Genomic DNA, 72,089 nt, shown 5'->3' with positions numbered 1-72,089 from the left:
TACACTTGTGTAAGGCCAGAAACAGAGGTAAAATCAGTTGTTTTTACTTGCAACTTTTATTTATTTTCATTCTATTTCTTGCATTCTGGTTTTTCTTTGGTACTAATTCTCTGTACAACATCTTGGTGTTATGCATGACGAAGACTAAAAATGCAACTACTAATGAATCTTATGCAGGACATAGTCAAAGACTCTCATTAAAACATCTTGCTTGCAATTTTTAATGTAGTTGCACACTTCATTTCTTAAAGGTTAATGAACACCATGCATGCTTTCCTTTTTTTTAATTTGATTGCATGTTTTAACCCTTAGAATTGGGCCTACCTCCTGATCTACCTAGCACTTTGCAGAGGCATTGGTGAGAGGGAACAACCTAAAGTGGTGATGGGCTAAAGCCAAGCTCTTCCGAACCACTCTAAATAACTGTGGATGCAACAAAAGTTATAGACAACGGGTGCTGGAATGGTATTGCGATGATTTATTCACCGGATCAATACCCACCCAAACGGATGCCCTTACTAGAATCTCTTGTTTTTAGATGCCAAAATCCTTCTATCTATTGGCTCAGGCATTGTGATACGCGCATGCTGAAGACACCTCTCATGTACTCCTTAGTTAGAGATATAAAGTTCTTGGGAAGTGATGCCCCTTGAACTTGAAGGTTGGTCTGCCCGAGAAGTGAGTGTACTGTAAGGTGGAGCTAGTGCTACCAAGCATCTAGCTATCTAGCTGAGTGTTGTATTTTATGGTTAGAGGATTCAACAGATATTGCCCTTGCTAGCCATAGGATTTTTTGTGAATGTGCTTGATTGTCTTGAGTTAAAGTCAAACAAACATTTTGTCTTCCATGATTGTCAAAATTTAAATCAAAAACAAACTTTCAAAAGTGCTCATAATGAACTTGGGTTTTCAAAATCAACAACCTTCAATTCAAAACAAAATCCAAACAAAAGTCCAAATTTGTCCAAGTATTCATCCAACATTTGAACATGGCTTGTCAAAACATTGAATATGTTTGTTTCAAAATTCATGTCACTTTAGGCTAGGTTTTGCATAGTCCAACTTAGGTCCTAGGACATATTGTCATCTCCCTTCATTTTAGTCCTTGTCATTGCAAGTGTCCTCATTTTGCACTTAGGTTTAAAAATAATTTCCCTAGGTTTGCATTTCATTGTCATACCCAAGCTAGATTTCCATTTTGTTTTGATAATCATGGCCTTCTTGCATTTAGTCTCAAAATTTGGTTTGTCAAACTTGAAAAATCAAAACTTTGGATGATACCCTAAGTTGTTGTTAGGGAGTTTTGACCTTGTCTAAAATTTGTCCTAATATCATTTTTTTTGTCAAACCTAGCTTAGTATCCAAGCATATAGGTGAGACATTGTCAATTTGTCCTATTGTCATTTGGTCCTTTGTCCTTTAAGGTCTTGGCTTCATTCCAACTTCCCAAGGTTGAGTCTTTAGGTTTGCATTCCAAAAAGTTTGTCCAAATCTTGAAAAATAACAAAAACATAGGTTACATTCTTGTCATAGATTACATTTTCATCTATTTAGGTTGCATTTAGTTGCATATCATATATCATCCTTTTAAAATTAAAAAAATCCCAAAGATATTGCATTTGCATAGTGACATGCCTATTGAAACAAGGTCAAAATCTAAGAAGATGGGCGAATCAACATATCAACCCATTGACAATGTATCAAACTCACAGTTTCAACCTAGTCAAACATTACAAGTTGAAGGTTCGTCAAACACATCATTACCACAATATGGAATGGTTCAACTTGGACCACCTTCATTATATGAGCCAGTGTTTGTACCCATGAAACTGGGATATGGGAGTGTTCCACCAACACCAAGGGAAAATGCACCTTTTGACTAGAATCAACTGAACCTACAACATGAAATTCAAACTCAAACATTACATGAGGAACAAACTCTTTCACAAGGATTTGGTTTAGATCAAGGCATTCAACAAGAAATAAATCCAAATGTTTTACCAGATTCTTCATCAGATTTCGATGCTTTCGATGATATTGATATGTTCCTTAAAGATCCGAAGTTGACAAAAAAGATGGATAAATTCTTGAACAAGGTCTTTAAGATGTTTCCACAAAAATATCTTGATATGATGAGTAATGTGACCTCCTCAAATGAGAAAATTAATGTGCAAAAACAACAAGGCGGTAAGCTGTTAAGTTTCTCTCCACATCCAAATGAAGAAAATATGCAACAAGAACCTCAACACACCTTGATGAGTAAGTGTGCTTCAAAAACTTTGACAGTGACTATTCCACAAAAGTCAACATTCAAAACAATAAACAATCCATTATTTAATACAACACCTTTAGCACAAGATTAAATGATGGCCACACAAATGTTGACAGCTGTCCCTCAACAAGAAATGATTCCTCAAATAATTGCAAGTGGATCAAAATCTAAGATGCAAGAAAGCTTTACGACCAGAATGCCTAATCTTACGAATGTTCAAAACAATTCTACAATGCAACAAAGTTTCTATGTCCCATCAAGTTCAATATGTTTGGCAAATACTCAAGTACCCATTATGCAAAATACTATGACAGATCCTTCGATAGTGGCAACACAAAGAGCCACAAATAGTGGTGTCACCAACAATAAGTGTTGCAACAATTAAGGAATGCACAAAGGGAACAATCGAATGCGCAAACAAGCAATGCACAATAACAACAATATCACATTCAACAACACGTTGTAGTGTCTTCTGCACCATTAAAAGTTAATTCAAACTTGCAACCACCACAATGGATTGGATAAACAACACAGCAAGTCAATGCAAGTGCCATCCCCCATCTCAAGGAGAAACAACAAAAACCTCCCAAACAAAGTTTTTTGCAAATGATGGGATTTACATCAGGACAACAACAGTTGGCACAAAGTTAGAAAATTCCAATTCGTCAGCATCAATAGCAACATGTGCCTCAATATGGCCCGGGAAAAACAAGTTATCATACATCACAACCACAACTAATGTCCATGCAATATCAACCAAGGCTACAAATGATGATCCCACCACAAGAAGAACAACAAAAGGATCAATGTCAAGGCATGGCACAACCACAACAACAAGAGCTGTATCAAGAACTTTATATGCCAGAGACACCAAAGACAACAATTTTAGAGCATCAACAGCCAATGGAGAGCACAATGTATCGACAAAAAGTACACCCAAGAGTGAATGATGAACTTCCAAAATCTTCGCTATCTGACATAATTGCACAACAGCTTGAGAAGTTGCAATGACAAGTCGACGCATTGGAAACCAAAGGGATAAAGAAATTATACATAGATCAAGATTTATCTCCTAATCCATTTGACAAGAGCTTGTACATGCCTCCCTTTCCTAAGCATTTTGAGGCATCTAATTTTGAGAAATATAAAGGGAATGACAATCCAAAAGACCATATTCAAGCATTTTTTGTAGCATGTATTGAAGTGAGCTATGAGGAAACATATTTGATGTGCTTATTCACATGAAGTCTCACAGGACAAGCCATGGATTGGTATTTGCATTTGCCAGGGAACATAAAGACATGGTTGGAATTGGCTCAAAAGTTTATATCCCACTTTGCATTCAACATTGACAGTGAAGTGACCATGTCAGATTTATGCAACACCAAGCAAAACAAGGTGAACCATTAGTGACTTTTTTACAAAGATGGTGAAGCTTGTATAGTCGTTCTTCCCTAGATATACCTGAAGAACAACAAGTGAACTTATTTATTCAAAATTTGGTCCCAGAAATGATGTATGAGCTCAAATTGAAAAGTCCTAGTACCATTGAGAAGCTCATTAAGAAAGGGATGAACATTGAAACTGCTCTTGTAGCTAAGGGACTCATTAAACTCAACAAAGACAACGATAACACAAACAATTCAGGGGACAAAAATAGATTTTGGTACAAAAACAAGAATGTCACTAATGATGGAGTTGTCGATGCAAGAGTAGTGAATGCAAATCAATCCACATTCACAATAAAGAAATTGAGTGCTCCTAATATGTCGGCTATGCAACAAAATTAGACACAAGCAAGCAATGTTACTCAACAGCCGCAATACCAATAGTATAATGAACAACAAGGTCAGCAACAAAACCAGCAATGAAAACCTTTCAGATCAAGGGCTGGGCCTCCTCGATAGTTTACGCCATTGGGAGAGCCTATTGAGTCAGCAATGAAATAATTAATACAAGCAAATTTTATCAAGTTACCAGATGTCAAGGAAGAACCATTGGTAAAGCCGCATTGGTGGAATGATAATGCATATTGCGAATACCATTGGTCAAAAGGACATAAAACCTCATCATGTTTTCAATTGAAACATATGATTCAAGACTTGTTAGATCAAGGAGTAATTGAGGTAGACCCACTAGATGCAACCTCTAACACTGATCATACAATTTTCAAAACTCCTTTGCTTGATCATGACAAGGGTAAAGCATCTTCTTCAAACTCTACCCAAACAATGAATCTTAATTATATAAATACTGGTTATAACAATGTCATCAATTGTTTTTGAGCATCAAATGAGTATGTTTCCACCATAAGCATAAAGGGACAAGATCCTTCTTGCATAGTCACCACTCATCGATCCAAAATAGTCCTTAAAGGAGCTCCTGCAATTCCTCCCAAATCAACTCCTACGAGTCAGTATAATCTCCTAGATCATTTGGGAAAGACACCTACACAAATATCAATTCTTGAGTTGTTGAAAATGTCCCCTATGCATCACGCAGTCCTAGATAAAGCTTTAACTGAGTCCACTGTCCCGACAGACATTGATGTTGACTAGTTTCAAGCCCAAATTGGATATCTAGCTGTTTCCCAACACGTTGCCTTTTATGATAATGATATTTCCCTTGATAAGCTCCCTCATAATGATCCTTTACATCTTGAAGTCTTTGTCCATAATTGCAAGAGCCAATGAGTCTTGATAGATGGCGGAGCAGGTCTTAACATCTTTACCTTGAGAGTAGTCATTGGTCTTGGTTATACAGAAAATGACATTGATTCTTCTCATAGAATAATAATCAAAGCATATGATGATGCTGAGTGCCCATCTAAAGGGGTAATTTGATTGCCTATCAAAGTCGGTCCAGTGATAGAAAACACTTTCTTGCGGGTCCTAGACCTCGATCTCCCTTACAATATGATTCTTGGCCATCCATGGATCCACGCAATGAAAGCAGTTCCATCTACTTATCATCAGTGTTTAAAATATCCTTTCAATGGGATTGAGATAACAATTCCAGGAGATTGTAATCCATTTCAATTTTGTGCTAATCTAAAGGATTCCCCGTAGCAACAAGTCCCAGTCAATAGAGAGGCCCACTCACATAATTATATGGATCCTAATGAGTTGTTAGATGCCGTCAAAGGAAAATTGAAGATACAGGACCAAGGATGTGGAGAGTATTCAATGGCTCAAACATTCCTCATTGGGAATTTACCAATATCTCCAAAATCACATGGCAAACCACATTTGTTGCAAAATAAACCTAAGATAGTCATTCAATATCAGCCCCCCACTACATTTACAAAATGGGGTGAACTTAACAAAGAAACTTTGGATGATGATGTAATAGATTGGCTTTATAAGGATCAAACTGATACACCACCTATCAAGTTGCTAGTGGAGCAGTATGGAAAAGGGTTTACTATACTGTAGAAAAAGGGATATGATGGCTACAGTGGTTTGGGCCTTGACAAGAAAGGAAGACTAGAACCTATTATACCTCAGATGCGACATCCAACTTTAGGGTTAGGTTTTGTACCATTGCAAATTGGAACCTCATCTACCAAAGTGACCATGTGTGGAAAGGGGCATGACTCTAATGATGAAACAACACCTGAGGATACCCAACCTGAAACTGATTCCAATGAATGGGAGTGGAGTTCTTTTTCTTCTAGCTCCTATACCCTTGAAAATGTTTTCCTTGACCTTGATGATTTACCCATGGAAGACAAACATGAAATAACTTCCCCTCCAAAAATGTGTCCTAATGCTTGGATAGAGTCATTCTGGGACCCAAGCTCAGAATCAAATACGAGTAATTCAAACAATGATACCACAAACATTTCTATTCTTACCATCTCGGCCCTAACTCTCCTTGAAACTGATGCTGACATGCCCCTTGTCTATCCATAGCTTATCCAACATGACCAACAAGAACCACTTAAATTGGATTGTTTTCAAAATGACAAAGCCATTTTAGAATTCCTTGGATTACGAGAAGGCATACTATGAGGTGATCATAAGGTAGGGTTTACTATGGATTTAGATTCCACAACATATTTTGGGGAGTCAACTCCATCTTCTAGTCATAAAAATGAAAAAGAAAAAGAAAAAGTAAAAAATCAAAAGAATGGGTCTTTGAGTGAATTTGTAAGGCACTCTCTGACCATAGAAAAGTAAAAATAAAAGATGTACCTACAGGTGAAAACCTCTCTATAGTGCCCAAAGGTGGAAGATTGGACATACCCTCGTCAAGTCAGGATAAATCAACATTGCTTGTGGAAATGACCAAAGAGATAAATTTGAGTACACCTGACAACCCTAGGGTCATTCATTTCACTGCTTCTCTATCAAAACAAGAAAAGATAGATTTTGTCAATTTCTTTCTCGAGAAGAAGATTAGTTTTGCATGGTCTTATGCAGATATGCCTGACATTGATCTAGAATTAGTCCTTCATCACTTGCCATTAAAATCAAATGCCAAGCCCATCAAACAAAAACTCAGAAAGATGCATCCCCAGGTGGCTCTCTTAGTCAAAGTAGAACTCAAAAAATTATTAGATGTGGGCTTTATCAGACCAATTGATTATGTAGATTGGATTTCAAATTTGGTACTAGTTAGCAAAGTAACTAGGGGCATAAGAATCTGTATGGATTTTAGGGATCTCAATAAAGCATGCCCTAAAGATGACTTTCCACTGTCGAATATAGACATCATAGTTGACATGACTACCGGATATGAGATGCTATCATTGATGGATGGTTTTTCTGGATATAATCAAATTCACATTGCTCTTGAAGATCAACATAAGACTGAATTCACATGTGCTTGGGGTACCTACTGTTGGAATGTGGTGCCCTTTGGCCTTAAAAATGCTGGAGCAACATATCAAAGAGCTATGACAACAATTTTCCATGGTTTTATGCATACTTTGATGGAAGACTATGTTGATGACCTATTATGCAAATCCGTCACAAGAGATAGTCATCTAGCCATCTTTGATCGAATGGAAACCTACAAGCTCAGACTCAACCCAAAGAAATGTGTCTTTGGTGGCACAACCAACAAATTATTAGGGTACATTATTTCTCATAGAGGCATCGAAGTAGACCCCAAAAAATTTAAAGCCATAATGGATATGCCTCCTCCTTCCAATATCCATCAACTAAGAAGTGCAAGGGAAGTTACAGTCAATCTGCCAGTTTATAGCTCAATTGGCAGACAAATGTCATCCCTTCCAACATTTATTGCATAAAGGTGTCACATTTAAATGGACTAAGTAGTGTCAATCAACATTTCAAACTCTCAAGGATTATCTGATGTCACCACCTATTCTAATGCCTCCTATAGCAGGGAAGCCATTCATATTGTATATCTTTGCAACTGAAATGACACTGGGAGTTCTCTTAGCACAACAGGATGAGAAAGGCAAAGAACAAGCTATTTATTATATCAGTCAAACACTAGTGGGCTATGAACTGAATTATTCAACTATTGAATGAGCATGTTTAGTAGTGGTATTTGCAACACAAAAGCTTTGACATTATATGTTAAATCATCAGACATTGCTAGTTGCAAAGATTGATCCCTTGAAATACTTACTTAGCAGGGCAGCTTTGATAGGTCACCTGGAAAAGTGGGTTATGATCCTAAGTGAGTTTGATATTGAGTACATTGAGAGAAAGGAAATGAAAGGACAAATCATAGTGGATCAACTTGCAGAGGCACCTATTCATGATGATCATCCGATGTTGACTGATTTTCCGGATGAATCAGTCTTTGCTGTCACATCTTCTAATGAATGGAAATTATATTTTGATGGATCCCATACCAAATTTGGGTCAGAGGTAGGTATTTTATTTGTAACCCCTCAAGGTGATGCTATTCCCAAAGCCTACAGAATACCTTTCCATTGCACCAATAATATTGTAGAATATGAAGCTTTGGTCACAGGACTCCGAGTAGCAATCCAATGGAACATTACACATTTGCAAGTCTATGGAGATTCCTAGTTAGTCATCTGTCAAGTGAATGATGACTATGAAATGAAGGATGAAAAGCTTCTTCCCTACAAGCATATGGTGGATTTCTTCAAAACAAAATTTACTGATATCCATTTCAGTCAAGTTCCAAGAATACAAAACAAGTCCGCAAATGCTATGGCAAATATTGCTTCCATGTTAAATATGCCCCACAATATGGACAAATGTGAATTTTTGGTCAAATAGTTGCTTGTCCCTTCTTTTGAAATTTTGATAGCAGATGTGATGTGTGTTCTTGTTGGTCCTAATTCCCCGTGGTACAATGACATCTATTGGTATTTGAAATCCCAAACCTTACCACCTAACCTTTCCTCTAACCAATGCTGAGACTTCATACGCCAAACTACCAAATATGTCATCATCGCAGACACCCTTTACCGTCATTCCTTTGACCACACCCTCCTCAAGTGTTTGGATTCTGATGAGGTACAAACGGCTTTACATGAGGTTCATGATGGTATATGTGGGGGCCATTTTAATGGTCTGAGTCTAGCTAAAAAGTTGGTTCATGTTGGATATTATTGGCCCACTATGGAAAAGGATGCTCATGATTTTGTCAAGAAATGCTACAAATGTCAAATACATAGAAATTACATTCATGCGCCAACCTAAGAACTTCACTCTGTCATATCTCCGTGGCCCTTTTTTCAATTGGGATTGGATCTTATTGGCAAGATTCACTCGACATCTACCAATGAACACAAATTCATCATCACAACCACATAATAGTTTACCAAATGGATCAAGGCTATCCCTATGACCTATATCACTGGTGTTCAAATTTCAAAGTTTCTACTGAATTATATCATATGCAGATATGGGGTTCCCCTTGCAATAGTCATAGATAATGGCTGTCCATTCAAAAATAAAGATGTCAAGAAACTCTATGAAAAGTTTCGCATCCAACACCGTTTCTCTAGTCCTTACTATCCACAAAGTAATGGTCAAGCTGAAGAATCCAATAAAACCATCATTAAGATCCTGAAAAAGGTTGTCAATGACACTGGTCGAGATTGGCATGTATAGTTGAATCTAGCACTATGGGCTTATCGCACTTCCATCCACACACCTAGTGGCACAACACCTTATTCCTTGGTGTATGGTGCGGAAGCCATTTTACCCTTGGAAGTGGAAATTCCCTCTCTACATGTTTCCCTGCAACATTTGATTAATGATGAGACACACAGAGTCTCTCAGTTGCATCAGCTTGAGATGTTAGATGAGAAACGTTAGACAACCTTGACACATTTGCAAGCATATCAAAACCATCTCCGTCGCTCTTATAATAAGAAGGTCAAAGGGTGACACTTCAAAGTGGGAGATTTGGTCCTAAAGGCAAACCCAAAGAATACACAATCTACTAACATCATCAAAGGAAAATTTGAGCCTAATTGGGTTGGACCTTTCATAGTTACTGCAGCCTATGGCTCAAGGGCATATCAGCTTACCCCAGACGGTGAACCTCTGTCTGATCCTGTAAATAGCATGCACCTTTGAAAGTACTGGGCATAGTTTTTTCGTCAGCAGTTCTGCAAATATTATCCTAAAAAAATACAAAAAAACAATCAAAAACTCAAAAATACACAAAAATAAAAAAAGTAAAAAAAGTGAAAAGAACAAAAGTAAAGAAAACTAATTTGCAATCTAGTGCAAACCTGGCAAACAGGCACTTTGGGCAAGTACCATGGTGAAAACCTAGAAAACAGGCACCATGTGTAAAAGACTATCACTCCGTTATGTATCATGACTCCTAGCTATACTTTCCCCCCGCAGGTTTATCATGATTATCCTTGACCCAATGTTATGTTCCAGGCCTATGATTGGTCAACATCATTTCTTGCATACTCAAGTTTCTAGTCCTTGTGCATATGTTTTGGTCTTGGTCGCTATATATGTCTTTCAAATTTTTATTGGGTGCGTGCCCCTTGTCATGATCAATTACTGGAGTTATTTCTGCATGCGGGCTAGAGCTTTATTATCATAAAATGTCCTAAAAAAATCCCCAAAAATCAAAAAATGTCTTGAAATAATTCAAAAACATTCAAAAAATGTCTTGAAATAATCCAAAAATATTCAAAAAATGTCCTGAAAAAATCCCTAAAAATCATATAATGTCCTGAAAAAATTCCTAAAAATCAAAATAATGTCCTGAAAAAATCCCTAAAAATCAAATAATGTCCTAAAAACATCCCTAAAATGTCAAATAAAGTCTTGAAAAACGAACAAAAAAAATTTGTAAAAAACTCGAAATTCCTACAAAGTGAAAAACATCAAAATCCAAAAACAATTTCTTTGGCATTTTGCATTTTGTCAATAAATGGTCCCCTTTGTGCATAGATAGATTGCTGAGCATACATCCAACAACAATCAATCAAACATTGTCCTTTAGTGAAATCACACATTAACAGATGAACTGTTTGACCAAGCAAGCATTCAACCTGATCATAGTTGTCACATCAATCAAAATAGCATCAACATTACCATTTGTCCTTGTCAACATTATCATGGGTCTTATATAGGGTTTGGTATACTCAAAACTAGACTAGGTCCTGTCTTCGATAGGATACTACATTCCCTGAAACCAAACAACATGATCATTCTTGTTTTCCACTTTTGACAATGACGATCAGTCTGTTTATTTGACTTGGTTGAATCTGTGCGTCTTATCTTTTTACTAATTTATCTTTGGCTTCGATCATGTTCCTATGTTGCTCAATGATGTCATTGAGTGATTTAGAGTGACCGGGATGGTTCATGGTCCCTTTCTTTTTTTTTTGTTGTGTTTGCTGTTTGTGGAATGTTTGTCACAAACTAGGGCAACTATATCATTGGGTGTCTGTGATAAGTATGTTCACTTTGTGAACACCGCACATACCTTGACCCTTGATGTATGCACCCTAGGATGCTTCACTCATTCCTTGTGTGTGATGTGTCTATCTTTTGCAAAAGGGGTTGCGTTCCAGCTCTGGCCTTCAATGCCATGATGCTCTGCATCCACTTTGCTACATTAAATAAAGGTTCTCACCTACTTATGTGCATTTGTGAAAGCAAGTTTTCCTTCATCTCTAACTATCCTCTATCTAATTTCTTACTAACATTTCTTCCATCAGTCTTGGCAATCCGTTCGGTCTAGTTCTCTTTTGCGCCTTCCACTACTTGTTATTTGTGCATCTGACCTTCGATTTTTGCTCCGTTCGAACCTATCATTTTTTGTCATTCTTATCGATCACTTGGCCTCTTTTCTGGATTTTTCTGGCCAATTCCTCGAGGGGGCATGCATATGTCATTATTGTTGTCTAGGGCATTTTCATTATTGTTGTTTGAAACAACACTTAGAATCGTATTGTCTCAAAGAGGGGCAAAATGTAGACGTCTAAAAATGGTCAACGCTTGTGGAGTCATACTTTAACATTTGTGCATTGCCTTATTTTAGGGTTCTTGCGTCACATTAACATTTCTTCTATGTTGCGCACTTGGTCTTTATCATTTGCGAGCATCGAGTCCTTCTTCTACATTCCTCATTTTCCTCACTTTCGAATTAGGTCTTGTCAATAACAATCTTGAGTCATGATTTTGGTCAATCTTATCCTATCGCATCATGGTGTGTGCTCATTTATCATCATTTTGGACAATTCTAATCAATGATAGAATTAGGGTTTTTTCCTCTTGTCAATCTTTCAATCATCTTTATCTTGTTAGTAATCATTTGCGATTATCAACTTGTCAATCGTGTCATTTTGCGATCGATTCGTCATCGATCCTTGTCCTTGTCAATCTTGTCATTGTGCGATCGATTCGTCATTGATCCTTGTCCTTGTCAATCTTGTCATTTTGTGATCAATTCGTCATTGATCCTTGTCATCTTCAATCATGTCAATTTGGATCGATTAGTCATTGTTCCTCATCAATTGGTGCCTATCAATTTGATCTCCTTGTCAATCTTGGTCAATTTGTCATTGATTTTTATCAACCAATCTCAATCATTTATCAACATTGGTCCTTTGTCAATCAGAATCATGATCGAACCTACATTAATTTCTTGTTGTCTTGACCTAATTCCTTGTCTTCTTATTTCTAGAGTTTTATGATTTGTTCATTTAATCCTTTTCTTCTTCTTTGTGGGTTAAATAAATCTATTTATTTAGTCCTAGGTCTCTTTCATGAATTAATTAATGGATGAAAACCTATTAATTAATTCACCTAATTTCTATTTCATCTTTTTCTTCAATTTTTTAATTTTCTAATTTCTCCTGATTTCTAATTTCTATTTCTATTTCAATCTTGTCATAATTTGTCATGCATTTTGCATAGCAACTTGTCATAATTTGTCATAATTTATCATACTGCTTTCATAGAAAATTGTCATTTGTCATAATGTTGCCATTCTTGATTTGAATTTCCTTTCAAATCTCTTCATGCTAATCTTGTCCTCTCTCCAATTTGTCTATAAATTGGATGAGTTTTCTTCAATTATTGAATCAATGAATCACATTTTCGAGTAACCTTATGCTACGAATTTCATCTCTCAACAACTTGCTTTCCACATGCATTTTGAACTTGTAGGTGAGATCCACATCAAATTTGAAGGTGAAAGAAGAACAATGGAGCCACATGAAGGAGATATTCTGCGTCGGTTTGCTTCAATTTCATTCAATTTGAATATCTTGTCTTTATGTCTTCATTGGTTGGATTAGGATTGCTTTCATTGCAGTTTTAGGTTTTATGATTGTTCTAATTGCTATTTGTTTTGATGCTTTTCAATTTCCTGATCTACAGTTACAGTGTTCAAGTTGTGCATTATAGTTATAATTATAAAAATTAACATATTTAATCCAATTATACATTATCTTGTAGGTATTCAAACAAAGGGAAAATTTGTATGTTCAGTTTGTGGTCCAAAGATGAAATCCCATCATTCAAAAATTTTAGGAAAGCAGGTGTTTGATGAGTATAGGCACTTCCTTCATAGAAATCATAAGTATCAAAATACTAAAAAAACATCTTTTCAATGGGAAAAAAGAGACTACATGAAAGCCCCGAAGAATGACACCTTACCTATGGAAGTTGGAATATAATAGAATTAATTGTCAAGGTAATGTCATTCCATTTAATGGTTTATGTTTGAAATTTGTATTTTTCTATTGTGTTTTGTTTACTCATGATGTAATTGATGATTGTGAAGGTCGTCAAGGCATTATTGACCACCTTCCAAAAGAACTAAAAAGTTATCCAAGACAATTTAGTAGGCTGCCCTACTAAGAGAAACTACAAATTATGCATTTGTTTGATACTATGCATATTGAAAATAATATAACAAAGACATTATGGAAAATATTGGAAGGAAGGCATGACAAAGAAAAAAATGTCAAAATTTGTAGTGACATTCAAGAACCCAATTATGCAATGAAAAATGTCATTCAATCAAATAGAAATGGAGACCAGATTAATATAAGTGACCTTCCTTGGTTATTAATGAACCAACTAAGCAATGCTATAAAAGAAGTCATACAAAAAATTCAATTTTCCTTAGGATTTGCTACGAACAGAAACAATCTCATATCAAAGAAAACTGAATTTGGGCCAGGGATGAAAACCCATGATTGACATACCTTCATTAAGGTAATTCATGTTCTTGTGTATTTACTAATTATTTGTATACTACACATGTATTTTTCATTGTATTATGTTAGAAAACAATGAAAAGATCATTTGATAATTGTTGCAGTACGTTCTACCTCTATCTCTCCCAGACAACTTTGACAATAATGTCAAGCAAGTCATATATGATCTTGGAAAATACATGAGGTAAGTAGTGATCTTTGTTCAATTTGTTGTATAGATAATATATTTGTGATTTGTTTTACTTGTTATGTAATATATTGTATATTATTTTGTAAAGTCTCATTGTAATGCCCCGCTAGGAAACCTCGAAGGGATAAAGCTAAAAACACACAAATGGAGTGCAATTTTTTTTTTTTATAAAGAAGACACAACATTATGATACAATGAGATATCAAAGGTTCAGATAACATAGCGGAAGACTAAATAATACCTAGGGAGTTCCCAACGTGATTATGTAACTTAACATCTAACTCAACTCATGACATCTGATCTAGAAAAGAAGGTTAACTTAATTTCATGTTGTTACTTTAAACAAGGATATAATTTATTTAGTGAATTAGAATTATAGTTAATAGGATGCATTCATCCATTATGTTTGAAGATGAGGCTAACATGAGGAAATTTACCCATTAAAGTTAAAACATAGATAACATATGAATTCATCCATTAAGGCTAAAATATGGTTAATTTGATGAGTTCATCCCTTTTAGTTAAATTATAGCTAATATGATGAAGTTCATTTATTAAGGTTAAAATGTAAATAACCAAATGAGTTCATCCATTATAGTTAAAAATATAGCTAATAAGATGAAGTTCATTTATTAAGGTTAAAATGTAGATAACCAAATGAGTTCATCCATTATAGTTAAAATATAGCTAATAAGATAAAGTTCATTTATTAAGGTTAATATGAAGATAAAAAAATGAAGTTCATCCATTAGAATTACAATTTAGGTAACATGACTAGTTCATCCAATAATTTTTAACCATTCATTATGTTCAATTTTACATTAAACACATGCCATGCATCTTGTTCCAAAACACACTATAATTTCATCATAACTAGTGAGATCTTTTCATGCATACTTATTTTCATTAACGATAATAGAACACATTCTGCTAATAAAAAACTACACTCTTTCATGATCCACATTACTGCATTAAGAGACGACTGTATACATGCATTTACGATACATCTCACCTAATCCACTTGTACATTCTACCAAAATGCCATCCATACATGCTAACACTAAACATGAAATATAAGAACAAAAAGCATCACATAACACCAAATTGATATCAGAGTTCACCCTTAAAGGGCTACATCTTTGGGTCTACTCAACTGCAAGACCCCTCTGATTATTTAAATAAGTTAAGGATATATAAAGTTCACATTATTTACAATCATACCATCAAGGCAAACATAACCAATATACAAATGACCACATCGGTCATTAAATACATAAATGATCCCTACATAGAAATGGATCCAATTGAACGTATTAAAAGCAAATACAAAGGTCCATTGTCTAACGGTACTCTAACTAGAGACCCGACCAACTATGGTCAACCACAAATCAACACTCGACACCTGCATAAAGGACAAGACCAATTTTAACACCATCACAAGGCAACAACCAAACTAGAGACTGAAGACATAAATAGGTACCACAAATCAACCAAACAATAGGGTCCAAACAAACATATCAAGGCCTTGCCATTACTTTAAATGAAAGCAAATACAAAAATTAAACTTGCATAGGCAATAACCGGGAAAGGACAATCTTCTTTCCTATTGGTTTAAACAATAAAAGTCGATCAAGTTTTCTAAATGATCTAAGTTTTCAAAAGAATACATTAATAGAAAAATCACCATTAGAAGGTGAATACAATACCACAATTGCAATAATGTCATTTGTCTATTTCCCAATACAGAGGAAGAATATAACTAAACCATTTATCTCACTAAATGAAAATATCACTAACTTACCAATTCTCCAATCAAACACTATTAAATTTCCAATAATACTAATAGCATATCATTTAAATTTTCAAAATATCCAAAAATAAATATTTCATTTTTCAATTACTCCTATACTTAGTATTCCATTTCTAAAATTCCTAGATGACCTATGTCATTCAAATCAAAAAATAATATATTCCTGAATAATATATTATTTAAAAATCTCAAATAAAAAAATACGTTTTATTTCAATTTTTTTTTTCAATAAAAGATAATATTCTATCTATTCCCAAAGGGTACTCCCCCATTAAGACAGATACCCAAATTAAATATTAATCATTATATATTTATTAACCCCTGGATAATAAAATATAAACAATTAATAATTTAATAAGACATAATTTCAAATTAAATATTAATTAATATATATTAATCTACATTAATAAAAAATATATATTAATAATAATTTAATTAATCATAGATTTCAAATTAAATATTAATTAATATATAGTTATTAATCCTCATTAATAAAATATATATTAATAATAATTAATAATAAAAAAATTGAAAAAAAAACTATTTAAAATAAACTTTACCTAAAATAAGTTTTATTTTTATTTTTAAAAATGACTTTAAAACAAAAAGAAGGGAGACCACTGCGGGTCCTACCTCCCATCACGGGAGAGGTGGGAAGCCCCCGCAGCTCCCCCATGGCCACACTATGGATGCAGGGGCCCCCTGTGGCCACTGTGGATGCAAGGATCCCTTCGGCCCGCAGGGAGGAGGGCACGGGTAGAGCCCTCGGCTCCTCTGCCCTCCAACCCTAGTCCGCCTAAAATCAAATATTTTTTTTTATTTAAACAAAATGATTTTAAATTTAATCAACAACCCCCACAAAATAAAATAAAGATCAACTAAAAACCCCCAATTTCATTTATTCACAGTCTCATACAGAGACTAAAATATATTTTCCAGAATGTTCAAAAACAACAATATGAAATATTTTCCCAGCATGATCATGGTTTTCCAAATACACAATAACTTTCAAATAGGCAAGATTTGCTCAACCACAAAACCATATTTGGCTACCTAAGATGGATTTACCCCCATTTATCTACTCCATTTAACCAAATCTTGACCCAAATACAACCAATATTCTCAGAACTAAAACTAAAATTTTAAGAACATTCATGGAGGTTTAAGCAAGAAATCTTCAAGAACAACCATTCCCCCAATATTTGTTTTTTTTTTAAGAGAAACCCAATAACACAAGAAATAAAAAAGATGCAACCTAATCCTACCTCATTTGGTATTTCTGACAAGATCTGATGAAGAGCCCAACCTACAACTCAAGAAAACCTTCCTTCCCCAAAATGCCCAAATCTCCTTCAAAAATCCTTCTCCAAAAATATTTTCAAAAAATGCTCTCCCAAAAAAATCCCCCAAAATTTTTTTAAACCTAGGGTAAATGGAAGAATATTTGACCCAATCTCTTATTTTTGAATTTAAACAACTTTTGAATAAAATAAAAAATCATTCTTTTCAACTATTCAAATAATCTAAACTTGCTTTTCAAATTAAAAATCAAAATGCTTCTCTCCCTCATTTAATTTTAGTTTTCTCAATATTAACAAAGCTAATATTTGTATTTCACAATATTAATGAGGGTAAAATATTTTTAATTAAATTAAATTCCCAAAACCAATCTTTTACACTATATCAAATATATATGAATTAAACTTACTTTTCTAATCCAAATTGATTTTCTTAAATAATTAAAATTAACCTTTCTATTTCAAAAAGTAAAAGAGATTAAATTATTTCTATTTCGAATAAATTTAAATTTTCCCTTTCAAAATGCATAAACTGAATAAATTCATTATTTAAAATAAACCATTAAATTAAACTTGCTACAAACATGAATAGAGAAAATTTTAATTAATGATTAATTATATAAAAAAAACCTATTTACTTTAGTTTCTTAATTACTAATGCGTAAATGAACACATTAAATCAAAATAACTACTTAGGATTAATACTCAGTTTTACCACATGCCAAGTATGCAACCTAAGAAAGCCAACCAAATACCCAACCCACAAACCCAAATAAAAAGGGAAACTGACGGACCACTGGCGACACTCACTTGAGCATGACTAGGGCAAACTGAGGGTTTTACAACCACCTAACCCAATTTATAAGGATGAAAGAGGTATACTCAACCCGGCAAATCCAGGTGAAGATGAACCTCGCACCTAGGCGGTACTGTACCTGCAATCTCCTGCAACCAAGAGTCACACAAGCATACATATATATATTTAATGAAGGTGCTAGCTCAAGATTAATAGCAAGAATTAGGAGAACAGTTAAACTTACACAAGAATCAATGTGAATGCACATTAACAGGCATGCACAATAATCATAATATCTGACTACAACATTACATCATGGTAATTCAACCATTCAAGAATGCCACATGAAAAGTCAACCAAGGTCAAACCAGTTTTACAAAGCTGACTAGGGTAGGGGTACTACACTCGTTTATATATTTTTGCATCTTGAGTCTCTTCTAGGTGGTTGTTATCTAAAGAAATTCATAAAGAAGATATAAAATATTGGAAGAAAAAAATTCCTCATTTAATATTGTTAGTTAGATGAGAGAGGGGGGGGGGGGTGAATCAGATAAACTCACAATCCAGTAATCTAATTAGATTCAACCTCGGTAGCACTTACTTGATATGCAACTATGACTGTAAATCATTCAAATTCATAAATAGATAAACTTGAAATATTAAATCACATTTAACACTAGATTTAATGTGGAAACCCAAATAAGGAAAAACCACTATGGGATTTCAGACACACAAGAAAATATACTCTTCTAGAATATGCTTGATTAAAAGCAAATCCTATTAAAGATTACAAACACATTGCTAGATGTGACCCAGTTAAGGGATTTCCCTCAGATCTATTAGAATCTTCACTTTGTTAGAAGTGACCTTGTCAAAGGATTTCAAACACTCATTTAGAATGTTACCTTCCAAGAGGATTTACAAATAAGACTATTAGGTCCACTCGGTTAAGAGATTTCCTATCACTTACAAAAATAAATAACAGTAATGAAATATATCTGCAACTTCACATCTGAAATGCTAAAGCAGATTCTATGTGCTCAATGTGTTCAAGATAATCTTGTCATAAGACTTATCTTTCTCCTTGCTGGGCTTCTCACTCTGTTCTTCAAACAGATTTTCAACCTTCTGTACTCAGTAATCACTTCTATAGCATCATTGTGCTTCAGTTTGCTTGCATACTTTGTTCTTCAGCTTTTCCTTATTTATAAGCAATTCCTAACCACTTAATCTCCTTAATCACATTTCCCATGATTAATCTTAGCCATTAGTTCTTCAAACTTGACTAAGTTCATTGTATCCTTTGAACTGAAAAATGTTTTATCTTGCCTTGAAACTAATATTCCTTCCTTGGTACTCGTGCTCTGTTATAACCGTTCAATCTGTGCTGTAGATCTAACTCTCAAATTTTCATTGCCGTAGATCCTTAACAAACTTCTTGCATGACATTCCAATCTTCTATAAATCTCCAGCTCATTGGCATCCTTCATTTAATAATGTATTCACTCATTTAATGCATTCTGTTACTGCTCAGTTGATACTTGGTTAATACTGAACTTTACTTGGTAGATATTCTTGTCTTAGTTGCTTATGCTCAGTGACTAATAAACTTGATGTTTACTGACTAGCTCCTTGCTCGGTAAAATATAATAATATCAAACCTTTACATGAAACCTTTTCTCCTTCTTGTTTAGTCTTCGAATACACATATATAGGATATCAAAACAAACAAAACATTATAATCTCATCACTGTCTAACTCGGTAATAGTTGCCCATTGAATAACTTATTACTCCCCTTTATTTTCTCATTCTTTTTGTGTCATTTACTGACATCTTTAAACTCATCAAAACATACTCTTTAAGATATGGCAACATCATATTGAATCAGAAAATCAATTGCTTGACATCAATGACAAAATAATAATATTAAGACAATAATCATGCTTTATCAATAACCTCCAACAACCTTCTCAATATCCTCATACCAACAAACTTACTGAAATGCCAACAATCTCCCCCTTTGGCATTGATGGCAATACCAACTTGATTTATTCCAATTGATTCGATCTACTGTTAATCTTTTCCTATTATACTTGAGCTGTAAACTTGTCTTGTAATCTCCTTCTCTTGTCAGTAGTCTTCTCCCTCTTTGATAATCTTCTCCTGTCATTAGTCTTCTCTCCCTTTGACAACAATGCCAAAAGTAAGACTGATTCATGATTACTTCTCCTATGAAGTAATTTCCTTGCTGTTCAAACATATATACAAATGTATCTCGGTCAGAGCATCTTGTCTTCATTCACTATATCTTGCACAACTTTAGACAACATCCTAAAGTGTGTAAATCAACATCAACTCACAAATAGTATTCTGTAGAGTCATAGAATTGATTCTTTCACCGAACTCTGTCAGTGAGTACTAGATAGGGGTAGGACCCTTAACTTACTTCTGAGATACTCAAAAGTGTCCCTTGGTAGTGGCTTTGTGAAGATGTTTGCTATTTGTTCCTTTGTACTAACATATTCCAGAACAACATTCTTTTCTTGAACTTCTTCTCTAAGATAATGATACTTTATAGAGATATGCTTTGTCTTAGAGTGCATTACCAGATTCTTTGAAATGTTAATAGCACTTGTATTATCACAAAATATAGTTACTGGCTTGGTAACTGTCTCATTCATACCTTCCAACAGTTGTTTGATCCATGCTATATTAGTATAATTCAATGCTGCGGCGACATATTCAACTTCAGCTGTTGACTATGAAATACATCCTTATTTCTTGCTAAGCCAACTTACTAGTCTTTCTCCCAAAAAGAAAGCTCCACCGCTTGTGCTTTTTCTATCATCAATATTTCCTGCCCAATCAGAATCAGTATAGACTTTTAAGTTAAAATCATTCTTCTTTTCATATAGTAAACCATAATCTTCAGTGCCTCTCAAGTATCTGAAAATTCTCTTGATTGCTGTCATATGAGTTTCTTTGGGATCTGCAGAAAATCTTGTAGCTATACCTACTGCATGTGTTATATCAGGCCTGTTGTGAACTACATATTGCAACTTTCCAATCATAGATCGGTAAAGTGTCTCATCAACAGATGCAGATTCATCATTCTTTGATAGTTTACAATTGGTAGTCATAGGAGTACTTACAGGTTTAGAATCCTCCATTCCAAATTTCTTCAAGATTTCCTTTATATACTTGGATTGAGTAATGAAAATTCCATTTTTTATTTGTAGTATTTGTAAACCTATAAAACACTTTATTTCACCGATTAATGACATCTCAAATTCTTTGCACATTTCATTTCCAAAGTTCTTACATACAGAATCATTTCCACAAAAAATAATATCATCAACAAATATGGCTGACATCAGTATTCCATTATCCTCATCATTCCTCATATACATGTTGCTGTTCTCACTAGTCCTCATAAATCCAATCTTGATCAAGTAAGAGTGCAACCTTTCATACCATGCTCTAGGTGCTTGCTTTAGACCATATAAAGCTTTGTTCAACTGACATACCTGATCTTTATTCTTCTCGTCAATAAATCCTTCAGGCTATTCAATATAGACTTCTTCTTCTAGTATACCATTCAAAAATGCAAACTTAACATCCATTTGATATACCTTGAAATTTTTGTAAGCAACATATTCCAACAATGTTCTTACTCCTTCAAGTCTTGCTACAGGTGCAAAAGTCTCCTCATAGTCTATTCCTTCTTCTTGAGCATAACCTTTGCAAACTAGCCTTGCTTTATTCCGAATGACCTCACCTTTTTCATTTAGCTTGTTTATGAAAATCCACTTTGTACCAATCACATTTTTTTCTTTTGGTCTTGGGACCAGTGTCCATGTTTCATTTTTCTTGATTTGATCAATTTCTTCTGTCATAGTATTTACCCAATCTTCATTGTTTAATGCCTCTTTTACTAATCTCGGTTCAATTTCGGATGTTAGACATGTGTTGTGTCTCAATTTGTTCCTTGTCATCACTAGATCATCCTTAGCTCCTATAATCTGACTTGATGCATGATTTCTTCTAACATATTTTGCTAATATAGGCCCGATAGGCCTTGTATGATCTTCTTCATCACTCAGTAACTAAGTAATTTCTTCATTGGCTTGCTTGGTAAGACTTCTCGGTTGTACATATACAAACTATTCATAATCTTTTGGTTCTTTGGAGTTTCCTTCATCATTCCTTTCTATAAATTCATCAATTTTCACATTTGCACTTTCTACAATTTTGTTAGATGATTTGATCAGACATTTAAATGCTTTACTCCTAGAGGAATAACCAAGAAATATTCCTTCCTTGCTTTTCTGATCAAATTTTCCATTTCTGTGATCTTTGTGAATATAACATCTACTACCAAATATTTTAAAATAACTTATATTTGGTTTCTTGTCATACTAGATTTCATAAGGTGTCTTCATAGTTCCTTTCTTCAGTTGTACTCAGTTTAGGGTGTAAACTGTAGTGCTTATTGCTTCTCTCCAAAAGGTTTGAGGTACTCTCTTTTGAATCATCAAGGTTCTAACACAATCTATGATTGATCTGTTTCTTCTTTCAGCTATTCCATTTTGTTGTGGTGTCCTTGGTGCAGACACTTGTCTCTTTATACCATGATCATTACAGAATAAGTTAAATTCATTAGAAATGAATTCTCCTCCTCTATCAGATCTAAGACATTTCAACTATCTTCCTGTTTCTTTTTCAACTCTTGCCTTATAGCATTTGAACATTTGAAAAGCTTCTGATTTCTCTTTTAGAAACATAATTGACATCATCCTTGAGTAATCATCCACAAATAATATGAAGTATTTGTCACCATAATAACTTTGAACTTTCATAGGACCGCAAAGATCAGTATGCACAATATCTAAAATTCCTTTAGAAGTGTAAGACTTACTTGTAAAGTTTGATTTTGTCATCTTACCCATCTAGCATCCTCAGTATATTGCATTCTCAGTTTTTTCCAAGCTCAGTAGACCTCTTATATGGTGCTCCTTACTTATTTTGATTAGGTTATCAAAATTTACATGACAAAACCTTTTATGCCATAACCAAGTATCTTCTATTCTTGCATACAAACAATTGTTCCAAGTTGAGTCAAGGTGAAATGTATTACCTCTTGTTTGAGTCCCAGTAGTAGCCAACTTTCCATGTTTGTCAAGAACTTTTACAATTTCTTTCTGAAATTCTATTCGGTATCCTGTATTGTTTAGCTATGCTACACTCAACAAATTGTATTTTAGACCTTCAACCCAAAATACATCATCACATTTTGCATTATCAAGAAGTGCGATAGATCCTTTACCTTTCATAGGACATGGGGCATCATTACCAAATCTTACATAACCTCCATCATAATCTTCTAATTTAACAAACTTGTGTTTATCACCTGTCATGTGATGTGAGCATCCACTATCTATGATCCAATAAACAATATTATTTATGTGTGATATTAAGGCTTTTTCTTCATACCTTTCTTCATCTGATCTATCTTTGATAGCCACATATACAACTTCCTTTGTCTCAGTTCCATTAGATTTGTCATCATTGGATTCCTCATTTGCTACTAGGCATGTCTTTCTATCTCTCCTTTTGAAGTCTTTGTGTCCTCTATAATAGTTATCTTTCTGTCTGTCATCTCAGTATTCTCTCTTTTCATTAGATTCTTTGTCAAGATAGTTAGAAGCCATACATCTAATTTTATCGCAGTTAAAATATTTTAGAGGTAACTTCCCTTTATACTTACCTTTGCCTTTCGGCAACCTTCTGGCCAATAGTTCTTCAAACTCTTCTTGCTTTCTGATTTCCTCATATAGCTTGTGTACTTCTTCCATGTTTTTGTGAAATCTCTCACTTTCTCCACTATGATTTCCTTCAGCATACTTATACTTATACATTCAACTTTGGTGCATCCCTTTTATACATATTCAGATCTTGTCTCAAGTTCCTTTAAACTTTTCTTTTGGAGTCCAAGCTCTGATACCAATTGTTAGCTAGATGAGAGGGGGGGGGGGGGGGGGGGGGTGGCTGAATTAGATAAACTCGCAATCCAATAATCTAATCAGATTCAACCTCGGTAGCACTTACTTGAAATGCAACTATGACTGTAAATCATTCAAACTCATAAACAGTTAAACTTGAAACATTAAATCACATTTAACACCAGATTTAACATGGAAACCCAAATAGGGAAAAACCACTATCGGATTTCGGACCACAAGAAAACATACTCTTCTAGAGTATGCTCGGTTAAAAGCAAATCTTGTTAAAGATTACAAATACATTGCTAGATGTGACCTAGTTAAGGGATTTCCCTCAGATTTGTTAGAATCTTCACTTTGTTAGAAGTGACCTTGTCAAAGGATTTCAAACACTCATTCAGAATGTTACCTTCCAAGAGGATTTACAAATAAGACTATTAGGTCCACCTGGTTAAGATATTTCCTATCACTTACAAAAATAAATAACAGTAATGAAATATATCTGCAACTTCATATCTGAAATGCTAAAGCAGATACTATGTGCTCAATGTGTTCAAGATAATCTTGTCATAAGACTTATCTTTCTCCTTGCTGGGCTTCTCACTCTGTTCTTCAAATAGATTTTCAACCTTCTGTACTTAGTAATCACTTCTATAGAATCACTGTGCTTCAGTTTGCCTTCATACTTTGTTCTTCAGCTTTTCCTCATTTATAAGCAATTCCTAACCGCTTAATCTCCTTAATCACATTTCCCATGATTCATCTTAGCCATCAGTTCTTCAAACTTGACTAGGTTCATTGTATCCTTCGAACTGAAAAATGTTTTATCTTGCCTTGAAACTTGTATTCCTTCCTTGGTACTTTTGCTCTGTTATAACCGTTCAATCTGTGTTGTAGATCTAACTCTTGAATTTTCATTGCTGTAGATCCTTAACAAACTTCTTGCACGACATTACAATCTTCTATAAATCTCTAGCTCATTGGCATCCTTCATTTAATAATGTGTTCACTCATTTAATGCATTCTGTTACTGCTCGATTGATACTCAATTAATACTGAACTTTACTCGGTTGCTTCTGGTTGGTGACTGATAAACTTGGTGTTTACCGACTAGCTCCTTGCTCGGTAAAATAGAATAATATCAAACATTTACATGAAATCTTTTCTCCTTCTTGTTCAGTCTTTGAATACACATATATAGGACATCAAAACAATCAAAACATCATAATCTCATCACTGTCTAACTCGGTAATAGTTTCCCATTGAATAACTTATTACTCCCCTTTATTTTCTCATTCTTTCTGTGTCACTTACCGACATCTTTAAACTTGAATCAAAACATACTCTTTAAGATATGGCAACATCATACTGAATCAAAAAATCAATTGCTTGACATCAATGACAAAATAATAATATTAAGACAATAATCATCCTTTATCAATAATCTCCAACAACCTTCTCAATATTCTCATACCAACAAACTTATTGAAATGCCAACAATCTCCCAACTTATTGTAATGCCAACAAATGTGTGAAATGCAAAATTGTCTACCTTCAACTTTTTTCAATGCACAAGAACACTACCTCATACACCAAGTTGAGGAGATTGAATTGTGTGGACTTTCACACACTAGGTCAATGTGGATGGTTGAGAGGTACATGAAATTTTTGAAGGCTTTGGTTTGACAAAGAGCACATCCTGAGTGTTCTATGGTGGAGGGATATATGGTATATTAGACTATGGTCTACATTGCTGAATATCTTCCTAAGTTTGCAGTAGAGATCCACATAGATCACATTTTGGATCCCAACCCCATTAACAAATTTGAAGGGGAGTACTTGATGGGGAAAGGTAGATTGAGGAAAGTGAGAGGTAATTATTAGATGTTATTGTAGTTAATTAATTATTAATCTTCTAAATAAATTGGTTGTAAGTCGTCTATTAATTATTTGTATAGTTTATCGAGAGTGGGATGCACTACGTTTGTATATTACAAACAATCTTAATTGGATGATGGTGTTGATTAAACGATGTCAACATTCTAGTCACACATTAAAATGAGAAGGTGTGGCTTCATTGGTTAAAGAAGCTCATCGTAATGGAAATTCCAATGTTACGCAAAGGGAAATTGATTTAGCATATGGTTTAAGAGATAAATAGGTACACATAATATTATTAATCACCCGTATGTTTATCAATTCACGATGCAATAATTTTAACATGTTAGACATATTGTAGGTCAAGCACCACAAGGCTATGTGCTTCAATGGTCATAAATTTCACATCAAAAAGTTGGATGAAACAAAGAAAACTTGTGATTCTAGGATAACTACAGTCTTTGAGGTGACCAATATTTCATCTAGAAACAACATACATCCTCAAGAGTCTCAAATTCAATTCTATGGCATTTTGGATGATATTAGAGATACTTGAGTGTGACTTTAATTCCTTCAAATTAGTTCTGTTCATCGTCAAATGGTATAGGCTACGATTGAGTAAAAATGATCCTGATAGAACTGTTATTGAACATGATAATGGATTTACAATGGTTAATACAAGGTTGTTTGAGCCAGTTGGGGATGGGCCCTATGTTCTTCCAAGCTAATGTGAGTAGGTATTTTACTCAGAGGTTCCACATAAATGAGGTTGGTCATTTGTTGTTAGACATGATCCAAGAGGAAGACCGATAAAGTATAATGAGATGAAAGAAGTAGAAAATTATGTAGATGATGATGATGATGATGATGATGATGCTACTGTTGTTGATGCTGATGATGGTGATGGTGATGGTGACGGTGATGATGGTGATGGTGATGGTGATGACGATGACATTGATGATGACAATGATGATGATGATGACTATGACGATGACGATGATGATGATGATGATGATCACCATCCACCATATACACCCTGCGCTAGCAAAAGCCGTAGGGAGTGGGGTCGGTGGGGCCCCACATGCCCGCCTCACCTTCCACTAACCATTTGAACGCCCATTCCATTAAAGTTTTGCAACGCCCTATTTAATTTTCACACGATGTATTATTTGCAATGTAATATAATTTCTTTGTAATGTAATAAAATTTATTTGTAATGTAATATAATTTCTGTACGGTGATTCATTGAAACAAAAAAAAGATGCAAATAAATATATATATTTATGTATATATATATATATATGTATTTGTTTATTTATAATTATTTACAATATATGAAAATGGACCCTTTAACTTTTCCAAGAGAATAAGAATAATAATACAGATAATAATGATAATATCATAAAATTTATAGATCATTCATGAGTTAGTTTAATCCGGAATTAATTTACACAGTGAATACAATGAAATCCTCTCATAAGATTGATTAGAGGGAGAGGTAAAGTTGATCATAGAGGGGAGAGATGAGGGTTAAGATTTAATCCAAATGTATATTCAAAGAGGAGAAGGAATTTATTAAATGAAAAATAATGAAAGAAAAATGACTTTGATCCACAGATGATCAAACTACAAACACAGAGAGATAGATTTATTTCCACGGAGAATAATGAATACAATTTATATTTTATTATCAGACATTTTCTGTTCACATAGAAGTAAGACTGGTCATAAGGAGTTTAAAATCTATGATCAAATCTACATTCAGAGAGAGAGATTTATATTTCATTTTGCACAGAGAGATGTATACTTCTTTTTTTTTTTTTTTTTTACAGAGAGATTTATATTCCATTTTGCACAGAGATAATTTATTTCTTCACCCACAGAGAGATTTATTTCTTCACATAGAGAGATTTATTTAATTAAAATTCACAGAGAGATCTTATTCAACTCACAGGGAGATTTATTTAATCTGATAATCATAGAGAGATTTATTTAACTAAAATTCACAGAGAGGTCTTATTCAACTCACAGGGAGATTTATTTAATCTAATAATCATAGAGAAATTTATTTAACTAAAATTCACAAAGAGGTCTTATTCAACTCACAGGGAGATTTATTTAATCTAATAATCACAGAGAGATTTATTTAACTAAAATTCACAGAGAGGTCTTATTCAACTCATAGGGAGATTTAATAATTACAGAGAGATTTATTCCTTAGTTTTCAACTATTATTTCCAGAGAGAAGTAGATAACCAGACACAAAAATATTCATGAAACCAAATGAGAATATCACAGAGAATTATTCACAGGGAAACTATTCCTCCATTTCAACTAATTTTTACAGAGAGGATATATAACCAAATAATAGAAAAAAAAATATATGGAATTAAATGAGAATATCACAGAGGATTATTCACATCAAAATCTATTAAAAGGACGAGATTTAGATTTCTATTCAAAAAACCAGAGAGATGAATTAGAGGGAGGAAATAAAGATTGATCTAATCTAGTTCTTAGCAAGGAATTGAAACAAGATCCTCTTTTTTTTTCTTTTACTAATCTAACACTCGGCAAGGAATTGAAACAAATTGATCTAATTCTCATCAAGGAATTGAAACAAGATTGATCTAATCTAATTCACAGCAAGAATAAGATGCATGATTCAAAATAAAATAAAACTAAATTAAAAGAACCTGGATACCTACAATTGGTGTAGAATCCCCTATGAATCCTTCAATTAGCCTCCCTTGTTCCTTCAAGCTTGAAAAAAAAAATCCTCCAAAGCAACCTTAGCTATTCTCCAAAATGAAACATGACTACCAAAATAATTAATTGAGAGAAGAATTTCTTCATGGAATAATCAACTCTCATTTTTGAAAACTTGCATATCATTTATAAGAAAAATCCCTCTATTCCACTATCTAGAAATTTTAATTAAAAAAGAGATTCTTTTGCAATATTGGACTCATGCAAATTGATTAAACTTAGTGGGGGAGTTACATGCAAGGAGTTGGAGATTCATCTAGAAGCTTCTTATTCTTCCTACAACATGTGTCAAAATTGGGAGTGAAAAATAAATAAATAAATAAAAATAATTATATTCTCCAAGTGTGTGTGTGTGTGTTTATTATTATTCTTTTATAACAATTATTCAATCATTTTAAATAGCTTAACCAAAAATATAATAGAATTGCATTTAAATCAAAAAGTGATAAAGGAGGGTTGTGACACACACCATTTCACCTTTTACACTATCCTTCAAATTATTAATTTTTTTAATTCTCAAAAATCGTTTCAACTACACACACACACACACACACACACATATATATATGTATATGTAATGCCCCCCCAAAAAACCCTAAGGAAAAACATCTCAATCTATGCAACTAAGGGTGAAATATATATTTTTTAAGAAGAAAAAGTGCACTAATTACACACACACACACACACACACACACACACACATATATAATGCCCCCCCAGAAACCCTAAGGAAAAACATCTCAATCTATGCAACTAAGGGTGAAATATATATTTTTTTAAGAAGAACAAGTGCACTAATTATAACCAATCCACATTTAATAACACAGCGGAAGTCTACACATGATTCCCTAAGGGTTACCAATGAAGATTACTTCATAGATTATAATAACACCACAAAAGATCCTATTGTTTAGCTAATTAGGAAAATTAAATGTTTAAGACAAAATCTACACATACATATAAATTCTATAATGAAAGAATCAAAGTACTACAATGCATTCATTTTATATATACAAAAGATTAAAAACAACTAAATCAACATACATTCCAATGATTCCTTTTTTCCAATATCCATAAATACATGTTTACAAAAATACCATGAATTACAACATTACAATATGAAGGTTACATAAAAGTTTGATACACTGACCTCAAGGTTTCAACTGAACAATGATCATGAACAAGAGCTGGTACATGAACCACGAACCAAGAACATCAGCGAAGCCTTTCCTTGCCTGAAGATACCTTCCAGAACATCCAATGGGAAGTGGCACTACCACCCGACCATATGATCCCAAAATGGAACCACCCCACCGTGCTAGGAGATAGTAGAAAACCCTCAAGCAAGTAAAGTAAGATAAGTACGAAATAAATACATGAATCCACAAACATTCATGTGACTCAACTCACAACACTAGTGACTCTAAGGAGAGAGTGTCATCACATAGCTTATGATGGATACCATGGTACAACCTCCTAGGTCCTGGGCCCCATCCTGGGTTATCCTGGTATCCTCTCCCGGTTTCCAGCTCCAACTAAGTCTCATGCGGACCCTACCAATCCTTTCATGAAGACAAAGTGGTAAGTTTGCCATTCCAGGCCTTCTCGTAGTATTATGAGCCCTGTACTAGCACTACACCTATGTATGAGGCACATTATCTTAATTAATATTTATCTCACTTTTCCCCCCCAATATATTATTAGGTTATCACTTTTTAACTGAATTTCGACGGGTTATCCTGTCATCCACTTCGGGCATGACCCCCACTCGAAAGCCACTCTCTCACATAGGACACTATAGGAAAAGTCTCTCTATGATAACTTCTATGGCGAAACAAACAACCATACCTAATCTTGACAAACCATAGGTGAAGGATACACAATTTACTAACCAAAGGTTGACTATTTGGACAAAACACACAATAGCTCACATCCATAAAGTTATACATCGACACCTAACCAAGGGAACATAATAACATAGGACACAATGATGATGCAACAAGAATTGGAATTTAAACTTGACAGAAAACACCATTTACACATGATCCTAACACAAACAATCTTTCCTTAAAACAATCAAATGCATAAACAACTTGCAAATAAAGACTTCCAAAAAATAAGAATTACAACTATATTAATACATTATTTAATAAGTCATAAACCTAATGTTTCTATAGTAAGCCATTACTCCCCAAACTCTCTTAGAGAAGCGACTAATAAGTCTTAATACCTAGGTTCTGAATGCAAGTATAAATTACTTTCATATAATAAAAATTGTTCAATATGTTCTTAAACTGCAATATTCTAATCATTTAAACAAAATTCCACTACTATAGCTAATAACTTAATTACATCTAAAACCCTATGATTTTTCATTTAACTATCCCAAACGACTAATGATACCTTTTCATAACCATAATATAAGAAAGATCATAATCATAACTTATAACAAAAACTTCCGTAAATAATAAGCCAAAACTAAAGAAATTTCTGACCTCTTGTAATCTTGACCGGTTTCCAAGACCTCAACGCCCTTTCGCCAAATAGTAACGTGCCTTGCTTGGGAACCTATCTCCAATTTACTCCCAACTCTATCTCAAATCTATCTCTCTTTGATACTTCAAAAGTATCCTCTCTATCTCTCTATCCTATTCTATTTTTCTCCTCTATTCTATTCTTTCCCCTATTCTACTCTTTCCTCTCGAGTCTACCGTCCTTCCTTGGATGAAAATTAATTCTCTAATCCTTCGTTGCATCTCCCCTCCCCTTCTCTTCCAACTCAATGGTCTATAAATAGGGTTGTCATCTACCCACTTTCCTACTTTCGAGCTATCTCTACTAGAGGTGGATTGATTCTAAGTGACACCACTCAAGATCTAATTGCATCATAACAGTCCTAATCGTATATGAACACTTATGTGTTCACCATGTAAAGTTCTACATTAACCATTTCATGACACCACACCACTAAAGTGGTTAAGTCCATATTAATAATTTATCCATGAGGCTTTTAACTCCAAGACTAAGTCGACTTTACTAAAAATAACTTCCTAAAAATGAGCAAATTAAATAACTATCTAATACACGTTGATAATGGTGGATATGGGTGGGTTTACGTGGGTTGGTAAACCACATTATTCTCCAAGTTACTCCCTACATTACTTCCTAACCCTTCATTAATTCCTTCCACCACATACCTTAATGGATATGGTTGCATATAAATTGGTGTCACTTTCTACTTAGGCGGTGAGTGAATCAACGTGGAGAAGCCTTTATTTAAAAGGGAGGAGGCATGTATAATAAAATGGAGGGGGGTATGTATAATGCAAAGGGATTATTAAGGGGGATGGTCGATATTACTATCGGCCACCCTACTTATTAGTTTTTTTAAAACTTTATTAAAACTTACAACCTGCCACCTTCCTTTATAATAATTTTTTAGTTTTTAATTTATTTTAACTTAAATTTTTTTTTAAATTATATTTTTAATATATATAATTAATGAATAATATATATATATATATATTTTTACATTAATCTTTATTTAATAAATTAAATATATATGTAAATATATATTTTGGTTTTTCATTAAAGTAATATTTATAATTTTTTAAAATATGTTTTTATATATCATAATTACATATTTATATATTTGTATATGGTCGATTCATATACATATATATAATATGTTTATATATTTATTCTCACGATAATTGTTTATATATATATATATGACCGATTTCACAATTATTTAACTACCAAATATATTTAACTAATATTATATAAAAATTGTATTATTGTAACCAAAATGATGCTTAATAAAGATGTATTTCTTTCTGTACGAAAGACAATAAACATTCGATATATAGTACGTTACGTCGTAAATCCAACTTATAAATAATCCTATTAAGAATAATCAACATAATTGAATATGACTCATAATTACCTAAGTGTATATGTATATGTATATGTCTGAGTCTGAATCTACATATTAAATACATATAACGATAGTATAAATTTTGAAAACCAAAGATTGAATATAGTTTCAATAATTCACCTTATTAACAAATTTTCACCCTTCACAAACAAATAAAACATAACATGCAGTAATTAAAACCATTAACACACAAACTGAGAAAACCTCAAGCAAATACTCGTAAAAGATCAACAACAAAATACGAAGGCCGAACAAACTGACCGGACGACCAACTGACGACACTCACACGAGTGTAACTGAATCAAATAGGGTCAACTACTATCTCCTCCACTTGCATCGAAAAATATATAAGGCATGCTCAGACCTGTGAAGCCAGGTGGAGACGATACCTCGTACCTACTCGGTACTTGTACCTGCAATTATCCTGCATCACTGAAGCACACATGCATATATACAATATAGATAACACGACATACACATCGATGAAGGAGAATCGTGACGTTCCCTATCTCACTGAAATGAGTGAAGAAAAATCATTCCCTTGCATCTAATACACTCGTAGACACACAACATACATTGCATAGATAAGGTAAAGTGTCAGTACATAGCAATAGTCCATATAAAAATGCCATAAATCACAAGTACTGAAATACTTAAATAAGTTAAACATCTCCTATCTAGATGAAGCATGAAATAATGTCACATAAGCCTGAATAACAAATCATGGTAATGTATCCACTGAAAATAATCAAAATAAAATATGAGTCCAAACGAGTAGGGGTAATAATACATATACATATCTATATACATATACATATATGTATATATACATGTATACATATACATATGTGTGTGTGTGTGTATATGTGTGTATGTATATAGGTACACACACACATATATATGTATGTATGTAAACATGTATATATATATGTATGTATATATACATATATATATATATGTATATGTATATGTAAACACATGTATACACATGTATATATATACATACATATATATATATATATGTATATATATGTATATGTATGCATTTGTATATCTATACATATACATATATATGTATCTATATATATACATGTATACATATACATAGATACATATACATATATATGCATATGTATGTGTGTGTCTATATATATGTGTGTGCATGTATATATATAGGTATATGTATATATATAGGTATAGGTATATGTATATGTATATGTATATATACATATATATACATATATATATATATATATACATATATATATATATATATATACATATATATATACATAAACATACATATATATACATATACATACATATATATTTATGTATATATATATATATGTATGTGTATGTGTATATGTATATATACATACACCTATTTATATACATACATATACATATATATAGACGTGTATATGTTAATGTGTATATATATTTATGTGTGTACACATATATATGCATACATACATATATGCATGCACGCACACACACACATACATATACAGATATATAAATATGTGTATTATGTATATACATATGTGTGTGTACATATACATACAAATACACCATAAAATACACCTGGGTTTAAATCAATGATGGATTTGTTAGTTAATGGATAGGGATGAATCTTACACATGAATACAAATACAAATAAATAACAAATCAATAGTTTCTATTATATATTACGTCATCTTAAGATACTATCATATCAATTGAGTAATATCTTTAAATATAAATAAAAGCTTAATCAAAGAAAATAATGAAAATGGTGTCATGATAGTGAAACATCAATAATAGATGCAATTTTCCACTCATTTTAATTCGCAAAAGACTTTTCAACTCAAATCAATTGAAAAATTGTGGCAAATACACTATATCATGAAACATCATTCTCATTTGTTTTATTCTAAAAAGTTTTTTCAACTCAAATCAATTGAAAAAATTGAGGTAGCCAAACTATTTCACCGAACATTATTCCTATTTTTTAATTCTCGAAATCTTTTTCAACTCAAATCAAATGAAAAATTGTGAGAGCCCAACCATTTCATGAAACATTATTCCCTTTTTTTTTCAAAAACAATTTCAACGAAAAAATTGTGACAGCTCCATCATTTCACAAAACATTATTAATATTTTTTAATTCTTAAAAATATTTTCATCTCAAATCAATTGAAAAAATTCTGATAGCCACACAATTTCATGTTTCCTATGTTTTCCGCTCTCAAAAATATTTTCTACTCGAACATTAAAAATATCGTGACAGTCACACCATTTCACCTTTTACACTGTCCTTAAAATTATTGATTTTTTTGATTCTAAAAAATCGTTTCCGCTCGAATAAATAAAAAGAAGGTAGCAACCACAACATTTGACCCATTAAATTGACGTTAGAAAGCATTAACATGTCTTGAACGTTCCTGTCCTTTAGAGCTGTTTGCCAATTTATGACACATAGTAAAATTCATCATTTTTTTGGTCATAAAAAGACAGGAAATACGATGTGCAAAATCGCCCTTAGCAATGGCTCTTATTTCTATCCCTTCATCTACCCCAAGCTTCTGCTTGAAATCTAAGCCTACCCATCACATTAAGCCTTCTTCCAAATTATCTCGAGAATTACTCAGAAAATGTCTGAGGAGTTCGATCACGAATAAGGCCTTGGTTTCCGCTAGCATTGAAGTTGTGACTCAACGCATAGGCAACTTTCATCCCAACTTGTGGGATGGCGATTTTATACAATCTACCCCAAAGCTGCCTTATGAGGAAAGCCACTTTCATTTTATGTCATTTTTACATTCTTTTCTTTTTTCTTTTTTTTTTAGTTTTTAATACGATCATATGAACAAGAGTGCCAAAATCTGATAGGGTTCTCATTACAAGGAGCAAGCTGAGAGGCTTATTGGAGAGATCAAGGGCATGTTCAATGCAATGCCCATAGCAAAAAGTGGTAAAACTTGTGCAGAGAATTCTTTTGAGCGAATTTTTCATTCCATGATCTTTATAAATATCCCTCGAGGATAATGTGTATGAAAAATTTAGGAAAGTATATTTGCTACTTCACTCTAACATAAAATTTTGTGATTGTTACATAAACAAAATGATTTGGTTGCAGATACTGGAGCGAATTCCATAAATATCTTAATACCACTGCCTTGGGACTTCGAATCCTTCGACTGAAGAGATATCATGTTTCTTCAAGTGATTTAATGTGTGATTTCTTTTGTTATTAGCTGTTGTACATTAGATTTCTATAATTCATAGTGTTATTGATCGGTGTTTATGGATTTCATTGTATGAATTTTTTTATTGATATATCACATTTCTTGATCTATCATCAGAATATTATAGATTCAGATTAACTAAATAGAAAAAAAAAGAAAGGGAAGAAAAGAGAGTTTGTACTATATTCATTTCTATTGTTTCCATCTACGTCAATAATAATTAATAATATAATATGTATACTACTAATTGAAAGAATACTTGGATCCAAGGAGAATTCTTATTTATGAGCACTAACATTATATTCTCATTCATTAAATTTATAGGCAAATACATATTAAATTCTATGTCCACTGTAAATCAGAGTTAGCTGCAACTTTTACAACTGACATTGAGATAAGGTTGGCATAAGTAGCATGGATGGTTGAAGTCAGCTCTTGGTTGGTTGGTGGTCTGTGTTAACAGAGTCAGGGTGAATAATTAATGTATCCTAATTTCCTCTCATTAATTAATTATATTAATTGTCATTTCTAAGAGATTTCCACAATCCATCATATAATTATCAAGAGAGATTTCTAGATTCGATTGTGTAAAATATTTTAGCATAAAAATAAAAAAATAAAAAATGTTTCTGATCACACTCTGTGATCAATCATCAGGATGAAGAGAGTCAAATAAGATGAAAAGTTGCAGACTTGGAATAAATAGGAAGGATTAGAGAAGGGTGCATGAAGAACGAGAAACTAAGATGGTCAAACCTAAATAGAAGGACAAAAGAGGAAATAAAATAAAAAACAAAAGATAGAGAGAATAAAGAAAGAGAAATAAAAACCAAATTAATACCAATATATATATATATATATGTACACACACACACACACACACACACACACACACACACACACATACATGTACATGTACATGTACATATATACATATACATATACATGTACATATACATGTATATATATATATATATTTATATATATACATGCTAAAATCTTTCACACAATCAAATCCAGAAATCTCTCTTGATAGTTATATTAATTGTTTTTAGATATCTCTACATAATCTAGAAAAGATAAGTCTCGTCTTAAATCTTGTTACTACCCATTTACATTCATTTATCAAATTCTATCTTTCATAATTGATCTTTAGTGCACCACTTCCCCTCATCATAATCACCTTAGGATTTTGCAGCTTACCCCTAATCAATACAATTATGAACTTGTTTCTAATTCACCATAAACTTTGTAGACAAATGGTTTCAGTTTGACCACAAACCTCACATACAAGTGTTTTTAGATTACCATGAACCTACCACACAAAAGATTTCAGATTACCATGTGTTAGGATAACCGGTGAACAACTAAGAGTTGGGGGGGGGGGGGGGTGAATCAATTGTTAACAAATTATATCATTTAATCCACTTATTAACCTTAAACCAGATTAAGTACTGATAAAGTAGAAACAGATACCGGTAAACAATACAACTTAGCAATGAAATAGATAATCAATGCAAAGCAACCATACCACATAACACCATGATTTGTATGTGGAGAACCCAGAAAAGGAAAAACCACGGTGGGAAGCCTACCCACAGTCAGAGGATACTTCTGCAGAAAGTATGTGATACAATGAGAGGCCTGCACATGCAGGAAGGCACACTGCCTAGAGCGTATTGATCATTACAAAAGAGTCTCACTGACTACAAAGATGCAACAACCATCTCAAGATAAATGGACAACAATCCAATAGAGTGAACTAGTAGAGATAACATCTACCATGCCTGATTATAGTCCTGGTTAAGCTCAATACTGGAGGCCTTTGACCTCTTCCATAATCCCAATTTGATCACCTATGATCGACCAAATCTCCTTCGCATATGAATTACATTCCACGACCATGACACACTTATTACAATGAGATCTTACATCATTTTATACCAACCCTAAGGCCTAAACCAATTAGGTCGGCCACCTAAAAGATATTACAATAAGATCATTACATAAATTCATATTACAATGATATGTCATGTCGGCTTAAGACCAAAACAACAATAACCAATCCATAGAACATCTCAAAACATCCCGGTAATGTGTAGAGTATAGGTTAACATGATACTGGTCCATAACCTAGATAGCTACCAGACCTATTCTGGGTCCACCACTCCAAAGCAATGTCTTCAAGCAGTTGAAGCACAATAAAAGAACATCTCCAGAATCCTGAAATCCATCTAGAAGCCGCACCAACACCACTTATGTTGAACACATAGTACCACTGAGAGGGGGGGGAGTGAATCAGTGGTTCCTAAACTTTTTGACTTACAAAGAAACTATAGGATACCAGTTAACCACTTAAACACTAAACAATCAAATAGATAAAGGAAGAAGGAAAGCCAAGAAGATCAATCACACAAATGCAACTCACAACACCAGATGTACGAGGAAAACCCAATGTGGAAAAAACTGTGGTGAGAAAAGCTATTAGAGACTACTGCTCCAATCCAACCTCATAGGTAAAACACTAATTTACAAAGATTTAGGGTACCGACCCAAGGAGCACCAACCCCTTATGTTTTAGGGAACCAACCCAAGGAGGACTGGAACCCCTGCACAAAGCTCTAACTTGGTGATGTATATTGAAATACAATTTTGAATATAGTTAAGGCTTCTTGTTGCAAATGAATTTTGCAACTCTTGATTAAATATTCTACTGCAGATTGACAATCTTTTCTCCTCTATTGAATCTCACACTACCGGTTGTGAGATTACTCTCTCTAATTCTTGGCCTCTGATATCTTTCTCTCTCTCTCTCTCTCACAGTCTCACAACACACTATGTCACACTTGGATGTTGCCTTCTCTGCCACACCTTGCCGGTTTAGCTTAATTGTGAAACTACAGTTATGCTGGTAATCAATCATTGTCATTAGAACCCTCTTACCGATATGCTTGCTCACTTACTCAACAATTTTCTTAGAATACGTTCTAAGGCTAACAATTCTTCTTTGCAGTTAATCTCTCTTTTCTCTTCTTCTCTGTAGCATCAACTTGCTCTGTATCGAGCTCCTCTCTTTATTTCCATGGTTTTCTACCAAAAAGCCATTCAAATTTAGAGCAATTAGGGTTTTCTCTTCCCTACACAATCTTCATGAGATCTAATCCAGTCTGTCTTGGATCGATCACTTGTACTCTAGGGGTGTTTCTGTACACGCTTTCCATTCCCCAATGCATACTTGCTGAAGATAGAAATCTCGAACAAGATTTCCTGCCTTGAAATTTGTCGACTCATAAAATGTTTCAATTGTTTCCTTTTTGAGGTCTTCTTGAATCAGATTTCCTTTGCCTTGATCCAAGCACCAACTACTCCCTGATCTTCTATCATTCTTTCTTCCTCGAGCTGCATCAGTCAATTACAATCCCGTGATTTGTGGCTGTTTCATTTATATCGACTAACAGTTTCACCAACCATGTCGATGGAGGCTTCATTGACCACAAAATATTTGCCACCTCGGATCCACATGGTATCACCATGGTCAAACACTCTACTTGCCAATGCACAGTTGGTTCAAACTTGATCATTTAGCAAACTTATACCGGTACATGCCTTTACCGACAAGGCCTTCTTCTTCTGCTAACTGGCAATGCACACTATACTAGTATCTCATCTTCTCCTCCAGTGGTTTGTGATAACTTTAACATTCTACCTCTTCATCATAAAGAGGTAGCCAACCTCCAGACTGGTTTATTTCTCTACAAACACACAACCTTCATCATGGTTTATGCCTTATCGGTAAGCTTTCATTCTGTCTACTCACTCTTATGTGAATTGCCATCATTCTGGTTGACATCAATGACAACTTAATGCCAAAATGCCAACAATCTCCTCCTTTGGCATTGATGTCAACTTCTTGCAAGACACTTTATATCGGTACATTTCTCCCCCTTTGACACAATGACAAAGGGTATTGTGCACTCCACCTTTGATCCATATCGAGCTCCCCCTTTGACCACTATCAACTCCCCTTGAACCACATAAAGCATTCCTAGACAGATGACACAGCTCCCAACTTGTGTGAGAGATACTCAAAAGTGCTTACCGGTAATGGTTTGGTGAAAATGTCTTCTACTTGTTCTCCAGTAGGGACATAATCCATCCTTACCTCCCATCCTTCAACCTTCTCTCTAAGAAAGTGATACTTGATAGCAATGTGCTCAGTTCTAGAATGCATTTTTGGATTCTTTGCTATGTTGATTGCACTCAAATTGTCACACTGGATGAGAATAGGATCAGTGATGTTGACCTATATGTCTTTGAGGGTTTGCTTCATCCAAAGCACCTAAGAGCAGCATGTAGCAACAACAATGTATTCAACTTCAGCAGTAGATAGAAAGACTGAGTCCTGCTTCTTGCTATGCCATGAGACCAACTGGTCACCTAGAAAGAATGCACCACCACTTCTGCTCTTTCAACCATCAATGCAACCTACCCAATCAGCATCAGTGTATGCTTCCAAGATAAAATCTCCTTGTTTAGGATACCACAAACCATAGATAACCGTCCCTTGTAGGTACCTAAAGATTATGCTAACAACATTCATATGTGACTGCTTTAGTGTAGCTTGGAATCTGCCCACCATGCATACTATCTGAACTATATCTAATCTTGAAGCAGTTAGATACAATAGACTTCCTATCATGGATCTGTATAGAGTTTGATCCACCACTGGTGATTCATCACTCTTGTTCAATTTACTACCGGTCACCATGGGGGTACTTACCAGTTTACAATCTTCTAGTTGAAATTTCTTCAACATCTCCTTTGCATGCTTGATTTGTGAGATAAAGATTCCTTTATCTTGCTATAATATCTGCAAACTAAGGAAGTATGTCAATTCACCAAGCATTGACATCTCAAATTCTAACTGCATTTGATCAGCAAATTCTTTGTAGAGGGTGTCCTTGTTCCCTCCAAAGATAATGTCATCTACATACACAACCACAATGATCATCTGGTTCCCATCTTTCTTTATGTACAAATTTTTATCTACACTTCCCTTTTTGAATCCCTACTCCTTTAGGTACTGATCTAATCTTGAATACCATGATCTAGGAGCTTGCTTTAGACCATACAAGGCCTTCTTCAACCGACACACAAATGTCACATTATCATGCAGTAGAAACCCTTCCGATTGCTCCATGTACACTTCTTCCAAATTGCCATTTAGGAAGGCAAATTTTACATCCATTTAGTATACTTTATAACCCTTGTATGCGAAGAAGGCTAGAAACATTTTAATTACTTCTAATCTAGCTACTGGTGCAAATGTTTCTTCAAAGTCAATTCCCTCTACCTGAGAGTATCCTTTTCAAACTAGTCTATCTTTATGCCTAACAATCTTACCTTCTTCATTCATCTTATTCCGGTAGACCCATTTTGTACCAATGATGTTCTTGTCTTCTGGTCTAGGGACTAATTCCCAAGTCTTGTTCTTTTCAATCTGTCGCAATTCTTCTTCCATGGCATCCATCCATTCTTGTCTTTTGATGGCCTCATTGAATGTTTTGGGTTCAACTTCATTCATGAGGCATAGGTTGACTTGTTCATCATTCTGGGCAAGTCTTCTTCTATTCTGCACACCATCACTCCTATTTCCCATAATTTTCTCTTCCGGGTGATTCAGCTATACATACCGATTGGGGGTCTTCTTGGATGCTTCCTCTAGTTCAATGTCTAACTGAAGTTCATCATCTTCATCACTGAAGTTATCATACCAGTTAATTTGTGGTTGACATCCTTTGTGCGTATTTTCATCAAATTTTACAAGCACACTCTCAACAAATCTTCTTAGTCTTTCGTTGTAGGATTTGTAGTCCTTGTTGTTAGATGAGTAACCAAGGAATATATCTTCATCACTCCTAGAATCAAAACTTCCTAGACCATCCATATCTTTCTTGATAAAGAACTTGCTTCCAAATACTTTGAAGTATTTAACTAATGGCTTCTGGTCATACCACAACTCATAAGGTGTCATCATGTTGTTTGCTCTTAATTGAACCTGGATCAAAGTGTATGCAGCAGTATGAAGAGATTCTTTTCAATATGTGTTTGACAAACTAGCCTTATTTAACATGGTTCTGGCCATCTCCTTGACTGTCCTATTCTTCCTTTCTACCACACCATTTTGTTGTGGTGTCCTAGGAGCAAAGTATTACCTTCTAATTCTATGTTTTTCACAATAATCTTCAAATTCATTTGATGTAAACTCTCCACCCCAGTCTGATCTTAGGCATTTTAACTTGCACCCACTTTCTTTCTCCACTATCTTTCGAAAGATCTTGAATCTTTCAAATGCTTGTGATTTATCTTGCAGGAAGGTGACCCATGTCATTCTTGAGTATGTTGGTATTATGGATATGTTGCATTGGTTTTGTCATTGATGTCAACACTTATCAACACTTATCCTTTTGGAGATCCTTGGTTATGTTCACCAACAAGTTCAATGACTAATGCACGGTCATCGATATTTGGTTCACCAATAGGTTATATTGTTCATGAGCACTTAGGATGACTTGTTATCATCTGAAGATCACTTGGTCATGTAGAAGACATGGTTTGGACACTTGGTTTTGGTATTCTAGTTATTGGTCTAATCGGGTTGACATATTTGTTGCTATAGGCAAATTGGTCTGAGTTATGGACCGACATGCATTATCTATTCTAGATCAGCATGACACGTTATGGAGATGATTTAATCAATTGGACATTGTTGTAATTACGTTGAGCTGACATGATGCATCACATCTTGACTTACTTGTAAATGATTTAATTGTAATATTCTTAGTGAGCCAACCTACACATTTGGTCTTAGTTTTTGATATATATGTAAGATCCCAATAGTGAGATGTAAGGAATGTATGTAAGGTCATGGTATTGTAACATGGTATGTGCGAATATTGAAGAACATATGAGTAGACCATAGAGAAGGTTCAAGGAAGGTTTGAAGGTGATTATTAGAGCTTAACTGGTACTGAATCCAACATTGGAGATGCTACTTTGAGCAGTACATTATCATTAGATTTAATCATCAAATTGTAGTCAGTGTGACTCCCATCTTGTGAATTGAGCAGTGAGCTCTAGGTAGTTGGCCTTTATGCATGTGCAGACCCCATTTGTAAACACATACTATCTTTAGTAGTATCATCTGATTGTGGGTAAGGTTTCCCACCGTGGTTTTTTCCTTTATAGGGTTTCCATGTAGAAATCTTTGTGTTATGTGTTGTGGATGTTGTTTCTCTTTTTGTTTTATGCATTAAGTTTCACCATATTAATATTAACTATTAATCTGTTAACTGACATAAGTTTTGTTTACCGGTATTATGTATCAAGTTTGATTAAGTTATATTTGGGTTGAAATTAATAGACAACTAATTCACCCCCCCCCCCCTCTCAGTTGCCTCCGAGTCCTAACAATTGGTATCAGAGCCTAGTCCTCTTTTTGCAGAAGTTTAACAACTTGAGGAGATTCTATGGCAACTAACTTTTTTAGGAACGATAGTCCGAAACTTGATGAAACTAACTATGGTATATGGAAGATCAGAATGGAGACACATCTGAATTGCATTGGAAGAGACATATGGGATGTTACACAGAATGGCTATGTTGGTCCTACACCAGGTCAACCTAATCCACCTACACTAGGTAAGGATCAAGAGAATGATTGCAAAGCAAGAGAAGCACTCTTGAGCACCTTGTTAGATCAAAAAATCATGGGATTATCACACCGATCTACTGCTAAAGCTATTTGGGATAAATTGGAGACATTGAATGAAGGAGATACCACTGTCAAAATTACAAAACTGGAATGCTTCTAGGTCAGGTATGAAAATTTGAAAATGGAAGAAGATGAAATAATTTTTGCTTTTATGGAAAGGGTTAATGAAATTATTTTGGGAATACAATGATGTGGAGGTTCCTTAAGTGAAGATGAAATTTTTTCTAAAGTTTTGAGAGAATTGCCACTAGCATACAAAATGAAAGTAACTATTACTAATGAGCTGAGAACAATGCCTAATACATCAGTATCTAGAGACACCCTGGTTGGAAAACTTTCAACATTTGAGCTTGAGGAATTTGGTCCTATTACTACAATTAAGAAAGATTTAGCCTTCAAAGCATCATCATCTGCAACATCTTCATCATCAGCTGATAAATTTGATTGGAAAGCACTTTGTGCAAGAGAACTTGAAGACATCAGGAGGGAAAATGAAGAACTTGAAGAGCTTGAAGCACTATTTGCAAGGAAAATGCCTAAAGGTCCTATTGGAAGTAAGTATGAAGGTAAAGCACTATTTAAATGTTTTAACTGCAATAAAGTTGGTCATATGGCATCTAGATGTCCTGAGAGACATGCAAGATTGAGAGAAGAAGCTAAAAGAACATACAAGCCTAACCTTGAATATCAGAGATACAGATTTAAGAAGAATAGAGACAAATCATGTTACTATGCTAATGAAGGAGTTACTGATGATTCTGATGAAGAATTGATAGACAATGGATCGGCTTTTGTTGCAATAACAAAAGATCAACCAACACCTACTGTTCTACCGATAGAGCAGGCCCTGGTAGCTAAAATCAAAGAAAAGGATGAATGGATTATAGATTCTGGATGTTCACATCATATGACTGGTGATACAAGTAAATTCTTATCTTTTTCAAGAATACAATGGAGGTCTAGTAATATTTGGAGATGACAAAGCTTGTTCGATTAGAGTAAAAGGCACTATCTCTTTTGATGGTAAGCACAATACTGACAACGTTTACTGTGTTGAAGTTTTGAAGCATAATCTTTTGAGTGCTGCTCAATTAGTTGAAAAAGGATTTCAGTTGCAGTTCAAGAATGGTAAATGCAAAATCATGAATATAACTAGTTTGGAGATTGCAACCGGTAATCAGACTAGAGGTAACATCTTTCATTTGAATAACAATGAAAAGACATGCTTGATTGCACACATTGATGAAAGTTGGTTATGGCATAAAAGACTTTGTCATGTGAATTTTGATTGCATTGTAAAGATTAGTTCATCTAAGGCAGTAAGGGATTTACCTAAGATTGTAAAACCTCATAATCCGGTATGCAAGGAATGTTCTTGATTTATGAGAAATCCAATGATGTTCTTGATTTAATTCATACTGACTTGTGTGGTCCGGCAAGAACAAGAAGTCTATAGGGTGATAGATAATTTATGCTAATCATTGATGATTATTCTAGAATGTGTTGGGTTACCTTTCTCAGGGAAAAATAAGAAGCTTTTGGGAAATTCAAATTATTTAAGGCACTTGTAGAGAATGAAACCAGTAAGAAAATCAAATGTTTAAGATCAAATCAAGGAGGTGAATTTACATCTAAAGAGTTCAATACATTTTGTGAAGTGAATGGAATTAGAAGACAACTATCAGCACCCCAGACACCTCAGCAAAATGGAGTTGTGAAAAGGAAGAATAGAACTATTCTAGATGCAGCTAGAAGCATGATATCAGAAGAAAATCTACCTCATGTGTATTGGAGAGAAGCGGTGAATACAACGGTTTACACTTTTAACAGAGTTCACATCAAAGGTGAAACTGGTAAGAGACCCTATGAATTATGGTTTGGTAATATTCCTACTCTTAAGTACTTCAGAATATTTGGAAGAAAATGTTACATTAGGAGAGATGAGTATATTGGTAAATTTGATTCTAGAAGTGATGAAGGAATATTTCTTGGTTATTCATCTAAGAGCAAAGCATATAGATGTTTTAATAAAAGATTGCAGAAAATCATTGAGAGTGCAAATGTGAAGATAGATGAACACTTTAGAAGAAATTCAAGGTCTATGGATTCTGAACCGGCAGTTGAAATGATCATAAATGATCCTATATAGAGTGCACCGGCACAGAATGTAGATCTAGTCACACCAGTATCATCAGAGAATTCCATAGTGACTGAAGAACAACAGCAAGTGAACACACCCACTTATGTAAGACTGAATCACTCTAAAAGTAAGATAATTGGGAATAAGTATCAAGGAGTTATGACAAGAGAAAGACTAGCAAATGAAGAGGTATGTTTAATTTCTCAAATTGAACCAGCATCTGTTATTGAGGCATGTGAAGATAAACATTGGATTAAAGCTATGGAAGATGAATTAGAACAAATTGAAAAGAACAATACATGGACATTGGTTCCACAGCCTAAAGATAAAAATGTAATTGGAACTAAATGGGTATTCAGAAATAAACTTAATGAAGATGGTAAGGTAATCAGAAACAAACCAAGATTAGTGTGTAAAGGATATTCACAGAAAGAGGGAATTGACTATAATGAAACCTTTGCATCGGTAGCTATAATTGAGGCAGTCAGATTATTTCTTCCATTTGCAGCACACAAGAACTATAAAGTATATCAAATGGATGTTAATGTGTATTTCTGAATGGTGATCTTGAAGAGGAAGTTTACATTGAATAGCCTGATGGATTTTCACTGACAAATGATAAAGATATGGTTTGCAGATTAAGAAAATCTTTATATGGATTGAAGCAAGCTCCTAGAGCTTGGTATGCTAGATTGGACAAATATCTTTTGAATCTTGGTTACACTAAAGCTAATGCTGACATCAACTTATATTTCAAAGTGACTAATGAAGACATCTTGGTTATTGAAGTTTTTGTTGATGACATCATTTTTGGAGGAGAAGATGGATTGTGTTAAGACTTTTCTAATAAAATGCAGGAAGAATTTGAAATGTCTATGATTGGGGAGATGAAATTCTTCTTAGGATTGTAGATTTTATAGACTGATAAAGGTATATTCATATGTCAATCAAAGTACTTGAAGGAATTATTGAATAAATTTGGTATGGAAAACTCTAAACTGGTAAGTACTCCTATGCCTACAACAGATAAACTATCATTGAAGGATGATTCAAGTCTTGTTAATCCGACAAGATACAAATCTATGATTGGAGGTTTACTCTATTTGACACAAACAAGAGCTGATATAATGAATGCAGTGTGTATTGTTTCAAGATTTCAGAGTAATCCTAGATAAAATCATGAATCAGCAATAAAAAGGATTTTCTGGTATCTACAAGGCACAACAAATCTTGGTTTATGGTATCCTAAAGATAAATTTTTTGATTTATATTCATACACCAATGCTAATTGGGTAGGAGATGTAGATGACAGAAAGAGCACCACCGGTGAGGAATTCTTTCTTGGTAGCAGATTGATTTCATGGTTGAGCAAGAAACAAAGTTGTACATCATTATCAACAACATAATCAGAATATGTTGTAGTAGCAACTAACTATACTCAGGTATTATGGATTAAACAAATGTTGAAGGACATAAAGGTAAAATGCAAAGAACCTATAATCATTTATTGTGACAATTCAATAGCAATTGATATATCTAAGAATCCGGTATTCACTCTAAAACTAAACATGTTTCTATCAAATATAATTTTCTAAAAGAGAATGTTGAAGTAAAAGAAGTGAGATTGGTTTATGTGAATACTAAAGAGTAGATTGTAGATATCTTTACTAAAACTTTACCTAAGAAAACTTTTGAATATCTCAGAAAGCAGCTTGGAGTTATATCCTCACCGGTAGAGACATAGATAGTTGATGCTTGGCATCAAACTAACATAATTTACAAAGAAACCTTTTTTTAGCTTTGATGGAGGAGAGCTACTTCTCAAGGGGAGAAGTTGGTTATAACAATTGGTATTTGTAATTGGTTCTATGAACTGGTTGTATCTGGTATTTGTATTGCTTTGGCATTTGATGTGGGGGAGAGATATCTATGGAAAAACACTATCCTTTGGGAGAGACTATTCATTGGGGGAGAGATTTTTACTCTCTGAATTTGTATTTTGATTTCTAGTATTGATCTATTCAAGAGATTGTTGGTTTTTGGTTTTTGACATTTCTGCTTTGGCACTTAGATGGTTTTTCCATCTTGTGTTGCCATCAATGTCAAAGGGGGATATTGTTGGTATTATGGATATGTTGCATTGGTTTTGTCATTGATGTCAACACTTATCAACACTTATCCTTCTAGAGATCCTTGGTTATGTTCACCAACAAGTTCAGTGACTTATGCACAGTCACCAGTATTTGGTTCACCAGAAGGTTATATTATTCACCAGCACTTAGGATGACTTGTTATCATTTGAAGATCACTTGGTTATGTAGAAGACATGGTTTGGACACGTGGTTTTGGTATTCTAGTTATGGGTCTAATAGGGTTGACACATTTGTTGTTACTGACAAATTGGTCTAAGTTATGGATCGGCATGCATTATCTATTCCAGATCAACACGACGCATTATGGAGATGATTTAATCAATTGAACATTGTTGTAATTACATTGAGCTGACATGATGCATCACATCTTGACTTACTTGTAAATGATTTAATTGTAATATTCTTAGTGAGCCGACCTACACATTGGGTCTTAGGTTTTGGTATACATGTAAGATCTCAAATGTGAGATGTAAGGAATGTATGTAAGGTTATGGTATTGTAACATGGTATGTGAGAATATTGAAGATCATATGAGTAGACCATAGAGAAGGTTCAAGGAAGGTTTGAAGGTGATTATCAGAGCTTAACCGATACTGAATCCAACATTGGAGATGCTAATTTGAGCAGTACATTATCATTGGATTTAATCATCGAATTGTAGTCAGTGTGACTCCCATCTTGTGAGTGAGCAGTGAGCTCTAGGCAGTTGGCCTTTCTGCATGTGCAGACCCCACTTGTACACACATACTATCTTTAGTAGTATCATTTGATTGTGGGTAAGTTTTCCCACTGTGGTTTTTCCCCTTATAGGGTTTCCATGTAAAAATCTTTGTGTTATGTGTTGTGGATGTTGTTTCTCTTTCTGTTTCATGCATTAAGTTTCACAGGTATTAATATTAATTGTTAATATTTTAACTGACATTAATTTTGGTTTACCAATATTATGTATCAAGTTTGATTAAGTTATATTTGGGTTAAAATTAATAGACAACTGATTCACCCCCTCCCCCCCCTCAGTTGCCTTCGGGTCCTAACAGAGTAATCATCAATGAAGAGCATAAAGTATCTTTCACCTGCAAGTGCTCTTGTCCTAGTTGGACCACACATATCTGTATGCATAATTTCAAGTGGTCTTGAGGTGTTGTGCTCTTTTGTCTTGAAGCTCACCTTAGTTTGCTTACCTTTCACACATTCATCACAAAATGTACTTATTGGTTTGATGATGGGTGGAATATTGCTCACACACCCCTTTCTGCTTACTACAACTAGGTTATCAAAGTTTATGTGGCCTAATATTTGGTGCCATAGCCAACTTTCATCAACCTATCCTAACATGCATTGGGACTCATAGCATTTCTTTAGATTATAAATATTGTCATCCGTTCTCTTTCCTTCTGCCACAACTTTACTGATATTGTCTTTCTTTATCTGGCAACTGGTTGAGTCAAAGGTGAATTTGTAACCTTTGTCACACATGTAACTCACACTCAGCAGATTGTGATTTAGGCCTTCCACATAATATACATCATGTGCCTGTAGTTTTCCTTCAATGCTTAGCATTCCTTTTCCCTTTATTTTTTATGGAAGAATTGTCTCCAAACCTTACTGATCCACCATTCCAGTTTTCAAGTTTGATGAATTTATTTTTGTCACCAGTCATGTGGTTGGAACAACCACCATCTACAACCCACAGATTTTTCCTCTCAACATATAGGGCAGTCTGCACTATGAGACTTGATTCTGCCTTTTCTTTTCCTTTCTCAACCAAGACTGGTTTGGTCTTCTTCTTCTTGTCAGCTAATATATTGTGCTCAGGTTCAGTTCCTAGCTCTTGATCAGGATTTGTCTTCTTCTACTTGATCTTCTGATTTTTACATAACTTTGGTATGTGTCCAAACTCTTGATAGTTATAGCATTTTACATCTTCATTTAAAGGAACATCCTTAAAATTATTGTAGGGTACCGATTTATTTTTCCTACATTCAAAACTCTTATGACCATATCCATTGCACTAATAGCAGACAATATTCATATCCTTGAGTGCATTAAATGGATTTCTAATTTCATAACTCATAGAGGGATTATTGATTAATCTACAATCAACTATTCTATGCCCAAATTTGTTACACCAATAACAATAACCATGAAAGTTTGAAACATATCGATTAGGTTGTCTTGGTCCTGAATGGAACTGCCACATTGGGGGTCTTCCCTTCATGTTGTTGAGTCTGGTGAATCCTTCATGGCCAACTCTTGCATTTCTCCATGGATCTGCATATTGGTATAAGAAGTGTGGCCTCCGGTTCATTGATGTATACCAATTTGAGTGGCAATTTACAACAACATTTGCATATGTCTTTTTGTTGGTATCCTTGCCTATAGTGAATGTCTTCTTTTCTTCACCTTTAATTGAAGAGGTGAACATTATTTCTTTGCTAGATTTATCTTGGTGGGTTGAACTTTGACCTTCTTCAAAGCCTAAGCACCAATGTCTTTGGATTGCTTCTTTTTTCTCAACATATTGTCTAAGGCCTCAGTGTTGCCTTCATACTTGCTCCTTATTTTTATTTCTTCCTTACTTTCTTCAAGCTCCTTTATGAGCTTTACTATTTTTGCTTCCAACTCTTGATGCTCCTTTTACTTCTTTGTCAGATCAAAGGCTGTAGCTTCACATTGTTGGTATTTTGGATATGGTTTTTTCATGGATGTCAACACCTATTAACACTTATCAACTCTGACACTTGGAGAATTGGCAATGTTCACCGGTAAGCAAGTGACTTATGCATAGTCACCAGTATCTTCTTTACCGATCAGATATATTATTCACCGACACTTGGAATGACATGGAAAACACTTGGTTATGTTGAAGACATCATTTGGACACTTTGTCTTGGAGATTTGTTCATTGGTATATTCGTGTTTGCATATTTGTTGTTACCAGCAAGTAGGTCCAAGATAAGCGCCGACAAGCTTATCTATTTCAGATCAACACGACACGCTATGGAGATGATTTATTATTGTTGTAAATGCATTAAGCCGACATGTTGAATCAGATATTGCATCGGTTATTGTTTTACTTGTAAATTGTTTTATTGTAATATGTTTTGTAAAGCCGACCTATACATTTTGGTCCTAGACTTCGATATATATGTAAGATCTTATTTGTAAGATCCACATGTGATTGGAAAAAGGATTGTAATAAGGTATATGCAAGAATACACAGAGCTATACATGCAGACATCATTTGAAGGTTGAAGGAAGGTTTTTGTGAAGACATATTAGAATTGAACCGGTACTGAATCCAGCATATGAAGATGCTATTTTGAGCAGTACATCATTATTGGATTTAACCATCCAATTGTAGTCAGTGTGACTCCTATTTGGGTTTGAGCAATGAGCTCTAGGCGCTTAGCCTTTCTGCTTGTGCAGACCCCCTATTATATACACATACTATCTGAAGTAGTATCATCTGATTGTGTGTAAGGTTTACCACCGTGGTTTTTCCCCTTATAGGGTTTCCACATACAAATATTGGTGTTATGTGTTGTGGATGTTATTTTTTTTTTGTTTCATGCATTAATCTTTACCAGTACTACAACTAACTGATAAACTGTCTACCAACATTAAGTTTGGTTTATCAGTATTAAGCATTAAGTTTGGATAAATTATTTTTGGTTTAAATTTATTTGACAACAGATTCACCCGCCCCTCTTAGTTGTCTCTGGGACCTAACAATTCGTATCAGAGCTTAGTCCTCTTTTTGTAGAAGTTTAACAGCTTGAGAAGATCCAATGTCTTCTAACTATTTCAGGAAGGACAGTGCTAAAATTGATGGAACCAATTATGGCATATGGAAGATGAGGATGGAGACACATTTGAATTGCATTGGAAAGGACATATGGGAAGTTACAAAGAATGGCTATACTGCTCCTACTCCCGGTCCGCCTAATCCACCAACTTTAGGAAAAGATGAAGAAAATGATTGCAAAGAAAGAGAAGCACTTTTGAGCGCACTATCAGATCAACAAATCATGGGATTATCAGATAGATCTACTACTAAAGCTATTTGGGACCATTTGGAAACTGCAAAACTTGAAAGCTTCTGGGTTAGGTATGAAAATCTGAAAATGGAAGAAGATGAAAGGATTTATGCTTTTATGGAAAGAGTAAATGAAATTGTTTAGGGTATTAAATGTTGTTGAGGAACCTTAAGTGAAGATGAAATTGTTTCAAAAGTTTTAAGAGGATTTCCACCGGCATACAAAATGAAAGTTACTGCTATAAATGAGTTAAGAACAATGCCTAATACATCAGTAACTAAGGACACATTGATTGGAAAAATTTCAGCTTTTGAAATTGAGGAATTTGGTCCTATTACTACTATAAAGACATATTTAGCTTTTAAGGCATCAACATCATCTGCATCATTATTTGAAAAATCTGATTGGAAAGCCTTTTATGCAAGAGAACTTGAAGAAAGTGGGAGAGAAAATGAAGAACTTGAAGAACTTGAAGCACTATTCGCAAGGAAAATGCCTAAAGGTCCAGTTGGAAGTAAGTATGAAGGTAAAGCACCCTTTAAATTTTTTAACTGTAATGAGATTGGTCATATGGCTTCAAGATGCCCTGATAGACATACAAGATTGAAAGAAGAAGCTCGAAGAACATACAAGCCTAACCTTGAATATCAGAGATACAGATTTAAGAAGAATAAAGACAGGTCTTGTTATCTTGTAAATGAAGGAGTCACTGATGATTCTAATGAGGATCCAACAGACAATGGATGGGTCTTTGTTGCTATAACAAAAGATCAACCAACACCTACTATTCAACCGGTAGAGTAGGCCCTAGTAGCTAAAATTGAAGTTAAGGATGAATGGATCATTGATTCAGGATGTTCACATCATATGACTGGTGATAAAAGTAAATTATTGACTTTTCAGGAATATAATGGAGGTCTAGTAAGATTTGGAGATGATAAAGCTCATTTGATCAAAGGAAAAGGTACTATATCTCTTGATGGTAAGCATAATACTGACAATGTTTACTATGTTGAAGGTTTAAAGCATAATCTTTTGAGTGTTGGTCAATTAGTTGAGAAAGGATTTAAGTTACAATTCAAGAATGGAAAATGCAAAATTATGAATAGAACTGGTTTGGAAATTGCAACCGATAATCAAACTAGAGGTAATATCTTTCATTTGAATAACAATGAAAAGACATGCTTGATTGCACATATTGATGAAAGTTGGCTATGGCATAAGAGACTCTGTCATGTAAATTTTGATTGCATTGTGAAAATCAGTACAACTAAAGAAGTTAGAGATTTACCCACGATTGTTAAGCCTCACAATCCGATATGTAAGGAATGTCAATTTGGAAAACAAGCTAGAGCATCTTTTAAAAGTATTCCAGAAAAATCCAATAATGCTCTTGACTTAATTCATACTTATTTATGTGGTCCAGCTAGAACTAAAAGCTTACAAGGTGATAGATATTTCAAGCTATTCATTGATGACTATTCTAGAATGTGTTGGGTTACTTTTCTCAGAGAAAAATCAGAAGCACTTGGGAAATTCAAGCTATTCAAGGTGATGGTAGAAAATGAAACTGACAAGAAAATCAAATGTCTGAGATCACATCAAGGAGGTGAATTTACATCTAAGGAATTTAATACATTCTGTGAAGTAAATGGAATCAGAAGACAATTATCAACACCTCGGACACCACAACAAAATGGAGTTGTAGAAAGGAAAAATAGAACTCTCTTGGATGCAGCTAGAAGTATGTGATTAGAAGAAAATCTACCACATGTCTATTGGAGAGAGGCAGTAAGCACAACAGTCTACATGTTCAACAAAGTTCACATCAAAGGTGAAATTAGTAAGACCCCTCATGAACTATGGTTTGGTATTACTCCTACTCTTAAATACTTTAGAATATTTGGAAGTAAAAGCTATATTAGAAGAGATGAGTATATTGGCAAATTTGATCCTAGAAGTGATGAAGGAATATTTCTTGGTTATTCATCTAAGAGAAAAGCATATAGATGTTTTAACAAGAGATTGCAGAAAATTGTTGAGAGTACAAATGTGAAAATTGATGGACAGTTTAGCGGAACTTCAAGGTATATAGACTCTGAACTGACAATAAAGATAATGATAAATGAACCTACATTGACCACACTGGTACAAAATGAAGATCCAGTTACACCGGTATCATCTGAAAATTCCACTATAACTGAGGAACAATAGAAAACAAAGACACCTCGGTATGTAAGATTGAACCACTCTGAAAATCAGATAATTGGGAACAAGTATCAAGGAGTTATGACAAGAGGAAGATTGGAAAATGAAGAGGTATGTCTTATTTCTCAAATTGAACTAGCATCAATTAATGAGGCATGTGAAGATAAACACTAGATTAAAGATATGGAAGAAGAATTAGAACAAATTGAAAAGAATAACACATGGACATTAGTTCCTCGGCCTAAAGAAAAAAATGTAATTGGAACAAAATGGGTATTCAGAAACAAACTCAATGAATATGGTAAGGTAATCAGAAATAAAGCAAGAGTAGTGTGTAAGGGATATTCACAGAAAGAAGGAATTGATTACAATGAAACCTTTGCACCAGTAGCTAGAATTGAGGCAGTCAGATTATTCTTGGCTTTTGCAGCACACAAGAACTACAAAGTATATCAAATCGATATTAAATGTGCATTTCTGAATGGAGATCTTGAAGAAGAAGTTTACATTGAGCAACCTGATGGATTTTCTTTAACAAATAACAAAGATATGGTTTGTAGGTTAAGGAAAACTTTTTATGGGTTGAAGCAAGCTCTAAGAGCTTGGTATGCTAGATTGGATAAATATCTTTTGAAGATTGTTTTTTCTAAAGGTAATGCTGACAACAACTTATACTATAAAGTGACTAATGATGACATCTTGGTTATAGAAGTTTTTGTTGATGATATAATCTTTGGAGGAGAAGATGGATTATGTAAAAACTTTTCTATTGAAATGCAACAAGAATCTGAAATGTCTATGATTGGAGAGATTAAATTCTTTTTAGGATTGTAAATTTCACAGACTGATAAAGGTATATTCTTGAGTCAATCTAAGTACTTGAAAGAGTTACTAAAGAAATTTGGGATGGAAAACTCTAAACCAGTAAGCACACCTATGACTACAAATGACAAATTATCACTAAGGGATGAATCTACACATGTTAATCCAACTAGGTACAAATCTATGGTAGGAGGCCTACTGTATTTGACACAAACAAGACCTGATATTATGAATGAAGTATGTATTGTTTCAAGATTTTAGAGTAATCCTAAAGAAAATCATGAATCAACAGTAAAAAGGATTTTCCAGTACCTACAAGGCACTACAAATCTTGGCCTATGGTATCCTAGAGATGAAAACTTTGAATTATGTGCATACATAGATGCAAATTGGGTAGGAGATGTAGATGATAGAAAAAGAACCACTGATGGAGCATTTTTTCTTGGAAGTAGATTAGTTTCTTGGTTGAGTAAGAAACAAAGTTGCACATCCTTATCAATAGCTGAATCAGAATATGTTGCAGCAGCAACCAACTGTACACAGGTATTATGGCTTAAGCAAATGTTGAAGTACATAAAGGTAAAATGCAAGGAACCTATAACTATCTATTGTGATAATACAACAACAATTGATATATCTAAGAATCTGGTACTACATTCTAAAACTAAACATGTCTCTATGAAATTAATTTTTTTGAAAGAGAATGTTGAAGCAAAAGAAGTAAAACTGGTTTATGTGAATACTAAAGAGCAGAATGCAGATATTTTCACTAAACCTCTACCTAAGGAGACCTTTGAATATCTTAGAGATCAGCTTGGGGTCATACCCCCACTGGTAGAGACTTAGACAGTTGATGTTTGTCATCAATTGGCAAAACTAACAGAGAAATCTTTTACTCGAGCTTTGATGAGTTGAGCTACTTCTCAGGGGGAGTAGTTGGTATACTTAATAAGTTGGTATTTTGTATTTGAACCTAGTTTTTATATTGCTTTGGCATTTGATGTCAAAGGGGGAGAGATTGATATGGAAAAACACATGTTACTCATAGGGGGAGAGATTGTTATTTTGGGAGAGATTGATTACTCTATGTACCAAAATTTTGATTTCTGGTTTTGATCTCTTTTGGAGATTGTTGGTTTTTGGTATTTGGCATTTCTGTTTTGGCACTTTGATGGTTTTTCCATCTTGTGTTGCCATCAATGCTAAAGGGGGAGATTGTTGGTATTTTGGATATGATTTTGTCATTGATGTCAACACCTATTAACACTTATCAACTCTAGCACTTGGAGAATTGGCAATGTTCACCGACAAGCAAGTGACTTATGCACAGTCATCAGTATCCCATTCACCGACAGGATATATTGCTCACCGGCACTTGGAATGACATGGAAAACAATTGGTTATGTCAAAGACATCATTTGGACACTTTGTCTTGTAGATTTGTTCATTGGTATATTCATGTTCACATATTTGTTGTTATTGACAAATAGGTCCACGATAAGCACCGACAGGCTTATCTATTCCAGATCAACACGACATGCTATGAAGATGATTTATTATTGTTATAAATGCATTAAGCCAACATGTTGAATCGGATATTGCATCGGTTATTGTTTTACTTGTAAATTATTTTATTGTAATATCTTTTGTAAAGCTGACCTATACATTTTGGTCCTAGACTTCGTTATATGTGTAAGATCTTATTTTTAAGATCCATATGCGATTGGAAAAAGGATTGTAATAAGGTATATGTGAGAATAAGTAGAGCTATACACGCAAACATCATTTGAAGGTTAAATGAAGGTTTTTGTGAAGACATATTAGAACTAAACCGGTACTGAATCCAGCTTATCAAAATTCTATTTTGAGCAGTACATCATTATTGGATTTAACCATCCAATTGTAGTCAATGTGACTCCTATTTGTGTTTGAGTAGTGAGCTCTAGGTACTTGGCCTTTTTGCATGTGTAGACCCCCTATTGTATACACATACTATCTGCAGTAGTATCATCTGATTGTGGGTAAGGTTTCCCACCGTGGTTTTTCCCCTTACAGGGTTTCCATGTACAAATACTAGTGTTATGTGTTGTGGATGTTATTGTCTTTTTGTTTCATGCATTAATCTTTACCGGTACTGCAACTAACTGATAAACTATCTACTAGCATTAAGTTTGGTTTACCAGTATTAAGAATTAAGTTTGGATAAGTTGTTTTTTGTTTAAATTTATTTGACAACTGATTCACGCCCCCCTCTCAAATGTCTTTGGGACCTAACACACATATCCTCTTGGTTTCTTCCATCTGCAATTTCAAGTCAGATATAACTTGACTGGACTCATCCAGGGATTGCTTCAAGAGATTTTGTTCATCTACTCCAATAAGCATAACCCTCTTGAGTTCTCTTCTTATTTTACACAATTTCTCAAGAGAAATGATAAGTTCACTCTCCAAATCCACTTCAACTTCAATATCCTCCTCTTCCTCATCTTCATCAACTAGTATATCAAGTGCCATGAAGAGATTGACTTTTCTGTCATTATCATGGTAATCATCTTCTGTTGCATTTTCTTCATCTGTTGTGTCATCCTCAATAGTATATAGGTTGTTATGGTTTTGGTAGCCTCTCCTTCCTTGCTGGTAGTCATTCCTTTATCTATCTTTTCCAGCAGATCTTCTGAACTCTCTTGACTCATCTCTACTAGTTTCTTTGTGAGGACAATTAGCAAAAAAGTGTCCAACCTTCCCACGGTTGAAACATTTAAGTGGTAGCTTTCCTTTGTACCGGTCAGATCCTCTTTTGAGATTCCTGACAAAGCTTGCTACTTTTGCATCAAAGTCTTCACTAGATTCTTTATGAGTAGCTGCTTCTTTTCTCTTTTTGGTTATGTTGAATGCTACTTCTTTCCTTCGGGAAGTATCACTGGTTGTTCTCATCTCAAAGGTTCTTAGAGAGCCAAATAACTCATCCATTGTAAAAATCTTCAAATCCTTGGCTTCTTCTATGGTAGACACCTTAGTATCATACTTGGGTGTGAGAGATCTAAGTACCTTCTTGACAAGAATCTCATTTGCAATCTCTTCTCCAAATCCTCTGATGGTGTTCACAATTTCATCAAATCTGTGAAGATAGTCTGCAATCTTTTCATCATATTTCATTTTGATGCTTTCAAGTTGGCCCCTTAGTGCTTGTAGCTTGGCTTCTTTGACTTTTGCATCTCCTTCAAACAACCTCTATAATTTATCCCAAGTCTCCTTTGCTGAAACACAGTGCATGACTTTGACAAAATTATTATCAGAGAGTCCACTCAAGATAGTATGTTTGGCCTTTGCATTATTCTCACACTCCTTTTTGGCATCCAGATCAGTGGGAGGAACATTAGGAACAACATACCCATTCTTGATAGACATCCACATATCAAAACTTAGGGAGGAAATATAGGTCTTCATTCTTCTACTCCAGAAGGCATAGTTGGATCCATCAAACATTGGGGATTTTGAGGAAGCAGACTCATTTCTCACCATTGTGTTCAAAGTCCAGAATCTACCCAACATTTAAAGATAACTAAGAACCTGGGCTCTGATACCAACTTTTGAACACAAAGTACCACTGAGAGGGGGGGGAGTGAATCAGTGGTTCCTAAACTTTTTGACTTACAAAGAAACTTCAAGATAATAGTTAACCACTTAAATACTAAACAATCAAACTAGTAAAGAAAGAAGGAAAGCCAAGGAGATCAATCACAAAAATGCAACTCACAACACCAGATGTATAAGGAAAACCCAATATGAGAAAAACCTTGGTGAGAAAAGATGCTAGAGACTATTGCTCCAATCTAGCCTCACAACTAAAACACTGATTTACAATGATTTAGGGCACCAACCCAAGGAGCACCAACCCCTTCTATTTTAGGGCACCAACCCCTACACCAAGCTCTAACTTTGTGATGTATATTGAAATACAATTTTGAATACAGTTAAGGCTTCTTGTTGCAAATGAATTCTGCAACTCTTGATTAAATATTCTATTGCTGATTGATAGTCTTTTCTCCTCTACCGAATCTCACACTACTGGTTGTGAGATTAATCTCTCTAATTCTTGGCCTCTGATATCTCTCTCTCTCTCATAGTCTCACAACACATCGTGTCACACTTGGATGCTGCCTGCTCTACCACACCTTTCTGGTTTAGCTTAACTATGAAACTACAATTATGTCGATACTCAATCACTATCGGTAGAACCCTCTCACCGGTATGCTTTCTCACTTACTCATCAATTTCCTCAGAATATGTTCTAAGGATAACAAATCTTCTTTGCACTTGATCTCACTTTTCTCTTCTTCTTCTCTGCAACATCAACTTGCTTTGTATCGAGCTGCTCTCTTTATTTCCATGGTTTCCTGTCAAAAGCCATTCAAATTTAGAGCAGTTAGGGTTTTCTCTTCCTAACACAATCTTCATGAGATCTGATCGAGGCTATCTTAGATTGATCACTTGTACTCCAGGGATTTATCTGTACACGCTTTCCATTCCCCAATGCATACTTGCTAAAGATAGCAATCTCAAACAAGATTTCCTACCTTTAAATCTGTCGACTCATAAAATGCTTTAGCTATTTCCTTTTCGAGGTTTTCATGAATTAGATTTCATTTGCATTGATCCAGGTGCCAACTACTACCTAATCTTATGTCATTCTTTCTTCCTTGAGCCACATCAGTTAGTTACAATCTTGTGATTTATGGTTGTTTCATTTATATCGACTAACAATTTCACTAACCATGTCGATGGAGGCTTCATCGACCACAACATATTTGCCACCTCGGATCCACATGGTATCACCATGGTCAAACACTCTGCTCCCTGACACACAGTCAGTTCAAAGTTGATCATTCAACAAACTCATACCAGTACACACATTTACCGGTAAGGCCTTCTTCTTCTGCTAACCGGTAGTGCACACTATACCGGTAACACATCTTCTCCTCCAGTGGTTTGTGATAACTTTAACATTCTATCTCTTCATCATAAACAAGTAGCCAACCTCCAGACTGGTTTATTGCTCTATACATACACAACCTTCATCATGGTTTATGCCTTACCAATAAGATTTCATTATGTCTTCTCACTCTTATGTGAATTGCCATCATGCTGGTTGACATCAATGACAACTTAATGCCAAAATGTCAAAAACTTATGCATCCTATCAAGATTCCTTAGTAAAAGCTCTGTCGGTTAAACCTTAAACTAACATCGGCATGGGTTTACAAGAGTGTATGATAGCATCCGATTACCAAGTCAATACCAACTGACCAAAACATTCTTGAGGATCATGTAACAGATGAAATCAAACATACTCTATTGATCCAAACATGCTGGAAGTTTCGAACAGATAGTCTCTTCTGCCGGTAACACTAGATCTTCTACTGGTAACCAAAACCTATCTATTGGTAACCAACCATAACAAAGAGTGTTGACATCAATGATAAAACATCAATGCAACACATAATCAATTCATCCATGGTGCCAACACCATGAACCTAATACACAAATGGTTTCAAATGACCATGGGCCTCACATGAAGTGGTTTCACATGGCAATGAACCTAGCACACACTTTCCCTGCAATTTCTTATCACTCTGGGCTTTACTTATGAACTTTTATGTTCTCCTTATACTTTCCTTAAAATTGATTGTTGAGTCTATATAAAAAATGATCCATCTACCAAGATACATGGGTAACTAACTATTGTACTCGCTAGAATTGTGAGAATCTTGTAAACCTACATGATTCATCAATTTGTTAAACTCTTCTATAACAATTCTAGAATATTGGGTACAATTGAACATGTACCCCCTACAACAAATCAAATATGATATGTTCTATCCTTTAACAAAGAATACTAACTCTCAACCATTTGTCTAAAATAAAAATCCCTTAATTATGCTTTCTTTAAATAGACAAACTTTCCGACTTCACAAATAACACTGAACTGTTTCTGTACAGATTCCCACAATCTTCATGAATTACAACACATTGTTTTGGACTAGATTCTTTTCGACAGCCACCCAAAAATTATCAACTTTCCACAAAATTAAAATAGGAATCTCTTGAGAGATATCATTGAACTCCCAACTATCTCCTTCAAATACAACCCTTTATAATCTTTTGCCTAGTCTTGAGAACAAAATCATTATTGTATTTTGTTACCTTTGATCCGAACACTCCAATGATCTCTATTAAAGTAAGATCCTTCCTCGACAATGGGGGAACCATTTATGACCTCTTCCTCATCTTTTTCTTCAACACTAAATAATTAATGTTTTGGTTTGAAAACCTCCTTTCTAAGGGTTGTCTTGCAACCTTCAAATGAACTCAAAGTGCATACAACAATTTTCTTTTCTTTGCAAATCCTTTAACATCTATCTCCTTTTGTGGTGGCAAACTACTACACAAAATGCATCTACTATGTTGCGGTCTTTCCTATCACACAATGATTTCTTCTTTTCACTTAAACAATTGGTACTTTATCCACAATGTATCAGATACATTTATTCTTTAATTTGATCTATCATTAACATATTGGTTGATATAATGGCAGATGTGTTAAGAAACTTCAAAGGAAATGATGGCCAGTTCTTGTGTCCATCGAGTCTATCAGAGGAAGAGAAGATAGGAAGTATTCTAAATCTTTACAAAGCTTCCTTAATTTCTTTTCTAGAGGAGAATATTATGGACAAGGGTAAAGCCTTTGCAATAACATATTTGAATGAATCTCTACAAAAGACTGATATCAATTCCCATCTTTCACAAGAGGTGATGGTGACTAGAATCTCTAGTTTTAATTCTCCCCATATTCATACTATGGAGGACGTTTTCATTTAAGTGCTAACCTAGAATTTTAACATGTAGGTAAAGTACAACCTGGAGTACATATGGCACACAAAGACATATATAGAGAAAACAGATCTTGGACAAAGTAGTGGCATTACATTTAAACATAGTTTTTCTTTTACCTCTCATTTATAGAAATTTTAACCTTCTGCCTCTTATTTTCAGGACATATGGTAATAAAGAAATTCTAAATCTGGCTAAGTTGGACTTCAATATCATGCAGTCAAACCATCGGCAAGAGCCTGAATCCATCTTAAAGTAATTTAAATTGATTAAAATTATGAATGGACATTAGATAATGGGGTGAAAGTATAGAGCAATTATGTTGAGCAATTAAAATATTTGTTACTCTCAATATAAACTTTTTTATTTTAGAGAATAGTATATATTTTAAAATTCTTTTTCAATAACATTTTTAAGTTTTTAATTTGAAGTTTTGTATTAAGTATTTATGATTATTTATTCTTAGTGTTTTGTAGTTTAATTTTATAGAAAATTAAAATTTGTGTGAATGTTGTGTTTAGGTGGTGGAAGGACTTGGATTTAGATAAAGTGAACTTTGCTCATCATCGTCATGTAGAATATTTTGCTTTAGCATGTGCATATTCTATAGATGCTCAATATTTTGTTTATAGAAGTGATTTTGCAAAGCTTTGTGCTCTTGCAACAATTGTCGATGATATCTATGACACTTATGGTACTATTGAGGAGATTAAACTCTTCAATGAAGTTGTTTAGATGTAAGTATTGTATGGAAAGGGATTATTGTTCACATACATTTCTTTTTTTTAAAGAAAAGAATAGTAGATTATTGATATTTATAATAATAAAAAATGGTAAGTGATTGAGCTTAAGTAGCCATTAATATATTTAGTCATGGATTTTCATACACTTTATTTATATAAAATTAAAATTTTCTATTAACTTGTTACTTTGTATTTAATAGTATATACACAAACTAGATTTTGTTCTATTAGTATACATTAATTTATTGTTTTAGCATGTTTTTCTTTTAGGTGGGATCCTTTCCCTCCAAAATGTTTTCCTGAAAATATTAAAATAGCTTACAAGGCATTTCGCACGGGAGTAAATGAAAGTGCACAAGTAGCAAAGAAGAGTTAAGGACAAGACACCCTCCCTTATGCACGCAAAGCTGTATGAATTTAAATCTATTACTCATAATAGTATTATATCACTACTTCACCCCTACACCACACATAATCTATGTGAGGCCCTATCCCAAGCCGTCATAGCATTGCACTTATTCTTGTGTTTTGGACTTATTATTGATACTTGATTTTGATGCATTATGGACATAGATTATATATGATCCAATGATTGGATAATATTGATATGGTGTATGTCACTTATCTCTTATTTGCAATACTTCATTTCTGATGCTAGAAATTATGGATCCATGCATTATAAATGATTAAATTTCATGATAATTATGATGATGCCATTTAGTAGAGCATTGTATGTAGATTTTATTGGATAATTGGAAACTTGATTATTATAATTGAAGATTGTATGCAAATGTCTCAATTGTATTCTTTTCATATGATAATATTATATGTGATTATTGGAATTACTAATGTGCAAGTGAGATGTGTAGGAAAAATGATCCATGTGACCATGGAAACTATTTGGAGAATCAAGCCTAAACCTATGTACATTTCTGAAGCCAAGGGTTGTCTATTTGGAGAGGCAACACCTCGTGTGTAAATGTGTTTTAATTTGTAAATGTTTATGCTTGGATGTGTGTTTAATTTGAAATTGTTAAACTTATTAATTCCAAAAAAAGGGACATTGCCATGTGTATTTAGGTACTGTGTAATTTTGTGGTGCCACTTGACACATGTGTTGTAAAGTGAGTTAGCAGTGACATGTCCTTTGGATGGAATTTGTTTTACCAATGCATTTTTAAAAATATCCTAGTATAATCCCAAGAAAGTCTTGGATAGGGAGCCATTAGAAAGGTCAACTCAAGGTTGACCCGTAGGTAAACTTTGGGTGAGTTTCTAGAGGGTTAAACTAACTCCTAAGGTTAGGTTAGGGCATTTTTAATGGGTCATATGTTATACCTATGGGTAAAGGTCAATTTTAGCCATGCGTCCACTCCCTGGTGACTATCTAGTCACCTTAAAAGTTGAGTTTTTCAAGATGGCCGAATTTCAACTTTTGAAGATCTTACCTAGGTTAAACAACCTTCCTAATGAGTGATATTTTATCTTCCCCATTTTCTTTCACCTTTTTAGGGTGCCTTGTATAGAGAGCTTGTAAGGTGTTGGGAAGACCAACCTATGAAAATCCCTCACCCTTCCCAAGAGGATTGGAAAGAGTGAGGAGTGTCTTCTTAGCGAATGGTTAAAGAGGGAGAATTTTGATCACCCACTCTCCATTTTTGGAGACATAGAATTTTTGCTCATGTTTTTTGGTTCTAGTTTTTGAGTTGGATTTTTGGCTAAGTCTTGAGAAGGAAAAATAATAGTGGATTGGGAAACTCTCTTACAACTCTCCTCATTTCTATTTGCAGATTTTTAAGGTTGGTTGAATTACTTTCTTTTATATGTTGTATTGTAAATGTAAAAAAATTGTTTGTGCTTTTCTTTAGTTGTTTTCTTTGTAGTTCTTCCTTGTGTGTCTTATTGCAAGTTTCATGTTATATGTTTTGGGTGTTTCAAGACCATACTCACCCTTGGGGGTGAAGGGCTGCTTGACAGTCTAAGAGTGCAAAGACTCTCTTTGGAATAGAGTGATACACAAGGGTTATGAGACCCTTGTTGCATTATGTTTTATGTTATGTAATGAGGGTCATAAGGGGTGTTTTTGGGCTTGTATTCCATGGGGCACATAAGGATATTTGTTGGGACAAGTTTGAACTTGGGTTTATTCTACTTGGTAGCTTTGCAAAGGCATTATGTTCTCCTATTTGCAGATTCTCCTCTAGGTACTTGGTCCACCTTCACCCCTCAAAGAAATAGTCACTTAGTGACTTTGTTTAACCTTGGATTGGGAGTTCTATGGTTGTGAGTCTTCTTGTGTATTCTTTGCAATAATTGTATCCTGTTTATCCTTGGTTCTCCTAGCTTGAGGATGGATTCATGTAAGGCTAGGTTGGGAGGTGAGCCTCCATGGTCACAACCTACAAATGTTATTAGAGGTTTGCTTGGATAAAGATTGGAGTGGAGTCTACATGCAAGTTCCTATTTTATTGTATTTGACAAGCCCTCGTTTGATAAAAATGAAGAGGCTTGATTTTGTAATCTTCTTATTTGTGTAAAGGAAATAATGATGTAACAAATGTATTTATTTGATTAGTTCATTCCAAGAAATAAAGAGTAAAGAAAGGCTTAAGTTATTTCATTCAATTTATTTATTGCTTGAAAAAGATGGAAAGAAATTTGTTTCTGTTTATTTAGATAATAAATAGTATGTATGTTGGAAATGAAAAAAATAAAAATAAAAATAGATGAATATATAAGTTGTTTCATTGTATTATTTTTTTTATCATTCTGCAAAAAAAATAAAGTGTTAGAAATGCAGTTTTAAATAAAAGAAAAAAGAAAAGATATTTTTGTCTATAGTTTGAAAGGAAATATAGGGATAATGCTTTTAAGTGTAGTTTTAAGTCTTCTTAAATTTTCTTCTTGCTATTTTATTTTAGAAAAAAAAAATTTAAATGAGAAAGAAATAGTGTAGCTGTTAAATAATTTATTTATGTTATTCATACCTATTTTTCTAATTAGTGTAATAGAAAGTAAAAGTACAAATTTAGGAATATTAATACACATATATAAATGCATTTGCATGTATGATTAAATATTCTAAAAACCTACGATTTTGCATCTATCAAATATACTGTTGTAAGAAATATTTAATAGAACATGTGCTACATCTCATATACATTTAGAATCAGAATTCTTCATGCATTTAATATACTAGTTTAAAAAAAAAAATAGATTATTAAAATCTGTGGTAATATATATTAGGAACATCTAATATTCTGACTTAAAAGATTAGTTATTTCAAAGCTAAAAATAATTATATCTGTGCATGAGAGTGTGTATATATATATATATATATATATATATATATATATATATATATATATATATATATATATATATATATATATATATATATAAATAAACATATATATAAAATATATATTTATTGAAAATATAAACCCAAAAATTTTCATACCACTTTTGGCAATATATATATATATATTATATAATAAAACTGTCCTTTGAATATATTAATATAATATAACAAAAAATATATATATTTTAAAAATAATAATATTGCAATGGAAGCTAGGCGGTGGTTTCCCTTAGGGAAGATGTGGGTCATGGCCACTGAGTGGTCCGCGACCCCCACAATGGGTCGCACCACTGTGTGGGCCACGACCACTGAGTGGTCTATGACCCCCACAGTGGGTCATGGCCCACATAGCGACCGAGGCTGCTGCGTGGGCTACGACCCACCCAGTGTGGTGTCCCACTGGTGGTGCCGCGGCCAACAAGGCTCTCCTTTGGCCCCTCTATGCTGAGAAACCCTCAACCCTCCATTAAACCGTCGACCCCCCTCTCTCAACTCGACCACCTCCCTTCGACCACCTCCTCCGCCATGAACACCTGCACACACACACAAAAATAAAATAAAATATGTGTTAAGTGATACTCAGTAAAACCCTAACCCTATTTTGGGTTAGGGTAAAATAAAATAAAATAATAAAGGGGGACTCATAAAGATATTAAAATAAACCCTAGATAGGGTTAGCATAAAATATATTAATAAAAGATGAAATAATAATAAAGAGGGGGAAAAGAAAGTTCTTTTAAAATTTGAAATGAGGAATTCCCATTTGTTTAGGATATTAATTAATTTGGTTGACTCTTTAGGAATTATAATTAAAATTGTGTTTAATTATTTATTTAGTAATCTTATACTTATATTGGGTAGGTTTAATGAAGATGTTTTTAATGAGAATTTTATTTAGTTTAATGATTAAATTTAAGTTAAGGAGGTAGTTTAATGTCAAATATTAAATATTTAATATTTAATGTTGGGAAAATTTATTTCGTCAATAAAATGAGGTTATTGGCTAGATTATTATTATATTTGTTTTGGTTAATTTTTATAGACGAATTTAAAAACGTTATTACTATTGCTCAATTAATTATTTTAAATTCAATAAAATATTTATTAACATTATTTTAAATAGTCCAAGAGCAATTAAATACTATTTGAGATAATTAATATCTCTTGATTAATAATTGGAGAATTTTTGAAGTAAATTAATTAAATTAATAAATTAAGTTGTGACAACCCTTTTGGGGTATAATTAGTCTAGTTTAAATTGTGACATTATAATGGTGGAGTTGATTAAATTAACTTTAGGAACCCATTCTTTTAACGTTTGAGATAACCCTTAGTTAGACAAAACTTATTTATCTCATCTTATTTGTAGAGTATTTTGTATTTTTATGTTGTTTTTTAAAAAAATTGGTGTTGCGTTTTTACCCAAAAGTTTGGGCATGACATTTTGGTATCAAAGCAAGGTTTCCAATACTAGGAACCTTTCTCCATTACGTTTCTCTTTAAATATTATTTTCTTTAAAAATTATTATTTATTTACTTTATTTTATTTTATTCATCATTAAGGATGCCACCGATTACGCGACAAGCTTATAGGTGCAGTAGGGGTCCAAGACATACTTGCATGGCACACAAAGATATTGTGTGGGATGAGCTAGTTCCAGAAGGGGATTAGGAAGCTCCTCTTGAATAACTAATTGACCCTAACCGAGACATTTTGGTTGTACATCAAAACCTGATAGAAATAGTTCAGGATAGACTCCCAATAATAGATCGTCAGGCAGAGCACCATATTTCTGAGAGTCATAGATCTGCAGCTAGGGAGAGGAGTAGGAGTCCACCTCCTAACCATATAGAGGCCTAGGCTGGGCATGAGTCTGAGTCAGTCCATCTACTTGAACCAGTTGTGGCACTAGTAATTTTTGAGAGAGCATCTCATCATCTCAGGGATCAGATCAGAGAGATTTTACCTCTTCAGCCATCATCATTTGGAGGATCTACCAATGGGGTAGAGGCTGAGGCTTGGCTATTGAGATAATTTGTTGTTTCAGACCTTCATCAAATGAATCAAAATACTCTTTCACATTATCAAACCATTTCCTCCCTAATGTTTTTAATATCCTCTCAAAAATAGTCATTGGTTTGTATCATGTAACATTAATAGGATTACTTTGCTTTGAAATGTTTCCTATTGGTTTGGATTTCTTACCAGTCAATTTCATCTTCTTTGGTTCCTCTTCAGTGTCAGTATCCTCAGATTCTGCTTGAAGAATGAGATGTCTACCTCTCTTCTTTGTTGTAGTCTACTTCTTTGCATATGCTTTGGGTACCGGTTCCTTTTTGACTTGAATACTTCTTGTCACCCTTGTACCGGTGGTCACTGAAGCTTCTTGCTTAACTTTCTTCTTTTTCTCTTTGGCACTACCGAGTTGAGAAAGTGCAATCCTTTCCTGGTAAGTTCCCAAGATTTTCTTCTTCTTATCCTTAGGAGATGCCAAAAGGTTGTTGGCATAACTGATTAGTAAGTCATAGTTGACTTCATAGCTCATTTCTTCTATCTCTTCTTCCCTGGGTTCAATGGCCTCCATAAGGAAAAAATCAGTGGTTACAATGAAACAGATGTCTTTTTCAAAGTGTTTCACCACTTCATCAGATAGCCTTAACCTCATGCTAATCTTCTTTTGAAACTCATTAAAATATCTATTCATGGCAATAGGAAATGTGTTCTTCACAACCTTAATGCTATTCTTGATTTGGGTTGTAACAGGTATGTCCTTCGACCATTGAATGTCACCAATTCCTGGTAAGAAATTCTGAAAATAGAGGAATAGACCAATCAACAGTTGGCCATATTTAAAATTTTGGCTATTGTCATTATTGATTGATTTTAAGTTCAGCATCAATTGACTTCTCATTGCCTCGCACAAATCATAATTTGCATTCTCTACAATCATCCTATAAGCGGCATGCACAAAAGCAAATGGTACACTGTTCATCCTGCTAGAATGGAATATCGGATAGCCAATGACCATAGTTACAAATATGACTGCTGGATCTGCAATGTTGTTGACCAATATAGCATGATTGTTAGTGCTGGTCTATGTTAGTGAAATCATAATCTCTTTTAAAATTGTCCTCAGTTTTGGTACTTCACTGGTTTGCCAGAAACTAGTCACTGCATGAATTGCTTCCTTTGTGATTGTGTGCGACCTGTCAAGATACATATTATCTCCATGTACACAACTAAGGATAATCCTAACATGCTTTTCCTCAAAATCTTCAATAAAATATGTCGCATTATGAAAACCCTTTTCATAAACCCTAATGTATTTGGGTTTGATTTTACCACTCTTATCACACAAATATTTGAGTTGTGAATAGATTGACAGTGATCCTAGATCCTCAATTTTACAATCTATATAACTGGATAAATCACATTTGATCAAAAAACCTTGCAGAACTTGAGACAATGCATTATAAGATTCTATTTTATCTGATTCCATAGACTCCATAGCTTCAACAATAATCATAAGTCTCTCTGCTGGTGTAGATGATGATGCCATTCTAGATAATCTTTATTTGAGAGAGATTAACAAAAGAATACCTTATTCTCTTCACACTTGCAGTGTTTCCAGTTGATCTCTCATATACACACCCATTTCACTTTTCCTTATCTTCAAATCTCATTCAACTTTTGATCTGCAGCACAAATCCATTCACAATCAGCTAACAATTCTCTGTTTCACTCTGCAATTGCTCAAAACTCTTCTTTGAATGCAATTAGGGTAAAATTAACTTAGTAAAACTTTCTTTTATAAACTTACCCACTACATTAATTGCACAACCGATTGGGTAACAAACCCTAATTATCACTTAATAAACTCACCTATATCGATAGATATATAAACGGTTGGTAATCCTTAGAAAACCTATAGGTAATAATATCAAGAATTCTCATTATACAACTCGAAATGAAAAACTCTCTTACCATACACTCTTTAAGGGGTCCAGAAGTAGATTTATTGTTATGCTCCCCATAGGCTTGTTGAAAAGCTCAGTTCTACGGTGCAAGATTCTCCACACTAGGTGAAGGGTTTGATTCTTCTACTGGATTATCCTCCCTTTTCTTCTTCCAAATTATTTTCATCTCCATTCTAGTTTCTTCAATATCAACCTTCTGCTTACCTTTCTGGTCTTTAGAGTGGTTTACTAGTTTGTTCTTCCTGGTTCTACAAAACTTAGCCATATGTCCTGATTTGTGACAATGATAGCAAGCCATCCTAGATGCTCTCCAAGGTCTTGCATTACCTCTTCCAATTCTCCTTCTGCAGTTCATAGCCACATGTCCATAGTTATTGTAAATTGTGCAAATCACATTTTTTACCTTCGCCATCTCATATGGACTGAACTGGTTGACATAGGGTTTTTGCGAGTTCATGTTTCTCCAGTTGTCATAGGTCCTTCTCCAGTCACCAATAGGTCTTGGATGCATGTGAGGTTCCAGATTGTTCACTTCATATCCGTATTCAACTGATCTATGTCCATACATATTGCATGTGTAACAATGACCTTCAAATCTTCTAGATACATATCTAGTGTTATCATTATAGCATGTGTTCTCATTAGATCTTCTTCTATACACATTAGCAATATGTCTAGGTTTGTGATAGATAAAGAAAACAGGTTTGAAAGATTTCTTACCGGTAGGCTTCTTAGCCTTAGGAGTAGTTTTACCTTTGTGCATGTTTCTCTCGATACAAAAGGATTCTCCTTTCTTAGATGTATTGAATCCTAGTCCAGATGTGTCACCTTTCATTCTCTAAGTTGTATTTGCTCATCCAGCATAGAAGAACTCTTATTGAATTTTTCAAGCTTCCCATTAGCCTCAGTAAGATCTTTGGTAAGATCTTCATTATTCTTTGTCAAAGTCTCTCTTAGAGACATTGTCATTCCAAGATCTAAATGTAATGCTTCTTTCTCTTCCTTCTCCCCATGCCAATGTTCATGCAAACCTGTATTCCCTTGTTTGATCTTAGAAATATCATGATCTCTCTCTTTGATCGGGTCTTCAGCTACCCTCCTTGCTTCAAGTTCTTGACTCATACAGATTGTTAGGGCTTCTAGTTCTCTCCTCAGTTTTAGCTTTTCACCATTCAGTTTTTCCACTTCTTCATCCAGTGCATCAATGTTGGCGTCATCTGAAGAACTATTGTCAGAGATCTCCAATAGTTGGCTAGTCAAATCTCTCCTTTTAACTTGTGAAGCTTTGAATCTACCTCTTAGTATTTCAAGCTGTTCCCTAGTTGCAACAAGAACTCTAGCCATCTCTCTATAACTCATATCCCCCATAATGGCTTTATGGTTTCCTTCCAAGTCATTAAGCCTTAAGGAAGTTAGGCTTTGATACCAATTGATAGACTTATAAAGCATTGAGGGGGGGGTGAATTAGTGATAGCCAAACCAATACCACATTAAATACAGACCGATAAAAACAATGAACTAGTTTACTTAAAACTATGCATGCAATCCAAAGTGTTATAAAAGAATCCACAACAAGTAAAACATCCACCATAACACAAGTGTTTATATGTGGAAAACCCAATTGGGAAAAACCATGGTGAGATGGGACTAACAAGTTAAATATCTACAAAAAAAGGTAACTGACCAGTTAAGGTCTACAAAGTGCTCTACTAGGAGCGAATCCTGTTAAAGATCCTAAAGCCCTATTAGGAGATATACCCGGTTAAAAGGTAGTACCCTGTTAGGAGTAACCTTGGTAGAGGATTTCAAACCCAAACTAATGGATCACCTGGTTAAAGGATTTGTACAAAGAAGCTTGTTAGAGCTTACCTGATTAAGGGATTTAACTATTGTAGTGATTAGAAAACAATAGGTGGTATGGTCTAGAAATAACACATCTTGCTTGTATAGATCCTCTTCTGCTCACTCAATACTGTATCACCGATATACTCTGCAACTTCTTCAATAAATTGCATCAACTCATCACTTGTATCTCACATCATGAGAATAGTTCATCACAATATCATTTTATAGACATTAGATTTCATGTCAGCTCAAGAACCTCATCACAATTTCCTAGGTTCAGTGTATC

The 72,089-nt window shown here is 34.1% G+C and overlaps 1 pseudogene; it reads left to right on the top strand.

Annotated features, from left to right (window-relative positions):
* Positions 1-35,147: 35,147 nt before the first annotated feature.
* Positions 35,148-63,034, top strand: LOC131066132 (alpha pinene synthase, chloroplastic-like; annotated as a pseudogene).
* Positions 63,035-72,089: the final 9,055 nt, after the last annotated feature.

Source organism: Cryptomeria japonica, chromosome 1 (genome assembly GCF_030272615.1).
Source record: "Cryptomeria japonica chromosome 1, Sugi_1.0, whole genome shotgun sequence".
Lineage (NCBI taxonomy): Eukaryota > Viridiplantae > Streptophyta > Pinopsida > Cupressales > Cupressaceae > Cryptomeria > Cryptomeria japonica.
The sequence above is the reverse complement of the archived record's forward strand: the minus strand, read 5'-3'. Positions and strand labels throughout refer to the sequence as shown.